We start from the raw sequence: 60,948 nt of genomic DNA on the forward strand, positions 1-60,948 counted from the left end.
GGTCTAAATTAGAAACTAAATATACGACTGGATGAGAATCACTATATGGTACAAGATGTGGGGGGTTTATTCAAAAAGCATAAGCTTTCTGCAGCTGTCCCACATTAAACACTCATTTCATTTTATACACATTGGAAGCATTACAAAGGGTGTGTTTAACAACAACAACAAAAACACTTCTATTTCCTCCACATCTGCATTGCTAGAGACAGTACTTCTCTCTGTTAGGATTAGCTAGGAGATATCTTCAGGAGTAACAACCTCTAGGGCCTGGGTAACAACTAGGGTTGTCAACCCTGCCATAGTGGCTGGAAGTCTCCCAGTATTGGCCTCAATCTCCTCTGTCTCCTAGGTGCAGGGATGGCCAGGGGATCTTGGCGCACTGCTCCTGCCCAGAGCGCCCACTCCGCAGCTCCCATTGGCCGGGAACTGTGGCCAGCGGGAGTTGCGGGGGTGGTGCCTGCAGGGAGGGGCAGCGCGCAGAGCCGCTTGTCACCGGGTCTCAGTCACAACTGAGGATACCAAATTCAGGACAAACTGCTCAGAAATAGGGCAGACACACACCAAAACTGGTGGTTATTCTCCCATAAGATATACCAGACCAGCAAGAAATGTAAACTTCTGTTTTGCCACACTGGCTAACAAGAAGTCAGAAAAGCAGTTTCCATAGGTACTCCAGTCTTTGTAGCACCAAAAACACTAAACTTAATGATGAGTGGTTATTTAAAACCAATTTCATCAAGCAAAGGGTGTTTTGGATTCCAAAGGACAAGCCACACCCCCAGGTCAATATATAACTCAGATCTAACCCAATAATCACGCTGTTGCCAGTGCTTTAGTATCTCAAATCTAAAGGTTTATTTGTAAAAAAAAAGAAAGAGATGAAAGTTAAACCTGGTTAAAAGAATCAAATACATAAATAATTGCAAAAAGAAAAGGAGGACTTGTGGCACCTTAGAGACTAACCAATTTATTTGAGCATAAGCTTTCGTGAGCTACAGCTCACTTCATCGGATGCATACTGTGGAAACTGCAGAAGACATTATATACACAGAGACCATGAAACAATACCTCCTCCCACCCCACTCTTCTGCTGGTAACAGCTTATCTAAAGTGATCACTCTCCTTACAATGTGTATGATAATCAAGGTGGGCCATTTCCAGCACAAATCCAGGTTTTCTCACCCCCCCCCACCCCCATACACACACAAACTCACTCTCCTACTGGCAACAGCTCATCCAAACTGACTCAGCTCATCTGGGGCAGGGGGGAGGAAAAAACAAGGGGAAATAGGCTACCTTGCATAATGACTTAGCCACTCCCAGTCTCTATTTAAGCCTAAATTAATAGTATCCAATTTGCAAATGAATTCCAATTCAGCAGTTTCTCGCTGGAGTCTGGATTTGAAGTTTTTTTGTTGTAAGATAGCGACCTTCATATCTGTAATTGCGTGACCAGAGAGATTGAAGTGTTCTCCGACTGGTTTATGAATGTTATAATTCTTGACATCTGATTTGAATGAGCTCTCAAAACTGGATACTCTCATAAAAAACCAACCTTCCACACAAACTTCCTCGTGGCTGGAATTTACTAAAACTAGACAAGCCATTTACAACGCACACTTTGCTTCTCTACAAAAGAAAAAGGACACTAAACTTTCTAAACTACTACATGCTACAAGGGGCCACAGCAATGGTTCCCTCAACCCACCCAGCAATATTGTTAACCTATCCAACTATACTCTCAGCCCAGCAGAAGCAGCTGTCCTATCTCGGGGCCTCTCCTTCTGCCCCTCCACCCCCACGAACATGATACAGTTCTGTGGTGACCTAGAATCCTATTTTCAACGTCTCTGACTCAAGGAATATTTCCAAAATACCTCTGAACAACATACTAATCCACAGAGGCCTCCTTACCAACATTACAAAAAGAAGGATTCTAGGTGGACTCCTCCTGAAGGTCGAAACAGCAGACTGGACTTCTACATAGAGTGCTTCCGCCGACGTGCACGGGCTGAAATTGTGGAAAAGCAGCATCACTTGCCCCATAACCTCAGCCGTGCAGAACACAATGCCATCCACAGCCTCAGAAACAACTCTGACATCATAATCAAAAAGGCTGACAAAGGAGGTGCTGTCGTCATCATGAATAGGTCGGAATATGAACAAGAGGCTGCTCGGCAGCTCTCCAACACCACTTTCTACAAGCCATTACCTCTGAGGGTTACCAAAAGCAACTACAGCATTTGCTCAAGAAACTCCGTGAAAAAGCACAAGAACAAATCCGCACAGACACACCCCTGGAACCCCGACCTGGGATATTCTATCTACTACCCAAGATCCATAAACCTGGAAATCCTGGGCGCCCCATCATCTCAGGCATTGGCACCCTGACAGCAGGATTGTCTGGCTATGTAGACTCCCTCCTCAGGCCCTATGCTACCAGCACTCCCAGCTACCTTCGAGACACCACTGACTTCCTGAGGAAACTACAATCCATCGGTGATCTTCCTGATAACACCATCCTGGCCACTATGGTTGTCGAAGCCCTCTACACCAACATTCCACACAAAAATGGACTACAAGCCGTCAAGAACACTATCCCCGATAATGTCACGGCTAACCTGGTGGCTGAACTTTGTGACTTTGTCCTTACCCATAACTATTTTACATTTGGGGACAATGTATACCTTCAGATCAGCGGCACTGCTATGGGTACCCGCATGGCCCCACAGTATGCCAACATTTTTATGGCTGATTTAGAACACCGCTTCCTCAGCTCTCGTCCCCTAACGCCCCTACTCGCGCTATATTGATGACATCTTCATCATCTGGACCCATGGAAAAGAAGCCCTTGAGGAATTCCACCATGATTTCAACAATTTCCATCCCACCATCAACCTCAGCCTGGTCCAGTCCACACAAGAGATCCACTTCCTGGACACTACGGTGCTAATAAGCGATGGTCACATAAACACCACCCTATACCGGATAACTACTGACTGCTATTCCTACCTACATGCCTCCAGCTTTCACCCTGACCACACCACACGATCCATTGTCTACAGCCAAGCTCTGCGATACAACCGCATTTGCTCCAACCCCTCAGACAGAGACAAACACCTACAAGATCTCTATCAAGCATTCTTACAACTACAATACCCACCTGCGGAAGTGAAGAAAGAGATTGATAGAGCCAGAAGAGTTCCCAGAAGTCACCTACTACAGGACAGGCCTAACAAAGAAAATAACAGAACGCCACAAGCCGTCACCTTCAGCCCCCAACTAAAACCCCTCCAACGCATTATTAAGGATCTACAATCTATCCTGAAGGATGACCCAACACTCTCACAAATCTTGGGAGACAGGCCAGTCCTTGCCTACAGACAGCCCCCCAACCTGAAGCAAATACTCACCAACAACCACACAACAGAACCACTAACCCAGGAACCTATCCTTGCAACAAAGCCCGTTGCCAACTGTGCCCACATATCTATTCAGGGGACACCATCACAGGGCCTAATAACATCAGCCACACTATCAGAGGCTCGTTCACCTGCACATCCACCAATGTGATATATGCCATCATGTGCCAGCAATGCCCCTCTGCCATGTACATTGGTCAAACTGGACAGTCTCTACGTAAAAGAATAAATGGACACAAATCAGATGTCAAGAATTATAACATTCAAAAACCAGTCGGAGAACACTTCAATCTCTCTGGTCACGCAATTACAGATATGAAGGTCGCTATCTTACAACAAAAAAACTTCAAATCCAGACTCCAGCGAGAAACTGCTGAATTGGAATTCATTTGCAAATTGGATACTATTAATTTAGGCTTAAATAGAGACTGGGAGTGGCTAAGTCATTATGCAAGGTAGCCTATTTCCCCTTGTTTTTTCCTCCCCCCTGCCCCAGATGAGCCGAGTCAGTTTGGATGAGCTGTTGCCAGTAGGAGAGTGAGTTTGTGTGTGTATGGGGGTGGGGGGTGTGAGAAAACCTGGATTTGTGCTGGAAATGGCCCACCTTGATTATCATACACATTGTAAGGAGAGTGATCACTTTAGATAAGCTATTACCAGCAGGAGAGTGGGATGGGAGGAGGTATCGTTTCATGGTCTCTGTGTATATAATGTCTTCTGCAGTTTCCACAGTATGCATCCGATGAAGTGAGCTGTAGCTCACGAAAGCTTATGCTCAAATAAATTGGTTAGTCTCTAAGGTGCCACAAGTCCTCCTGTTCTTTTTGCGAGTACAGACTAACACGGCTGTTACTCTGAAACCTGTCATAAATAATTGCAACATTCTTGGATTAGGCTTGTAACTGTGATGGGATAAACTGATGGCTTAAGTCAAGTCTCTGGTTGCTTCCAAATCATTGGAAGGTCCTCAGGCCCTTAGTGAGAATACTCCCATTAGTATAAGTTCATACTCCAGAGGTTTGAGCAGGAAAGAGGCGAAATAGAGATGTTTCCAGGGTCTTCTATAGCTTCTGCCAAATGAAAGGAAACCCATTGTTCTAGTTTGCAGAAAATTACAAGTAACAAGATGGGGTTTGGAGTCACGTGGGCAAGTCTCATGTCTATGCATTGTTTGCTTAGGCCTTGCCTACACTCCCAAGTTTTGTCGCCAAAACTGCTCTATGTCGACCCAACCAGTGAGTGCATACACACTGCAAGGCGACTTTTGTCAGGGAAAATGCCTGGTTTTGGCGACAAAATACATCCACCTTCAAGAAAGATTTATGTCTTTTTCCTCTACGTTTTTGTCAACAAACTGCAAGTGTAGACACCACGCTTTGTTTCATCGCTTTAGTTGACTTTCAGGAGGTGTCCCACAATGCCCATCCTGACCGCTCTGGTCAGCGGTTTGAACTCCACTGCCCTGTAGCCAGGTAAACAACCATCTGTCCCTCCCTCTTAGAAGCCCCAGGAATTTTTGAACTTCTGTTTCCTCTTTGCTCAGTGTGGAGAGGTCTCATCACTTCTTCCCAGGTGGCCATGGCGGATTATTGCAGCAAACGCTGCCCCGCCTGGACCACTGCGGAGCTGTTGTATCTGCTCAATGTATGGGGAGAGGAGGCTGTGCAGTTCCAGCTGCTCTTGAGCCATAGGGATTGGGATACCTACTGGCAGATTTCTCTAGGCTTGTGTGAAAAGGGTTATGATAAGGACACACTGCAGTGCAGAGCATAGATAAAGGAGCTGAGGCAGGCGTACCATAAGGCGAGGGAGGCAACCCGTCACGCTGGTGCTGCACCTAAGACCTGCCGGTTCTATAAGGAGCTGGATGCTGTCCTCGGTGGCGAACCCACCTCCATCATGAAGAGGCCTGTGGATACTTCGGAGGGCACAGAAGCGGCAGAAAGGGGACTTAACCCAGACGATGAAGTCTTGGATGAAGAGGTGGAGTCAGATGAGGATGTGCAGCTCCTCGCGGAGTCGCCCGGTGGGGCAGGAAGCCTGGAACTGTTCTCCACTCCAGAGGTGTCTAGCCAGTCTCAGCAGTTGCTCTCCAGGGAGCAAGAAGCAGAAGAGGAAACGCCTGGTAAGTGGCTGTGGCCTGTGTAGTGCGGAGGTGGGTTCAGGGTTTAGAAATGTGGGAGGCTGGCTGTGTGTCTGTGAGCTGGACGTTTCCCTGTGTAGCTAATCGGTACGGTGCAACAGGGTGTTGATGCACACCAAGATCTCACGGGAATCCTCCAGAGAGATCTCCAGGAAAGTTTCCCGGAGGTAATCGGCAATCCTGTGCCAAAGGTTCTGTGGCAGAGCACCTTTGTTCCTTCCCCCACTGTAGGAAACTTTCCTGTCTCATATGCACTTTTCATAGACGAGTCCCTTCAGTATTATTAGGTCAATACCATCTAGTTCTGGTGACTAATTAATGTTTAAATTATCAATTTGTTCCAAAACCTCCTCTATCAGCACCTCACTCTGGGAGTTTTCCTCAGATTTGCCAGCTACAAAGAACAGCTTAGGTGTAGGAAAGTCCCCCACCTCCTCTGCAGTGAAGACTGATGCAAATGATTCATTCAGCTACCCTGCAATAGCCTTGGCTTCATTGTGAGCTTGTTCAGCACCTCAATCATCCAGCGGGCCCACTGATTGACTGGCAGGCTTCCTGATGCTGATGTACTTCAAAAAATTGGTGTTAGTTTCAGTGACTTTTGCTAGTTGCTCTCATTCTTTTTTTGGCCTGCCCAAGTATACTTTTACACTTGATTTGCCGAGTTTACACTCCTTTCTATATTCCTAAGTAGGGTTTGACTTCCAATTTTTTAAGGATGCCTTTTTTGCCTTTAACTGCCTTAGCCGTGGTGGTATTTTTTAATCCTGTTACTGTTTTTCCCCCCTTTCGGGATACACATTCATTTTGAGCTTCTATTATGGAGTTTTTTAAAAGTTTCCATGCAGTTTGCAGGTATTTCACTTTTGTGAGGGTTTCTTTTAATTTCCCTGTAACCAGCTCTCTCAATTTGGTGTAGTTCCCCTTTCTGAAGTTAAATGCTCCCACATTGGGCTTCTTTGGTATCTCCCCCCTCACAAGGACATTCCATTTAATTACATTATGGTCTCTATTACCAAGTGGTTCAGCTGCATTCCCCTCTTGGATCTGATCCATTGTGCCATTTAGGACTAAATCAAGATTTGCCTTTCCCCTTATAGGTTCCAGGACTAGCTTATGCAGCCATTAATGGTTCCTAAAAATTTCATCTCTGCATCCTGTCCTGAGGGGACATGTACCCAGTAAATGTGGGGACAGTTGAAATCCCCAATTATTGAATTCTCTATTTTATAGCCTCTCTAATCTCCTTATATCCACATATCTATTCAGGGGACACCATCATAGGGCCTAATCACATCAGCCACACTATCAGAGGCTCGTTCACCTGCACATCCACCAATGTGATATATGCCATCATGTGCCAGCAATGCCCCTCTGCCATGTACATTGGTCAAACCGAACAGTCTCTACGTAAAAGAATAAATGGACACAAATCAGATGTCAAGAATTATAACATTCATAAACCAGTCGGAGAACACTTCAATCTCTCTGGTCACTGGATCTGTGACCTAGAAGTCGCAATATTACAACAAAAAGACTTCAAAACCAGACTCCAACGAGAGACTGCTGAATTGGAATTAATTTGGAAACTGGATACAATTAACTTAGGTTTAAATAGAGACTGGGAGCGGATGAGTCATTACACAAAGTAAAACTATTTCCCCATGTTTATTTCCCCCCCCCCCCCCCACTGTTCCTCAGACGTTCTTGTTAACTGCTGGAAATGGCCCACCTTGATTATCGCTGCAAAGGGTTTTCTCCCCCCGCCCCCCGCTCTCCTGCTGGTAATAGCTCACCTTACCCGATCACGCTCCTTACCGTGTGCATGATAAAAACCCCATTTTTTCATGCTTTGTGTGTATATAATAAGATCTTCTACACTTTCCACAGGATGCATCCGATGAAGTGAGCTGTAGCTCACGAAAGCTCATGCTCAAATAAATTGGTTCGTCTCTAAGGTGCCACAAGTCCTCCTTTTCTTTTTGCGAACACAGACTGACACGGCTGCTCCTCTGAACCGGGTCCCATTGAGTATCCTCATCCCACCAGGTTCAGTCATACCTGTGTTTATCCATCTCCCCATTTAAAACCAGGCAGGGGCGGGGCCGGGATGCGGAGGGGGCGGGGCCGGGCGGTTGGACGCGGGGGCGGGGCCGGGGGGCGGTTGGTTCAATCCCCAGCCGGCGGGACGCGCGGACACGAGAGTTCGCCTGAGGCGCGGGAAGGCGCCGGCGGGGCGGGGTCAGGCTGACCCCGGGGCTCGCCCTGCCCTGCCCTGCCCTGGGACGGAGGAGGCGGAAGCGGCCCCCGGGGCAGGCTCGCAGATGTAGTGCCTGACTCTCCCGGGAGCGGAAGTGACGTCGGAGGGGGGAGGCGGAGCCGGGCTGGGCTCGCGCGGGGCCGGGGAGCGGTTGGGGCCGTTGGAGCTCTGGGCATGCGCAGACCGCGGCGGGGGGGGGGGCGCGAGACCTTCGTTAACCCCCCCGTGCCCGGCCCGGGACCCGCTCCCGCCGGAGCCGCCCTGGGGCCGCCCCGGGCTCCGCCCGCCCCCCCCGCTGCGGCGCTGCAGCCTCCAGGTACCGGAGCGAGCCCCGGGGCGGGGCCGGGCCGGGCCGTGACTCTGCCCCGTGTCCGGGGGGGGGGACCCGGCCTCCCGCAGCGCCGGGATCTGCCCCCGGGGGGGCCGAGCGGGGGGAGACCGGGGGAAATCTCGGCGCAGCCCGGACGTGGCCGGGGGGGGAGCCGGGGCCCCCGGGGAGCGGGGAGGGAAAGGGGGGCGCTGAGATCCCCTCGGATTTACCGCTGCCCCCTCCTCGGGACCCCCCCCCCGCTCCCGCCCTGCCCCCTTTCTCTCCCCACAGCAGCGAGCAGCAGCCCGGGTGACCCCCCCCCAGGGGCTGCAGGGCCCCCAACAAGATCCGGTAACGCGGAGCCCCCGGCTGAGGTCGGGCCCCTGTCGTGCTGAGCTCTGCGCAGACCCTGACCGAGATCGGGGCCCCCTTGGGACAGGGGCTGCGCAGACACCCCGGGTCTCCCCACCTGCCATTCGACACCCGCCGCTGGCCCATGCCGCCGGCTCGGGCGCCCCGGGCGAAGGGGCTGGTTCGTGGCAGGGTAGGGGTCCGGGCTCGGGCTGGAGGCCCCTGCGCGGTGGGAGGGGGCCGGGCCTTGGGCTGCAGCCCAAGCCGGACCATCGACACCCCCATTCCACAGCCCCGCAGCCTGAGCCCTGCGAGCCCCTGTCCGCGGGCACGGGCCGGCCGCGGTGCCCACCTGCAGTGTAGACGTGCCCACAGCGACCGAGGGGCCTTGCCACAAAACCCCAAAGGCTACATCGGGAAATGGTGGGCGGCTACTCTCCCTTTTACAGATGGGGAAACTGATGCTCAGAGAGCTGAAGTAATTTGCTCAATTTTTCTTAGAGCATTTGGGGCAAAACTGGGATCTGAATCCAGATTGTTTGAATTCTTGCCTCTCCCCTGAACCCCAAGCCCAGCGTGTGTGTGCACAGCCTTGTTCTGGTCTGTGTTTGCCTTGCATTGGCTTCCAAGGGAGGTTGTGACATTTCCTTCACTGGAGGTTTTGAAGACCAGGTTAGAGGTAGACCAGTCTGGGAATGTCTAGGGATACTTGGTCCTGCCTCAGCACAGGAGGCTTGAGTAGGCGACCCCTCAAGATCCCTTCCAGGCCTACATTGTAATAATTCTCTTATGTCCTGTCTCCCCTTGTTTTTTTTTTCCTACAAACCCTCCCCCCCCCAAGACGTTCTGGTTAAACTTGGATTATTGCTGTGCACATTGTAAGATGAGCTATTGCCAGCAGGAGAGTGAGTTTGTGTGTGTGGTTTTTGGAGGGGGGTGTGTGTGTGGGGGGGTGGTGGTGGTGAGAAAACCTGGATTAGTGCTGGAAATGACCCACCTTGATTATCATGCGCATTATAAAGAGAGGTTTCAAAGAGGGATGGGCTATTACCAGCAGGAGAGTGAGTTTGTATGTGTGTCTGTGGGGGGGGGGGGGAAGGGTGAGAAAACCTGGATTTGTGCTGGAAATGGCCCTCCTTGATGATCACTTTAGATAAGCTGTTACGAGCAGGACAGTGGGGTGGGAGGAAGTTTTGTTTCATGGTCTGTGTGTGTATATAATGTCTTCTGCAGTTTCCACAATATGCTATGCATCCGATGAAGTGAGCTGTAGCTCACGAAAGCTCATGCTCAAATAAACTGGTTAGTCTCTAAGGTGCCACAAGTACTCCTTTTCTTTTTTCTTTTTATTAATAACTGTAGCTTTCCTCATTTTAAGAGGAAAATATGCCCCCTGTAGAATTCTAAATTAAGTAAATAGGTGTATGACTCATGCGTGGCTTGTGTGACCATCAGATGAGCTCCTCTTTTGATAGGACAGCGTATAATGTTGTCATTCAGGACCGCATGTGTGAAGGAGTACAGAGCCATGGTAGAGAAGGAGATGTGGGGGGAGAGTAGATAATTCTGGAGTACCAGAACAGGGTGTGTGCATGGTTAGAGCTAAGAAGCAGCAGGGAGGGATGAGGTAGTGAGAGATAAGGAGAGAACACAAGAAACTCCCAAGGTGCTGGGAGGTGGGGATGGCTGAGAATAATGGGAAGAAGAGGATTGGAGTGTGGATGAAGGGCCCCTAGGAAGTGGGCTGGGTGGGTCAGTGGGAGGGAGGAGAGGTTTGGGGATGTAGAGCTGTGGGGGATCCAGACCTTTAACCCCGAATGCCTACCCAGGCCATGTTGCTTTAGAGCCTCCACTCCAGTTTTATTTCTGTTCAGTTTCACTTCACTATACATTTTTCTCCCCAAATATTATTATTTTATCTCTTGACCTCCCTCTCCCACTCATTACCCCCTCCCCCTCTCTATGCACAGGGACCCAGGCTCAAACGGGCACTTTGTTGATGATGTCACAGTGGTAGTTTAGGCTGGGAAATTTTTACAGATATAAGATTACGTAGTGGGGTACAACTTGCCCTTCTACATGGCTACTCAAAGTTAATTGAGAAGATGAAATTTGGTGAAACACACAAACTGGATTTAATACAGACAGTTAGAATTGATATCATAGGCAAGGATCAATACACATAACGATTAGAGTAAGATAAGTGTAGTAAAGAGGGTCTAGCACTGTGCACACTTACAAGTTATGGACACCATTGGAAACAAAGATGGAGGGGCAAGGGAGGCGGTCAAAAGGGAGGCCCTGCTTCAGTTTACATTGTCTTGGGGATCTGACAAAATGGAAAAAATGGTAACTGGGAGAGGTAATTTATTCACTTTTTAAAGGTAATAGTATACCATATCTGCTCCTTTTCTCTGATTGCAATAATGTCAATCGCTGCCCCAACTGATATGCGGCCTTTGGGAAGTCCATAATTATGTATCAAGCATCAGGGCTGTCCCTGGCCATTTTGGTGCCCTACATAGCCCCCTTGCTGGTGGGGGTGGGGAGGGTGCTGGACCAGGTCTCCATAGGGGGGCAGAAGTAGCCTTGGAGGATAGGAGGGAACCGCCCTCCAGAAGGAGCCAGCAGTGCGGAGTGGGTTGGGGCCGGGTCGCTCCACTTCCTGCCACCCGGTGAGTACAGGGCAGGTCCGAGCCCGCAGTCATGGGGCGGTGGGAAGTGGAATAACCCGGCCCCAGCCCGCAGCACTCTGCTCTTCTGGCTCCCAGCCAAAGGGTAGGGCGAAACTGCCCCCAGTCACCGGTGTCACGGAGCGGGCTAGGGTCGGGTTACTCCACTTACTGCCGCCTGGTGAGTGCAGGGCACCAGACCACTGCTGCAGTACTCCGGGGAAGGGGTGGAGTGGGGGTGGCGTAGGGGAAAAGCAGGGGTGGGGAAGGAATGGAGTCAGGGTCAATAGGAGTGAGAGTTTGGAGAGAGTCTTGTCCCCCCTCTCCCCATCTGCAGCAGCCACAAGCGGTCTTCCCTCCAGGCTCCTTGGATCTTTGAGCCTGGCCCTCCTGAGGTTGCACGGCCCAGTTCTTGTTTCTTACATTCTCCTTTTCCAGAAGAATTGGAGGGTGTTGCTCCCAAAATTTTGTGTTTAATTCCCCAGCCTACTCCACATACTGGGGGAGTTTAACTCTCCTTCCTATTACACCTGAGTCAGTAGATTTCCTAATTCCCCAAAATGTGCTTTTGCGATGTCACAGTTCTGGGGTAGCTAAGCTTTTGACCTGCCTCCATGGTCTGCTCAAGGAATGCCCTCTCAGGTATCAGATCTCTAGCCAGCCCCTCTCTATGGGTAGGGACCCATATGCCTCTCCTTTTTGACCAGGGTTTGAGGATTGCAGCTTGTCTTCCACGGTGTTCACTGGACTAAAGTCCAGTTCCTGTGCTTTGCTTTCTCTCCAAGGGCTGTGAGCAGTGTGTGTGTGTGATAGAGGTGGCTATTTTGGTGATACATGTATGATGCCAATAGACAACTCAGTTTCCCTCTGTGATTGGTATTGCTATGATTATAAAGAGCAGGAGACATGAGGTGTTTTGTCACGTAGCTGTCATGGGGTGATATGAATGGGTCATTAAGGACTGGCTGGGACCATCCTACATCAATGGAATACCCGACAGAGACAAGGGAATAATTCTTACATGTCCATGGGAGGATCTCTGCTTGGCTGGGTGAAGCATACATGGACTCGTTATGTTTTTGGGAGCAGGAAGAACTGGGCTCGCAGACGCAGGGAGCTCTGCCGGAGCAAAGACAAATGGACAGGCACAGTGAAAGGAAACCAAACTGTTTTCTACAGCAGCATGGCTCAAGGGCATTGGCCAGTATGGATTATACTGCCTTCTTTGCTTCTCTGTCCTAATCTAAGGACTTTCCAATGCTGTGTTTAACTTGACTAATAAACCCTGCTGTGTTTTAAAAGTCTGCCCAGTGTCACTGGAAAAACTTGCTCTGTGCATTGATTGAGGAACAGTCTCTGAAGAGGAGTGTCGTTCAGCTGGACTTGCTGGGCAGAGCTCACAGGTTGAAATAGGAGTGTTGAAGCCGGAGGCTCAGTCTCTGCTGTTGACGCTTCATGGCCCATCCTTGTGGAAGAGTGGGACCCCTTGGGGGTCTCGTGCACTGAATGGGCACCCCCCAAAGACTGTTTATAAGCCTGGGCATTGCACAGATCCTATGGATCCATGACAGTGTGCCTGTGTGCCTGATGGGGAAAAGATATAAAACGAGAAAAGCATCTAAATGTGTATTTACCATCGCCCCCTCCTCAGTCCTCTTGGGAATCCCTGATCAGTTCCAAAGTGTATTAAAACCTTCCTTAAAGGCTTACCTCTTGGTTATCAGGTCATGTCAGTTTTGTCAGAGGGCTCTCCATTCACCCTCCCACTTCCCTGGTTCTTGTCAGGTAGACAGCAAGTGGCAAAAGACCAGAAGTCTGAAGCGCAGACAATGCAATGTTTATTGGGATTAGTTTCCAAGCAAGCATATTCTGAAGCCGTTCACACCAGTCAGACCCATAGAGTCTGTTCCCCAGTGTTCCCCTGCCCAGCTTTGATGCCACAGAATGTTTACCATGTATCCCTCTTCAAAACTCTGAGACCACAGAGCGTTGCCTTGCCTGTGTCCCTGTTCCCCATTCCCTGTTCCCACCCCCTTAGCAAGCATCTTTCCAAATTCCCTTCCCCTTCCTGTTTGACCCCAATTTCTATAGTAATATTCTCAACTATAGCTTAACCGATCATTTCACTGAAATTTAACTTAACCAATCCTAACATATTGTAACATAATTCTCTAACCAATTATATCCTACTAATTAACTTCCACCTAGCAAAATTAATTATACAGCAGACAGAAACAATTAGCGAACCAGGCAGATTAACAATAGAAAAGTGGGGGCCATAAAGATAAAACATAAAGAAATGGGGGTTTCACAACCATTGATAATGAAGTGATTTCTTGCCAGACAGGATGCTATCCAACTAAGTTTTCTTTAACCATCTTAAGATCCATTTCTTTATCTGGTGGTGATGGGCACTATCCAGACAGGATCGGCTTCCTAACAGCCCAATACCACCTTATTTCAATGTGACTGGTTTGTGATGTGAAAATGTGACCATACACTTCCAGACTTATGGCTGCCCCTACTGCTTAGCCAAAGGCCTTAGCCTAAGAACAAGGCCTCAGACTATCCTAGTGAGAGAAGGCCCATAAACAGGCGGACTGTGATTTTGATTCTTTGTTTTTATACCCCTGTAAGTAGCTGAGCCCTGGTCTACACTAGGAGTTTAGGTCAAATTTAGCAGCGTTAAATCGATGTAAACCTGCACCCATCCACACGATGAAGCCCTTTTTTTCGACTTAAAGGGCTCTTAAAATCGATTTCCTTAATCCACCTCTGACAAGTGGATTAGTGCTTAAATCGGCCTTGCCGGGTCACATTTGGGGTACTGGGGACACAATTAGACGGTGTTGGCCTCCGGGAGCTATCCCAGAGTGCGTTTTTGTTTCCGCTCTGGACAGCACTCTCAACTCAGATGCACTGGCCAGGTAGACAGGAAAAGGCCTGCAAACTTTTGAATTTCAGTTTCCTGTTTGCATGGTCACCTGCAGCTTGCCACGCTGGCCAGAGCTCATCAGCAGAGGTGACCATGATGGAGTCCCAGAATCGCAAAAGAGCTCCCGCATGGACCGAACGGGAGGTACGGGATCTGATCGCTGTATGGGGAGAGGAATCCGTGCTATCAGAACTCCGTTCCAGTTTTCGAAATGCCAAAACATTTGTCAAAATCTCCCAGGGCATGAAGGACAGAGGCCATAACAGGGACCCGAAGCAATGCTGCGTGAAACTGAAGGAGCTGAGGCAGGCCTACCAGAAAACCAGAGAGGTAAACGGCTGCTCCGGGTCAGAGCCCCAAACATGCCGCTTCTATGATGAGCTGCATGCCATTTTAGGGGGTTCAGCCACCACTACCCCAGCCGTGTTGTTTGACTCCTTCAGTGGAGATGGAGGCAACACAGAAGCAGGTTTTGGGGACGAGGAAGATGATGATGATGAAGTTGTAGGTAGCTCGCAACAAGCAAGCGGAGAAACCGGTTTTCCCGACAGCCAGGAACTGTTTCTCACCCTGGACCTGGAGGCAGTCCCCCCCCCAAACCCACCCAAGGCTGCCTCCTGGACCCGCCAGGCGGAGAAGGGACCTCTGGTGAGTGTACCTTTTAAAATACTATACATGGTTTAAAAGCAAGCATGTTTAATGATTAATTTGCCCTGGCATTTGCAGCTCTCCTGGATGTACTCCCAAAGCCTTTGCAAAAGGTTTCTGGGGAGGGCAGCCTTATTCCACCCACCATGGTAGGACACTTTACCACACCAGGCCAGTAGCACGTACTCGGCAATCATTGTAGAACAAAGCATTGCAGTGTATGTTTGCTGGCATTCAAACAACATCCGTTCTTTATCTCTGTGTGTTATCCTCAGGAGAGTGATATCATTCATGGTCACCTGGTTGAAATAGGGTGCTTTTCTTAAGGGGACATTCAGAGGTACCCGTTCCTGCTGGGCTGTTTGCCTGTGGCTGAACAGAAATGTTCCCCGCTGTTAGCCATGGGGGTGGGGGGGTGAGGGGCTAGCCACGTGGTGGGGGGAGGCAAAATGCGACCTTGGAACGAAAGCACGTGTGCTGTGTATGTAATGTTACCAGCAAGGTTTACGTGAAAGAGTGTAGTCATTGTTCTAGAAAATGTGTCTTTTTAAATACCACTGCCTCTTTTTTTTTTTTTTCTCCACCAGCTGCATGTGTTTCAAGGATCACAGGATCTTCTCCTTTGCAGAGGCTAGTGAAGATTAGAAGGTGAAAAAAACGCACTCGTGATGAAATGTTCTCTGAGCTCATGCTGTCCTCCCACACTGACATAGCACAGATGACTGCGTGGAGGCAGACAATGTCAGAGTGCAGGAAAGCACAGTATGACCGGGAGGAGAGGTGGTGGGCTGAAGAGAGTAAGTGGTGGGCTGAAGAGAGGGCTGAAGCTCAAAGGTGGTGGCAGCGTGATGAGAGGAGGCAGGATTCAATGCTGAGGCTGCTGGAGGATCAAACCAATATACTCCAGCGTACGGTTGAGCTGCAGGAAAGGCAGCAGGAGCACAGACCGCCGCTGCAGCCCCTGTGTAACCAACTGCCCTCCTCCCCAAGTTCCATAGCCTCCTCACCCAGACGCCCAAGAACGTGGTGGGGGGGCCTCCAGGCCCAAGCAACAGAAGGCTGGCATTCAATAAGTTTTAAAGTTTTAAACTTTTAAAGTGCTGTGTGGCCTTGTCCTTCCCTCCTCCACCACCCCTCCTGGTGCTTCTCTCCTCCACCACCCCTCCTGGGCTACCTTGGTAGTTATCCCCCTATTTGTGTGATGAATGAATAAAGAATGCATGAATGTGAAGCAACAATGACTTTATTGCCTCTGCAAGCGGTGATTGAAGGGAGGAGGGGAGGGTGGTTAGCTTACAGGGAAGTAGAGTGAACCAAGGGGCGGGGGGTTTCATCAAGGAGAAACAAACAGAACTTTCACACCGTAGCCTGTCCAGTCATGAAACTGGTTTTCAAAGCTTCTCTGATGCGCACCGCGCCCTCCTGTGCTCTTCTAACCGCCCTGGTGTCTGGCTGTGCGAAACCAGCAGCCAGGCAATTTGCCTCAACCTCCCACCCTGCCATAAACGTCTCCCCCTTACTCTCACAGATATTGTGGAACGCACAGCAAGCAGTAATAACAGTGGGAATATTGGTTTCGCTGAGGTTTAACCGAGTCAGTAAACTGCGCCAGCGCGCCTTTAAACGTCCAAATGCACATTCTACCACCATTCTGCATTTGCTCAGCCTGTAGTTGAACAGCTCCTGACTGCTGTCCAGGCTGCCGTGTACGGCTTCATGAGCCATGGCATTAAGGGGTAGGCTGGGTCCCCAAGGATAACTATAGGCATTTCAACATCCCCAACAGTTATTTTCTGGTCTGGGAATAAAGTCCCTTCCTGCAGCTTTTGAAACAGACCAGAGTTCCTGAAGATGCGAGCGTCATGTACCTTTCCCGGCCATCCCACGTTGATGTTGGTGAAACGTCCCTTGTGATCCACCAGTGCTTGCAGCACTATTGAAAAGTACCCCTTGCGGTTTATGTACTCGCCGGCTTCGTGCTCTGGTGCCAAGATAGGGATATGGGTTCCGTCTACGGCCCCACCACAGTTAGGGAATCCCATTGCAGCAAAGCCATCCACTATGACCTGCACAGTTCCCAGGGTCACTACCCTTGATATCAGCAGATCTTTGATTGCGTTGGCTACTTGCATCACAGCAGCCCCCACAGTAGATTTGCCCACTCCAAATTGATTCCCGACGGACCGGTAGCTGTCTGGCTTTGCAAGCTTCCACAGGGCTATTGCCACTCGCTTCTCAACTGTGAGGGCTGCTCTCATCTTGGTATTCTTGCGCCTCAGGGCAGGGGAAAGCAAGTCACAAAGTTTCTTACGCATGCGAAAGTTTCGCAACCACTGGGAATCATCCCAGACCCGCAACGCTATGCGGTCCCACCAGTCTGTGCTTGTTTCCTGAGCCCAGAATCGGCATTCCACCGCATGAACCTGCCCCATTAGCACCATGATGCCCACATTGCCAGGGCCCGTGCTTTGAGAGAAGTCTGTGTCCATGTCCTCATCACTCACGTCACCACGCTGACGTCGCCTACTCGCCCGGTATCGCTTTGCCAGGTTTTGGTGCTGCATATATTGTTGGATAATGCGCGTGGTGTTTAATGTGCTCCTAATTGCCAAAGTGATCTGAGCGGGCTGCATGCTTGCCGTGGTATGGCATCTGCCCAGAAAAAAGGTGCGGAACGATTGTCTGCCGTTGCCCTGACGGAGGGAGGGGCGACTGATGACATGGCTTACAGGGTTGGCTTACAGGGAATTAAAATCAACAAAGGGGGTGGCTTTGCGAGAAACTGAATGGCCCCCTCAAGGATAGAACTCAAAACCTGAAGGATAGAACTCAAAGCTGGGTTTAGCAGGCCGTTGATTTCACAGAGGGAAGGAGGGAGGGAGGAGAAAATGAATACAAAACAAATCTGGTCTATTTCTTGTTTTGAGCCACTTCATCTATCTTTATACATCTTGCTGGCAGCAGACTGTGCAATACGACGGCTCGCCATCGTCATCTCCTGGGTGCTCGGCAGAAGACGGTGCAGCATGACGACTAGCCATCATCTTCTGCTGGCTGGAGGTTAAAAGACAGCGCACTGCCGGTAGGACTCAATCGCCACGAGACGAAACAAGGGAAATGACCTGGCTGAGCCACTCCCATGTTTGCCCAGGCGCCCGGTTAAAAGAGCACCCAGGACTATGTTGATGACGGCTACCAGGCATACTGCACTGTCTGCTGCCAAAAGGCAATTTGCTGCTGTGTAGCAATGCAGTACCACATCTGCCAGCACCCAGGAGACATACGGTGACGGTGAGCTGAGCGGGCTCCATGCTTGCCGTGGTATGGCGTCTGCACAGGTAACTCAAGAAAAAAGGCGCAAAACGATTGTCTGCCCTTGCTTTCATGGAGGGAGGGAGGGAACTGGGGCTTGATGATATGTACCCACAACCACCCGCGACAATGTTTTAGCCCCATCAGGCACAGGGATTTCTACCCAGAATACAAATGTGTGGCGGAGACTGCGGGATAGCCACCCACAGTGCAACGCTCCGGAAGTCGACAGTTGCCTCGGTACTGTGGACACACTCCACCGACTACATGCACTTAGAACACTTGTGTGGGGACACACACAATCAGCTGTATAAAACTGCTTTCTACAAAACCGACTTCTATAAATTCAACCTAATTTCGTAGTGTAGACATACCCTGAGTGATAAAAATACACCTAAGTTCTTAAAGTGTAGGCTTTACAGGCAGGCCTCAATATCTATATTCTAACATGGGTTCTACCCCCTCCCCCATTCTGTGTCTGTCTTGTCTATTTAGATTGTAAATTCTTCAGGGCATGGGCCATCTACTATTCTCTGTTTGTACTTTGCCTAGCACAATGGAGACCCACGGTTAGTTGGCCCTTAGGCACTAAGGTAATGAATATGATTTATAATAACTCTCCTGCCACTTTGAGCCAAGGAAGCTGGCCTTGGGATGTTACTGCTTAAAAAACTAGCTTGGGTTAAAACCATGGTATATTCTTTGTGACAAGTATCACACAAATTCCATTGACCTCCGTTGTTTTCTTTGCCTTGAGTAGGGTTTCCAGTTTCCAAACCTGATGTGATCTCACAGCTGGAAGGAGGGGAAGAGCCGTGGGTCCCAGACCTCCAGGGCTCTGAGAAAGAAGTGCTCCCAAGAGCTGCCTGCACAGGTAAGGAATTGGTTAAACCAATGCAAAAACTATGCTTGAATACAGGAAATATTTGGGATGCCCTACAAAGACCTTGTGAGCTTTCCTAGTTCAGGATTATTCCCTGCAGATGTGGAATCATTACGGCAGATGTCACTCATGGCTTCTCACCTATCCTAACTGGCAGCTGGTCCCTCCCCAATCTCGCTTTCCCCTAAGAGTTCTGGGGAGATGTGGACCCAGAACTGATCCCATCTTTTCTCTCCTCTGAGAAAGGGTTTGGGGAAAATCAGCTCCTGATAGGTTTGATCTCTCCCACACACATTTTGGCTTGTTCATCCCTTTTTCCATTCCTCTCTCTGAGATTTCCTTTCTTTCTGGCGCAGGGAGTGACCTGTGTCTGGATTCTCTCGGTCTTCCATCAGGTGACAAGATGGTGAGTGAGAATGAGGAGGAGACAGCCCAGCAAGAATATGCCGAGCAAGTAGAACCACATGGAACGTTATCAGGAGGATCCAAAGGGAATGATTCCAGGAGTTGTGCACTCCCAGAAAAAGCAAAAGCCTGTGAGAGTCAGCAGAGGCCAGAGGAAAACTTCAGTAGCCACTCAGACCTTATTACACGCGAGAGAATCAACTTGGAAGAGACACGCTACACATGCCATGAGTGTGGGAAAAGCTTCAATGGGACCTCTGACCTTCTCACACATCAGAAAATCCACAGTGGAGAGAGACCATTCATGTGCTCTGAGTGCGGGAAAAGCTTCAATAGGAGCTCCAGCCTCATCAGCCATCAGCAAATCCACACAGGAGAGATGCCCTACACATGCTCTGAGTGTGGGAAAAGCTTCAATCAGAGATCTTCCCTGATCACACATCAGAGAATCCACACAGGAGATATGCCCTACTCTTGCTCTGAGTGCGGGAAACGCTTCTATCGGAGCTCAACCTTTACCCGACATCAGCGAATCCACACGGGTGAGAAACCCTACACATGCTGTGACTGTGGGAAACGGTTCAATGATAGCTCATCCCTTAGCACACATCAGAGAATCCACACGGGTGAGAAACCTTATGCATGCTCTGAATGCGGGAAAAGCTTCAATCATAGCTCACACCTTATCATACATCGTAGAATCCACACAGGAGAGAAACCCTACACATGCTCTGAGTGCGGGAAACGCTTCAGTGATAGCTCATCCCTTAGCACACATAAGAGAATCCACACGGGTGAGAAACCTTATGCATGCTCTGAATGCGGGAAAAGCTTCAATCATAGCTCACACCTTATCATACATCGTAGAATCCACACAGGAGAGAAACCCTACACATGCTCTGAGTGCGGGAAACGCTTCGGTGATAGCTCATCCCTTACCACACATCAGAGAATCCACACGGGTGAGAAACCTTATGCATGCTCTGAGTGCGGGAAAAGCTTCAATCAGAGGTCTGCCCTGACCACACATCAGAGAATCCACACAGGAGAGACGCCCTACACCTGCTCTGAGTGTGGGAAAAGCTTCAATGGGACCTCTGACCTTCTCACACATCAGAAACTCCACAATGGACAAAGACCATTCATGTGCTCTGAGTGCGGGAAGAGCTTCAATAGGAGCTCTTCCCTTATCACTCACTGGAGAATCCACACGGGTGAGAAACCTTATGGATGCGCTGAGTGTGGGAAACGCTTCAATGCGAGCTCACATGTAATCAGACATCGGAGAATCCACACAAGGGAGAAACCTTACGGATGCTCTGAGTGTGGGAAATGCTTCAATTGGAGCTCCAGCCTCATCACACATCAGCGAATCCACACAGGGGAGATGCCCTACACATGCTCTGAGTGTGGGAAAAGCTTCAATCACAGATCTTCCCTGATCACACATCAGAGAATCCACACAGGAGATTTGCCGTACACGTGCTCTGAGTGCGGGAAAAGCTTCAATCAGAGCTCACACCTTATCATACATCGTAGAATCCACACAGGAGAGAAACCCTACACCTGCTCTGAGTGTGGGAAACGCTTCAATCAGAGCTCAACCCTTATTAAACATCAGAAAATCCACATGAGAGAAAACTGTAATAAATGCCTTGACTAGGGCTAGCTAAAGATTTTTTTTTAATCACATTTGCTAGTTACCACATAAAGAAAAGGAGTACTAGTGGCACCGTAGAGATTAACCAATTTATTTGAGCATAAGCTTTTGTGAGCTACAGCACTGAATGCATCTGATGAAGTGAGCTGTAGCTCACAAAAGCTCATGCTCAAATAAATTCGTTAATCTCTAAGGTGCCACTAGTACTCCTTTTCTTTTTGCGAATACAGACTAACACAGCTGCTGCTCTGAAACCTGTAGTAACCACATAGTGATCTTTGCACCATCTTCACCATGGTTTCTCAGCTCCACCAGATGAGTTTCCTGCTTCTGCCTTGTCAGCTCACCCTTCTTTGGGTCAGTCCTGTGATCTTTTCTGTCAACTCCTTTCCTTTTGAATCATAGGAGTGTGTGTTCCTCCAGCCAGGAATGTTCATCATCTCCAGGTGGGGGAGAGAGGTTTGATCCCCACAAGCTACACTGAGGCAACAAAGTACCCGTGCCTTACATCCACTAGGGCTGTACATGGCATTGGCTGCTCAAGTGAGTGATCTTGGTGTGAAAAGGCAATATTAGATGTAGTGCAGATGCAGCCCAGGTGCAATGGTTGTCATTGGCTTTCCCCTTGACCTGACCTAAACTCCATCACTTTTCCTAGTCTAAACAAACCCTGAGCATCACGGTTATACTGTTCCCCCATTTCAAAGCAATTGTTAGACATCAGGTTCCCCCTTGGGGAACAAACTGTTTCATTCCCAGTTGCTCTGATTTTACTTCAGGTTGTGCTGGAGAGCAGATATCTTTACTACCATTTTCCTCACTTAAAATGTATTGAACTAAGGGCAGGGATAAGGAAAAATGTTATTTCACGCTCTGTAACAACAGAAGAACATAGGTTAAGGTGGAGGGATTCCCTTATTCCTCATCACCATCCCAATTCTCCTGCTGTTGAATTGGTTAGGTCAATATTTTGTCTAAAGGGCTGGGAAGAGGATTCCTTAGTAAATGACTTGTAACTAAGCAAAATACCCATCCATTTGGCTCCCAAAGCAGTTCTGTCCAGGCTCTGAAGGAGCTCGCTCCTGAAGATATCTCCTTCCTAATCAGGTGCATGTTGCCTATTATTTGGGAAATGCAATCCCTATCTAGGTAGGGATGCAAAAAATGGAAGTGACGTTTCTGTTCAGCTCACCCCTGGGAGATCCTGCAAACGTGTAGAAAATGAAATCCATGTGGAATGTGATATACCTGCAGAAAGACACCTATTTTTAATAGATACCTAACATTTCATAGAATCATAGAATCATAGAATATCAGGGTTGGAAGGGACCCCAGAAGGTCATCTAGTCCAACCCCCTGCTCGAAGCAGGACCAATTCCCAGTTAAATCATCCCAGCCAGGGCTTTGTCAAGCCTGACCTTAAAAACCTCTAAGGAAGGAGATTCTACCACCTCCCTAGGTAACGCATTCCAGTGTTTCACCACCCTCTTAGTGAAAAAGTTTTTCCTAATATCCAATCTAAACCTCCCCCATTGCAACTTGAGACCATTACTCCTCGTTCTGTCATCTGCTACCATTGAGAACAGTCTAGAGCCATCCTCTTTGGAACCCCCTTTCAGGTAGTTGAAAGCAGCTATCAAATCCCCCCTCATTCTTCTCTTCTGCAGACTAAACAATCCCAGCTCCCTCAGCCTCTCCTCATAAGTCATGTGCTCTAGACCCCTAATCATTTTTGTTGCCCTTCGCTGGACTCTCTCCAATTTATCCACATCCTTCTTGTAGTGTGGGGCCCAAAACTGGACACAGTAATCCAGATGAGGCCTCACCAGTGTCGAATAGAGGGGAACGATCACATCCCTCGATCTGCTCGCTATGCCCCTACTTATACATCCCAAAATGCCATTGGCCTTCTTGGCAACAAGGGCACACTGTTGACTCATATCCAGCTTCTCGTCCACTGTCACCCCTAGGTCCTTTTCCGCAGAACTGCTGCCTAGCCATTCGGTCCCTAGTCTGTAGCGGTGCATTGGATTCTTCCATCCTAAGTGCAGGACCCTGCACTTATCCTTATTGAACCTCATCAGATTTCTTTTGGTGTCTTACAGGGATTCTAAGCAGCACCTGTATTTAGTCCCTAATTTAAATCTGTGCCACCAGATTAAAGAAATAAAAGGGCATATTTGGGGGAGTTATACCTCACTATCGCTACTGATATGTTGTACGCTAGGTGAAGAATTCTACTCCAGAAAAGTGTAAATTACTTCAAGGAAGGTCAAAGATATGACAAGAACTCAGGTAGAAATTGCACGTACTAGGGGTTGATTTTCACCCCAGAGATGGACGCTATGGTGACCTGTGGCCCAGGTAAACTATTTTTAGAACGCTGCTCCCTAGTTAAGTTGCATTGATCACACTCCTAAAGGATGCCATGATTACAACTGGCATTATAACATGCACAACTGTCTTTTACCATTTGGATCCAAAGTTTCATGAAGCATAGAGAGAATCTTAGAATCATAGAAGATTTGGGTTGGAAGAGACCTCAAGAGGTCATCTAGTCCAACGCCCTGCTTAAAGCAGGACCAACACTAACCTAATCATCCCAGCCAGGGTTTTGTCAAGCTGGGCCTTAAAAACCTCTAAGGAAGGAGATTCCACCACCTCCCTAGGTAACGCATTCCAGTGCTTCACCACCCTCCTAGTGAAATAGTGTTTCCTAATATCCAACCTAAACCTCCCCCACTGCAACTTGAGACCATTGGTCCTCAGTGGTGGCATATGACAGAACAAGAACAGCCGAGCACCATCCTCTCTGGAACACCCCTTCAGGTAGTTGAAGGCTGCTATCAAATCCCCCCTCACTCTTCTGCAGACTAAATAAGCCCAGTTCCCTCAGCCACTCCTCATGAATCAGGTGCCCCAGCCCCCTGATCATTTTTGTTCCCCTCTGCTGGACTCCTTCCAATTTGTTCACATCCATTCTGTAGTGGGGGACCCAAAACTGGACGCAGTACTCCAGATGTGGCTTCACCAGTGCCGAATAGAGGAGAATAATCAATTCCCTCGGTCTGCTGGCAGTGCTCCTACTAATGCAGCCCAATACGCCATTAGTCTTCTTGGAAACAAGGGCACAATGCTGATTCATATCCAGCTTCTCATCCACTGTAACCCCTAGGTCCTTTTCTGCAGAACTGTTGTCGAGCCATTCAGTCCCTAGTCTGTAGCGGAGCATGGGATTCTTCCGTCCTAAGTGCAGGACTCTGTACTTGTCCATCTAGAATTTAATCAGATTTCTTCTGGCTCAATCCTCCAATTTGTCTAGGTCATTCTGGACCCTATCCCTACCCTCCAGCATATCTCCCTCTCCCCCCACCTTAGTGTCATCTGCAAACTTGCTGAGGGTGCAATCTATCCCATCATCCAGATCATTAATAAAGATGTTGAACAAAACCAGCCCCAGGACCGACTCCTGAGGCACTCTGGTCTGCCAACTAGACATGGAGCCATTGATCACTACCGATTGAGCCCAACAATATAGCCAGTTTTCTTTCCACCTTATAGTCCATTAATCCAATCCATACTTTTTTAACTTGCTGGCAAGAATACTGTGGGAGAGGGTATCAAAAGCTTTGCTAAAGTCAAGATATCTCACATCCACTTCTTTCCCCATATCTACAGAGCCAGTTATCTCCTCATAGAAGGCAATCAGGTTGGTCAGGCATGACTTGCCATTGGTGAATCCATGTTGACTGTTCCTGATTAAAATTTTGATAAATTTTAAAATAAATCTTCTGTTAAGAGGAAAATTACTTGAGAGAAGATGTGGAACTTAGAGGGCAACAGCCACAGAGTTCCCCAGCTCTCTTGTTTTCAAAGCAAAGATGTCACATCAGGCAGGGGATGTAAAAATCTAAAATGGTGATGGTCATAAATATAAAGGGAAGGGTAACCACCTTTCTCTATACAGTGCTATAAAATCCCTCCTGGCCAGAGGCAAAACCCTTTCACCTGTAAAGGGTTAAGAAGCTAAGATAACCTCGCTGGCACCTGACCACAACGACCAATGAGGAGACAAGATACTTTCAAATCTGGGTGGGGGGAACAAAGGGTTTGTCTGTCTGTGTGATGCTTTTGCCAGGAACAGATCAGGAATGCAGCCTCATAACTCCTTAAATTAGTAAGTAATCTAGCTAGAAATAGATTAGATTTCCTTTTGTTTAATGGCTGGTAAAATAAGCTGTGGTGGATGGAATGTATATTCCTGTTTTTGTGTCTTTTTGTAACTTAAGGTTTTACGTAGAGGGATTCTCCATGTTTTGAATCTGATTACCCTGTAAGGTATTTACCAGCCTGATTTTACAGAGGTGATTCTTTTACCTTTTCTTTAATTAAAATTCTTCTTTTAAGAACCTGATTGATTTTTCATTGTTCTTAAGATCCAAGGGTTTGGGTCTGTGTTCACATGTACAAATTGGTGAGGATTTTTATCAAGCCTTCCCCAGGAAAGGGGGTGTAGGGCTTGGGGGGTTATTGTGGGGGAAGACGTCTCCAAGTGGGCTCTTTCCCTATTCTTTGTTTAACGTGCTTGGTGGTGGCAGCATATGGTTCAAGGACAAGGCAAAGTTTGTACCTTAGAGAAGTTTTTAACCTAAGCTGGTAAGAATAAGCTTAGGGGGTCTTTCATGCAGGTCCCCACATCTGTACCCTAGAGTTCAGAGTGGGGAAGGAACCTTGACAGTGATGGATATGTGATGGTAGCTTTTCTGGATTGCTTTTTGGTTTGGTTTCATTTTTTTCATTTAAGTTTTGTTTTGTTTTTCCAACCAGTTCTTTTTATAGGTGTTGAGGTGCTGTTCCTTTTGAGCACAGCTGTTTAACCCTCAGGCCTGGCTTTGGAAACCTCCTCAGAACTGGCCTTGTGTTTCTTTCATTGTTGATATCTTTGGGGTTCACATCCACAGTACATACGGTTCACAGCAACAGATACTTTGAGAAACCTGCTGGGTGAAGCAGGCCTTTTAAAAACTGACATTGGCCCAAAGTCTGCCTCAATTCAGCTGGATTGGAACACGTCTGTATCAAAGCAGTGGTTCACACCTGATTTGCCCAGTAACCTCGGGGGAAGGGCTGGTAAGATAGGATAAGTAGGCATTGACCACAATAAAGTTAAAGGTAAGGGTGACAGACCTTCACCTTGCAGGTCAACAAGCCTGTTCTGTTCGTTCCCTCTGATGCATCTGGCACTATTCACTCTTAGGCTGCACACTCGTCTAGATGGACCATTGGTCTGACCCAGTATGACCAGTCTTGCATTCTTATGTAAGCCATCTATGGCCTTGTATACACTGGCTAGTTTCTGCACAGGAAAGCAGCTTTCTGTGTTGTAACTTCTGAGGTGTACACACCACCAAGCCACTTAGTGCACAGAAACTGTGCAGTTGCAGCACTGTAAAAAAGCCACCCCGACGAGAGGTGTAGAGCTTTCTGCGCCGGGGCTACAGCGCTGTTATTGGCCTCTGGGAGATGTCCCACAATCCCTGTTCTCGCCTCTCTGGGATTGAACTCTACTGCACCGCCATCAGATGACCAACTGAGAACCCCACCCCTGAAATTCCTTGGGAAATTTGAAAGTCCCCTTCTGTTTGCTTGGTGATGCATGCAGTGGCCTCAGTGCATCTTTCCAGGTCACCAGGCCTGCTCTACGCACCAGGCGATCCCCAGCTTGGAGCAATGTCGAGCTGCTGAACCTCATCGGCATTTGGGGAGAGGAGGCTGTCCAGTCCCAGCTGCGCTCCAGCCATAGGAATTATGATACCTATGGACAGATTTCACAATGCATCAGAGAAAGGGACCATGACTGGGACACACTGCAGTGCAGGGCCAAAGTGAAGGAGCTGTGAAATGCCTACCACAAGGAGCCGGAGGCAAACCACCACTCCAGTGATGCACTCATGAGCTGCTGGTATTACAAAGAGTTACATGCGATACTCAGTTGTGACCTCACCTCCACTGCGAAGGCGACTCTGGATACTTCAGTGGCTTGCGTGCCAGTCAAGAGTGGACCGAGCCAGGAAGAGGAAATCTTGGACGAGGATGTTGAGGAAGAGAGGGAACCAGAGGCAGAGGACAACTCAGAGGTCAGAGATTCATGCAGCCAGGAGCTCTTCTCTAACCTGGAGGAGGCTAGCCAGTCTCAGCTGTCGGAGCTCGGTGAAGCGCAAACAAGAGAGGAGGCCCTGGTAAATGGCTTTGATTTTGGGAATCACTGAAGTGAGTTGTTGGGGGCAGGAGGGTTGCAGATAGCAGGCCTGTGTCTGTATGATGTGTGTACCACCACATGCCCAGTCAGAGTGGCAGAACAGGGTGTTGATTGACTCCCTCACTTCTGCTTTGTTTCTTGCCCCATTAAGGGTAATTTTCCTGCCCCACTCTGCCGTCACAGGGGGGGTCATGGGAGACCATTGCTGCACACAGGCAAGCCACATACAGGCCAGGGCGGAAGCCGCAGTCTTGAAGAAGACCCTCCCTTGATTTCCTGCTTGCCCTCTTCAATATCTTCTATAATGAACACAGCCTGTGGAAAATGTGGGCACAGGAATGACTATGAGCCCCCCCCGCCATTGCTGTCTCTCCCTAAGAGCCACATACCCAGTGTACGGTATGGTCCTGGAACTGTAATTTCCCCTGCCCCTGCTGTTACCATTTTGGGGGTCTTGTGGCTCATGTGTGCTTGCTTGGGGTCAGCCAGTTAGTGATTAGGTATGTGAATAGTGGCTGTGTTTTATATCACTAAATCAGTGATCTGTGTTTTGCAAACAATACTGCTTCTGTAAAATGTTGCATTTTGGCTTCACAGATAAGACCTTGGGAACCTAGCTTCCTCCTTATCACCAGCTGAACGGCTACACAGATTTAGAACGCAGCCCTGAAGAACTAAAGAGAACTTTCTGCATGATGTCATGATGCACTCCGCAGCCGAAAAACAAGAGTTGAAGGAGTGGCCGAACAGCGAGAAAAGGGACCGAAAGGAGAATGGGGTGCACCAGAATGAAATCATGGAGCAGCTCTTAATCTTTATGGAGTGCCAAGCAGACACTCTCCAAGTGCTACTAGCACTGAAAACTGAGCAGCTCTGCTCCCGTCCTCCCCTACAGCCACTGTGGCAAAACTCTTTCTCAGGTGCCCCCCACCCCGCCAGACAGTGCCAACACACTCTTATCAACCTCCTGGCTCCAATCTGTACCCGCTAGATTCCACTCCTTCCCCATGACAGTCCAGCCCTGCGGGCGCCCAGTACCCCGTGCACTCAACACCCATCCCTCTGCAGTTTATTCCTGCTGAAGTACAATGCCCACTGCACTTTACTCCAAAAGATAAGGTTGCATATGATACCTGGACATACACAAATTTTTAACTGTCCCAGGGCCCCTCTTCCTCATGGGACCCTCCCTTCTCCCACTCCTCACAGTCCTGATTTTTGTTGTTGGTTGTTTGTTTGTCTCTCTCCTCCGGTTGTTGTTTTTTAATAAAAGAATAGTTGTGCTTTGAAAGCAACCTTTATTCCATTAATTAAAAGGAAACAGAGCCCTGAAAAGCAACAGGGAATTTTCTTAAACCTTCATAGTGCATCGTCTGCGCCAATCACAGTCACCTCCAAGCATTGCACACCCGTGCATAGCAACAAATATTAGTGGCTTTCAGCTTCAAATTCCTGCCTCGAGGCATCCCTGATCCTTCTGGCCCCACGCTGTGCCCCTCTAATAGCCCTGGTCTCTGGCTGTTCAAATTCAGCCTCCAGGCACTGAGCCTCAGCGGTCCAGCCCTGAGTGAAGCTTTCACCCTTCCCTTCACAAATATGGAGCGTAAAGCATGTGGTTATAAGCATAGGAATATTGTCATCGGCCAGGTCCCACCTCCCATATAGGCAGCGCCAGAGGGCCTTTAAACAGCCGAAAGCACACTCAACAGTCATTCTGCACTTGCTCAGCCTGTTGAACAATTCCTTGCTGTTGTCAAGGTGCCCCATGTATGGCTTCATAAGCCACAGCATTAAGGGGTAGGTGGGGTTTCTCAGGATCACAATGGCCGTTTCGACTTCCCCTACAGTGATCTTCTGATACCGGAAGAAAGTCCCTTCTTGCAGCTTCCTGAACAGGCCAGTGTTCCAAAAGATGCATGCACCTTTCTGGACCAGCCTTATTTAATGTCCGGAGGATCCTCAATGATCTGAAGGATGGCATGGACTGCACCCTCAGCAAGTTTGCAGAGGACACTAAACTGGGAGGAGAGGTAGATACGCTGGAGGGTAGGGATAGGATACAGAGGGCCCTAGACAAATTAGAGGATTGGGCCAAAAGAAATCTGATGAGGTTCAACAAGGACAAGTGCAGAGTCCTGCACTTAGGACGGAAGAATCCCATGCACCGCTACAGGCTGGGGACTGAATGGCTAGGCAGCAGTTCTGCAGAAAAGGACCTAGGGGTTACAGTGGACGAGAAGCTGGATATGAGTCAGCAGTGTGCCCTTGTTGCCAAGAAGGCCAATGGCATTTTGGGAAGTATAAGTAGGGGCACTGCCAGCAGATTGAGGGACGTGATCGTTCCCCTCTATTCGACATTGGTGAGGCCTCATCTGGAGTAGTGTGTCCACTTTTCGGCCCCACACTACAAGAAGGATGTGGAATAATTGGAAAGAGTCCAGCGGAGGGCAACAAAAATGATGAGGGGACTGGAGCACATGACTTATGAGGAGAGGCTGAGGGAACTGGGATTGTTTAGTCTACGGAAGAGAAGAATGAGAGGGGATTTGATAGCTGCTTTCAGCTACCTGAAAGGGGGTTCCAAAGAGGATGGAGCTCGGCTATTCTCAGTGGTAGTGGATGACAGAACGAGGAGTAATGGTCTCAAGTTGCAGTGGGGGAGGTTTAGGTTGAATATTAGGAAAAGCTTTTTCACGAGGAGGGTGGTGAAACACTGGAATGGGTTCCCTAGGGAGGTGGTGGAATCTCCTTCCTTAGAAGTTTTTAAGGTCAGGCTTGACAAAGCCCTAGCTGGGATGATTTAGTTGGGGTTGGTCCTGCTTTGAGCAGGGGGTTGGACTAGATGACCTCCTGAGGTCCCTTCCAACCCTGATCTTCTATGATTCTATGAAATGCCCACGGTGATCCACAAGCACCTGGAGAACCATAGAGAAATACCCCTTCCTAACAATGTACTCTGTGGCTAGGTGGTCTGGTGCTAGAATTGGAATATGCATGCAATCTATCGCCCCTCCGCAGTTAGGGATTCCCATTTGTGCAAAGCCATCCACAATGTCACGCACGTTGCCCAGGGTCAGTGTCTTTCAGAGCATGATGCAATTAATGGCCCTGCACGCTTCCATCAACATGTGTCCAATGGTTGACTTTCCCACGCCAAACTGGTTAGCGACTGCTCGCAGTCTGGAGTAGCCAGCTTCAACAGTGCAATTGCCATGCTCTTCTCCAATGACAGGGCAGCTCTCGTTCTCTTGTCCTTGTGCTCCAGAGCTGGGGTGAGCTCATCACACAGTCCCATGAATATGGCTTTCCTCATCCAAAAGCTCTGCAGGCACTGCTCGTCATCCCACATGTGCATGACGATGTGATCCCACCCCTAAGTGCTTGTTTGCCGAGCCCAAAAGCGGCTGAGCTCCTCCACTGTGGTCAGCATCTCCGTGAATGCCGCAAGCAATCTCATGTCGTAGGTATTACGCGTGGAGAGATCAGTGTGGAACTCCTCTTGCCTTTGTCGTTAAAGGAATAACAGCACTGCCACTCGTGACGAGTTAGTGAGAGTGACCATCGTATTGGTCATCAGTGCGGGATCCATTCCTGCAGCCTGAAAGAGGCAGGGCATGCAGTACACAAACCGTTGAAAGATGGTACCAAATGCAGATGGAAGCACAGGGATTACTGTGATGCGAAGCAATGCATCATGGGGCATTGGGACAGGACCCAGGGTGCCCCGCAACCCCCTCTGCCTTCCCACAACTCTTAGCGGCAGAAAAGGAAGCGATGCGCAGTGCAATAGCTGCCCAGAGTGCACCCCTCTGAACACCTCTGCAAGTGCCACAAGTGTGAACACGCTATTGCGCAGGCAGCTGACAGTGTGAACACACAATAGCAGTTACCCTTCAGCGCTCTCTGAGCGGCACTTGTAACTGCCAGCGCTGTAACTCTGCCCATGTAGACGTAGCCTCAGAGAGACTGAGTGCCAGGATCCCAGCACTGATCCCCTCTGGGGAATGAATCACAACGTCGACAGGCTATGCAGCCTTCACTCGTCTCCCTGTACCTGAAAAGCCTGCTAGCCCAATGTGCTGGACCATCTGTTACATCACCTGGTTCCTTAACTGCGGCTACAGTTCCTGCTCCAGGTGAATCCAAAGACCGAGAGGTGCAGAGATCCAACCCCTTATAAACTTAGAAACATTTTCTTTCTTTTTCTGTTTTGCAAGCATTGCAAGGAATATGTATTTTTCAGCGAGAGCTGTTTGAACTTTTACTAATGTCTCTCTAAGGTCTGTATATGTTCTGGGATGAGAGGGCGAGTTGAAGTATTAGCTACAGAATAGTGAAATCTAAGGAGAAAACTGTAATTAGCTTTGAGGTTGTAGGCTAAATATAAGCAATAATTTGGTTTTGGTATTGAAATATTCAGCTGGCTAAAATGGGTTGCACTGCCTGGGTAAAAATCTCTGATTGGGGTTTTGGCATCACTAAATATGCACCTGCCTTCTTGGGTTGCTCTTTTCGTGTTTATAAGGGTTGATTTTCTGCTGTATTAATCTGATGGTTTGATTAAATTGATGACTTGATTCCAATACAATATCCTCGTTAACTCACTGATTTACTGATTTGACCTGAACTTTATCACTGTATTGTTTAACCCTTAGCTGAGTGGTGTCCATAGTCATTTAGCCTTAGTGATGGGTGCTCTTGGATTTATTTGTTCATGTTAATAAAGCATGTAACTGGGATATCGAGTCATTTCTTTCAATAAGCAACAGGGGCTGGAACTCCAGAGCTCAGGAGCAATCTGCTCAAGGGGGATGCAGCAGAAAAGAGCTGGGCACTGCTTTCCCCACTTATTTCTCCTTATCCCCTTTTGGTCTCCCTCCCCCTGCCCTCTGGCACGGAGACTTGGTCACTTCCCTGCTCCCAGGGGCGCTCACTCTCCATTAGCTGGATCGGCCCCTGCGAGTGCTAATGGGAGCGAGAGCCTGGTTGTGGGTCAGTCCCTGCAGCGGCTCTGGGACACACCGAGGCAGGAGGAGGAGCAGAGATGGGGCTAGTTCCCACCTCAGAGAGTCCCTGGCGTGGTGAGTGGGGCAGCTGCAGCCCGGGTTGGGCTTGAAGGAGCCAGGAAGGGGCCCGGGGAGTGGGGGGCTGGTAGGAAGGAAGGCAGGAAAAGAGCCATGGGGCAGATCCCGGAGGCGGGGCTCTGTACGGTACGAAGAAAAGGAGTACTTGTGGCACCTTGGAGACTAACCAGTTTATTTGAGCATGAGCTTTCGTGAGCTACAGCTCACTTCATCGGATGCATAGCATATCGTGGAAACTGCAGAAGACATTATATACACACAGAGACCATGAAACAAAACTTCCTCCCACCCCGCTGTCCTACTGCTAACAGCTTATCTAAAGTGATCATCAAGGAGGGCCATTTCCAGCACAAATCCAGGTTTTCTCACCCTTCCCCCCCCCCCACACCCCCCTCCAAAAACCACACACACAAACTCACTCTCCTGCTGGTAATAGCCCATCCCTCTTTGAAACCTCTCTTTATAATGCGCATGATAATCAAGGTGGGTCATTTCCAGCACTAATCCAGGTTTTCTCACCCCCCCCCTCCCCACACACACACCCCTCCAAAAACCACACACACAAACTCACTCTCCTGCTGGCAATACCTCATCTTACAATGTGCACAGCAATAATCCAAGTTTAACCAGAACGTCTTGGGGGGGGGGGTTTGTAGGAAAAAAACAAGGGGAGATAGGCTACCTTGCATAATGACTTAGCCACTCCCAGTCTCTATTCAAGCCCAAATTAATAGTATCCAATTTGCAAATGAATTCCAATTCAGCAGTTTCTCGCTGGAGTCTGGATTTGAAGTTTTTTTGTTGTAAGATAGCGACCTTCATGTCTGTAATTGCGTGACCAGAGAGATTGAAGTGTTCTCCGACTGGTTTATGAATGTTATAATTCTTGACATCTGATTTGTGTCCATTTATTCTTTTACGTAGAGACTGTCCAGTTTGACCAATGTACATGGCAGAGGGGCATTGCTGGCACACGATGGCATATATCACATTGGTGGATGTGCAGGTGAACGAGCCTCTGATAGTGTGGCTGATGTGTGTGTCTTTATTAGGCCCTGTGATGGTGTCCCCTGAATAGATATGTGGGCACAGTTGGCAACGGGCTTTGTTGCAAGGATAGGTTCCTGGGTTAGTGGTTCTGTTGTGTGGTATGTGGTTGTTGGTGAGTATTCGCTTCAGGTTGGGGGGCTGTCTGTAGACTCTCACAAATCTTGGGAGAAAGGCCAGTCCTTGCCTACAGACAGCCCCCTAACCTGAAGCGAATACTCACCAACAACCACAAACCACACAACAGAACCACTAACCCAGGAACCTATCCTTGCAACAAAGCCCGTTGCCAACTGTGCCCACATATCTATTCAGGGGACACCATCACAGGGCCTAATAACATCAGCCACACTATCAGAGGCTCGTTCACCTGCACATCCACCAATGTGATATATGCCATCGTGTGCCAGCAATGCCCCTCTGCCATGTACATTGGTCAAACTGGACAGTCTCTACGTAAAAGAATAAATGGACACAAATCAGATGTCAAGAATTATAACATTCATAAACCAGTCGGAGAACACTTCAATCTCTCTGGTCACGCAATCACAGACATGAGGGTCGCTATCTTAAAGCAAAAAAACTTCAAATGCAGACTCCAGCGAGAAACTGCTGAATTGGAATTCATTTGCAAATTGGATACTATTAATTTGGGCTTGAATAGAGACTGGGAGTGGCTAAGTCATTATGCAAGGTAGCCTATCTCCCCTTGTTTTTTTCCTACAAACCCCCCCCCCCCCAAGACGTTCTGGTTAAACTTGGATTATTGCTGTGCACATTGTAAGATGAGGTATTGCCAGCAGGAGAGTGAGTTTGTGTGTGTGGTTTTTGGAGGGGGGTGTGTGTGTGGGGGGGGTGGTGGTGGTGAGAAAACCTGGATTAGTGCTGGAAATGACCCACCTTGATTATCATGCGCATTATAAAGAGAGGTTTCAAACAGGGATGGGCTATTACCAGCAGGAGAGTGAGTTTGTGTGTGTGGTTTTTGGAGGGGTGTGTGTGGGGGTGTGTGTGGGGGGGTGAGAAAACCTGGATTTGTGCTGGAAATGGCCCTCCTTGATGATCACTTTAGATAAGCTGTTAGCAGTAGGACAGCGGGGTGGGAGGAAGTTTTGTTTCATGGTCTCTGTGTGTATATAATGTCTTCTGCAGTTTCCACGATATGCTATGCATCCGATGAAGTGAGCTGTAGCTCACGAAAGCTCATGCTCAAATAAACTGGTTAGTCTCCAAGGTGCCACAAGTACTCCTTTTCTTTTTGCGAACACAGACTAACACGGCTGCTCCTCTGAACCCTGTAGGGTACGAGCTGGTGCTGCCGCCTCCGGTGTGAGCTGGGAGCCCGGGCTGAGCTCCAGGCTGCGGCTGCGGCCCCAGTGGGGCTGGTCCAGGGACAGACTTTCACTCAAGCACTTTCTGTGCCCATCTGAGGTGGGGACTTTCTCCAGCTGGACCCAGTCCCAGGCTCTGCCGCCCCTGGCCGGGAGCTGCAGGCACCGGGGGCCAGAGAGACCCCAGGGCCAGCGCTGGGCGGGCAGGACAGACTCCGCACGAAGGCTCTTTGACCCTGGTCCCCTGTGCCATTTCGGACTAAATCAAGACTTCGGACGCGGGGGGCCGGTCAGACCGCGGGGGGGGGGCGAGGCCTGGCGGGGGGGGCGGTTGGACGCGGGGGCGGGGCCGGGGGGTCGGTTGGACCCGAGGGCAGGGCCGGGGAACGGTTGGACGCGGGGGCGGGGCCGGGAGGATGGTTGGACTGGGGGGGGGCGGGACGCGGGGGGGGCGGGGCCGGTCGGACGGTTGGACGCGGGGGCGGGGCCGGGGGGCGGTTGGTTCGATCCCCAGCGGGCGGGACGCGGGGACACGAGAGTTCGCCTGAGGGGCGGGAAGGCGCCGGCGGGGGGCGGGGCCGGGGGGCGGGGTCAGGCTGACCCCGGGGCCCGCCCTGCCCTGGGACGGAGGAGGCGGAAGCGGCCCCCGGGGCAGGCTGGGAGATGTAGTGCCTGACTCCCCGGGAGCGGAAGTGACGTCAGAGGGGGGAGGTGGAGCCGGGCTGGGCTCGCGCGGGGCCGGGAACCGGTTGGGGCCGTTGGAGCTCTGGGCATGCGCAGATCGCGGCGGGGGGCGAGACTTTCCTTAGCTCCCCCCCGTGCCCGGCCCGGGCCCCGCTCCCGCCGCAGCCGCCCTGGGGCCGCCCCGGGCTCCGCCCGCCCCGCTGCGGCGCTGCAGCCTCCAGGTACCGGAGCGAGCCCCGGGGCGGGGCCGGGCGGTGACTCTGCCTGTGTCCGGGGGGGGGACCCGGCCTCCCGCAGCGCCGGGATCTGCCCCCGGGGGGGCCGGGCGGGGGGAGACCGGGGGAGAGAAAATGTCGGCGGAGCCCGGATGTGGCCGGGGGTGGGGGCGGAGAGGAGCCGGGCCCCCCCGGGGAGCGGGGAGGGAAAGGGGGGGGGGCTGAGATCCCCTCGGATTTACCGCTGCCCCCTCCCCGCGGCCCCCCCCGCTCCCGCCCTGCCCCCTTTCTCTCCCCACAGCAGCGAGCAGCAGCCCGGGTGACCCCCCCCTTCCCCCACCTCCCTGAGACGGGCTCTGCCCCCCCCGTACCCCGTTTCCTCCCCCCTTCGCCCGTGGCCGGTTCAGGTCTCCGGTCTGGGGTGTCCCCTGCCCCCCATTTTCCCTGCAGGGACGTGTCCTTCGTGCCCCGTTTTCTCCTCCCTCCTGAAATACCGACAGCGAATCCTTGGCAGTCTTCCCGCTTTCCCCCCAGGTGTCGGACTGAGATCAGGTCCCCCCCGCGTGCCAGACCCTGCCCGAGTTTGGGGCCCTCGCTGCGCCAGGGACTGCCCGCACCCCGAGAGCGGGGACCTTGTCGGGCCGGGGGCTACAGGGACCCTGGCTGAGCTCCGGGCCCCTGTTCTGCCAGGCCCTGCAGAGACCCCAGCACGGGTCAGACCCCACTGTTGTGACAGGTGCTGTGGAGACCCCAACGGAGATCTGCGCCTACCATGGATTTATAGACGGGCAATAAGATATTCTCTATCCCTTTTTTAATGATTCCTAACATCCCGTTTGCTTTTTTGACTGCCGCTGCACACTGCGTGGACGTCTTCAGAGAACTATCCACGATGACGCCAAGATCTTTCTCCTGATTGGTTGTAGCTTAATTAGCCCCCTCATATTTGTATGCATAGTTGGAGTTATTTTTTCCAATGTGCATTACTTTACATTTATCCACATTACATTTCATTTGCCATTTTGTTGCCCAATCACTTAGTTTTGTCAGATCTTTCTGAAGTTCTTCACAGTCTGCTTTGCTCTTAACTATCTTGAGGAGTTTACTATCGTCTGCAAACTTGGCCACTTCACCGTTTACCCCTTTCTTCAGATCATTTATGAATAAGTTGAATAGGATTGGGCCTAGGACTGACCCTTGGGGAACACCACTAGTTACCCCTCTCCATTCTGAAATTTTATCATTTATTCCTACCCTTTGTTCCCTGTCTTTTAATCAATTCTCAATCCATGAAAAGATCTTTCCTCTTATGCCATGACAACTTAATTTACGTAAGAGATCTTTGGTGAGGGACCTTGTCAAAGGCTTTCTGGAAATCTAAGTACACTATGTCCACTGGATCCCCCTGGTCCACATGCTTGTTGACCCCCTCAAAGAATGCTAATAGATTAGTAAGACATGATCTCCCTTTACAGAAACCACGCTGACTTTTGCCCAACCATTTATGTTGTTCTATGTCTCTGACAATTTTATTCTTTACTATTGTTTCAACTAATTTGCCCAGTACTGACGTTAGACTTACTGGTCTGTAATTGCCGGGATCACCTCTAGAGCCCTTCTTAAATATTGGCGTTACATTAGCTATCTTCCAGTCATTGGTGTGTGGTTTTTATTGTAAAGCATTTAGGCTGCTTTTGTAGATAGGTGTTAATCATCTGTCCTCTTCCTAGAGTTCTGAGGAGGTTATATGAGTATTTTTAAAGAGTGCAGACCCGGCAGATTAGGTTGCAGTGAGGTCTTCATAAGCGCAGGATCAGGCTCTAAACTGCTGTCAAGTCCACACAGTGAACAAACTGAAAAAAACACTTTGATCTTTCTGTTTTAGTGATCTTATGGGTAAATTACAGCAATCCAAGGTTAAAAGAAATAGATCTGTGATTTTATTTTGATTGGTTTGGCTTTAAGAAGCTGCTTTCATGTTATTTACTCTCTCTTAGATACTGACCCTGTAAACAGTCATGCATGTGGAGGGCTCCCATGCATAGGTGGTTTCAGGATTGGGGCTTTAGTGAATGAATACTGGAGCAAAAGCACGTGGATAGGCCTAGCTCATGACATTGGCATGGTTACATTTCAAACAAAGTTTCCATAGGTGTTAATGGATTAAAGTAAGAAACACAAGGATTCTATTAACAACATAATTCTTTTGGAGTATTGTAGGTATCTGAAAACTGTGATCTTAATGATTTTTTTAAAAAATATCCTGTGTTACTAATCAATAGATGGTAAATAGTTAAAACTGGAAGAACTTTACCATGGATTCTGTTTATTTGTTTGGCCTTTCAATTGGAGTTGGATTCCAGACAAGTGATTTCCATTAAGTTTTAGAATTTGTTTGGGGAGCGGTATTGGAAACCATTAAAGCCAGATCTTTGCTATCTGGTATAGTTCCCTGTGACGAAGTGGGACTGTTCTTAATGTTTCTTCTGAATACTGTGTGAGTGCCTCAGTTTCCCCTATGCATTTCTTAAGTCTCTAGATGGTGGGAAAGGGGGTGTAATTGTTGAAGAGCAAAGGGCCAGGGTACATAAATGGCCGACACTCTGTCTCCTGGCAACTGATGGCCTGGGCCCTTCCCCCCTGCAAGGTGAGAGCTAAAGGGTTGGAGAACAAAGGAATCAGGTGACCTCCTGGCCCAGGAAAGGGACAAAGCCCAGAGGAGGAGGGGCTGGAGAGGGAGTCATTTTGGAGCTGGCTGGGGATGTGGAGTGAAGGGCAGACGTGGTTGTGTGGCTCTCTGCACTCCAAAATGGACCCAGCTGAGGGGTCCTGTTCTCTGTACCTACAAGCTCTGTTTCAGACTGTATTCCTGTCATCTAATAAACCTCTGTTTTATTGGCTGGCTAAGAGTCACGCCTGACTGCGGAGTTGGGGTGCAGGACCCTCTGGCTTCCCCAGGACCCCGCCTGGGCAGACTTGCTGGGGGAAGCGCACGGAGGGGCAGAGGATGCTGAATGCTCCGAGGTCAGACCCAGGAAGGTGGAAGCCATGTGAGCTTCTTGCCCTGAAGACAGTCTGCTCCCAGAGAGGACACTTCACCAGAGTCCTGACTGGCTTCGTAGGGAGCAGTTCCAATCGCCCGGGGACGCCGTGACATTCCCGCTGTTCCAAGTACTCCCATTGACTCAGAAGTATCAAGCAGTAGGTGTGGGGCTAGGTTTTTTGTAGGATGAAGACCTTCTTTGCAAGCTCTTTGAAGCAGGGCTCTGTCTGCAAACTCCAAAGCCATGTGTCAATGTGCTCCAGGGCTTCTACTCTGAGGGCTTCTACTCCACGGCTTCTATTCTGTGCTCCAGGGCCTCTACTCTGAGGTTTCTACTCTGAGTTGGTGACACACACAATGTGACAACAGGAGAACTTTGCCTGTTTCTACAGGGCTCTGTTGCACTTGCACAGTGTGGGTCCTAAACGCTCATTTAAAATACCCATCACCAACCAGTTGATGTTTTACTTCCCTTCCTATTTTCAGTGTTGTCACTTGTTTGTCTGTGGTTTTGTTTGCTGTCTGTGTTGCTTTATTCCTTATTTTTCCTGATCTATGTGTGTGAAGTATTCATCAAATTAAGAATTGACATCCCATAGAAATGGTATAAGCCTGAGTAATACCTTTTACTCTCCTTTCCAGTATCAGAAAGTATTATATTAATATTTGCTCTGAGAGCTTGACTATTTCTAGTTGACTCCTAGATTTGTTTAGCATCTTAAAGCTGAGCTGTGTGTATGCAAGAGGGATAGTTTTGTGAACTGCAGAAGTCCGTAGCATGCTAGTGTTTTGGCAGATGCTTCATTTTTTGAGAGCAGCTTTCCCTGAAGATTTAGTGATCTATGGTAGGAGGAGGTTATTAAATTGGGCTTCTGGTGCATATTTTTAATGCTATTACTTAATGCCTATGACTTTGTTTTATTTCTGTAGCTATTTTCACTATGCCGCATTTTGGTGTGTTTACTAGCTTGTACTGTTAGAAAGGATGATAAAATACATCTACTCCAAGGGCAGTGTCCATTTTCTTTTTATTTGATTTCATATTAAATGCACATCTTAAGCAGTGCACCTTATTAATTATCCCTTGTTTTAATATTCTTTCTTCTTCTTCCATACCTATGAACTGTTTACAATATATATATTATATCTAGGGTTTTTGTTCGTACCGGTAGCACACATCCACACATTACCTCAATATTGGTGGAGCACATAACAAAATTCATTCCTCACATGGATGGAAATAATTAGAGGGAACATGGGTGACGACTCCCTCTTGGGTGGGTGGACCAATCCTGGGGCCCATTACCTCTCGATGATTGATTTCCAATTCAAGTCCATAAAGTAAATTTTCAATATAAATGCTTTGTTCCTTACATACGCCCCATACGTTGATCTCTCATAACTGGTCAAGACTCCTAATGGCTGAGCTTTTTGTAGATGCCTCTGTCACAGAGTCACCGGGTCAATGCTCTGGAACTACTCTGTAGGAAGCCAGTCAGGACTCTGGGGGAGTCTTCTCTCTCTGAACAGACTGTCTCCAGGGCAGAAGCTTACACAGCTTTAACGTTCCTGGGAGCATTCAGCATCCCCTTTCACACCGTGTGTTTCCTGCAGCGAGTCCACCCATACGGGGCTCTTGGGGAAGCCAGAGGGCCCTGCACCCCAACTCTGCAGTCGGACATTACTCTCAGCCAGCCAGTAAAACAGAAGGTTTATTAGGTGACCGGAATACAGCGTAGAACAGAGTCTCGCTTCCCAGGCTAGAGGTGTCTCCTGGTTGCACCCCTCTCCTGGGTCTCACCTGCCCCGAGGGCCTCAGCAGAAATCACACACCCAATTCCCACCACCGAAGTATTGGTACAATACACTGGGTAACTGAGGTATACGCAGTATTAATATAGGACAGTAAGACTCACATGCAGCCTAACAAGATGAATAAACCCCCACTTTGTCACAGCCTCACATGATCTCCCCTATGGATAAATACCCTCCCAGAGATATATTTGATGTGATGGGTTTGTCAGGTCTCAGATGAGAGCTGCTGGCAAAGACCAAGTGACCCTTTGCCACAGGATCTCTGTGTCACCATCTAACCCCTGTAGGCCAGGGAGAGGACAACTTTCTGCCAATGGCCTTCAGGACGGGTGCTGAGTTCACTGCAGTGCCCCTCGTCCCCTCTACATTTCCGTTCTCGGTGTGCTGTCTGGGACGCTGCTCTGCTTCCTTCTCCCCAAGCCACCCCGTATCTACTCCATGTGCCAGGCTTCTGGCAGCCCCCAGTGAGAGGCCAACCAGTCCATCAAACTGCTGGGCCTCAAGCTTTCTGGGGTGCACCTCTGTGAGTCCAGTTGCCCCCGTCCCAGGGGTGCTACAGGGGTATGTTCTTCTAGTGTGTCAGGGCTCCACCCTCTGGCTGAGGCCCCGGGACACTTTCTTCCTCTCTTAGTGTACCAGGTGAAACAACTGTCAGCAAACAACGGTAAATAAAGGAATGAAAGAAAAGAAACGGGGGGGGGGGAGGGGATATGGGCCTCTCTTACTTGTGGGGGCTGTGGGAGCATCTCAGTCCCCTTCAGAGGTTACTGGGGCTCCAGCGCAAGTTTCAGCCTGCTCCCCCTTTGAGCTCCAGGGATTCCCACCCTCCTTCGGTGAAGGCCAGAGCCCCGAATGCTGCCAGCCCTCTCTTCGGGGGTGGAATTGCTCCACAGACTCTTCCCTTCCCAGGGTTGCCCCCTATGAGTAGAGAAGGTCTCTCCTGTTAACTCCTGCTCCAGTCCTGGCATGGTTTGTGGGTGTGGAGGAGCTGGGCCAGTCAAGACTAAAGTAGCAGTTTAACCCCTTCTCTGCCAGCGTGGGGTTTATATAGGCCTACCCAGGCCCAGGGAATGGCACCCTATCAGCCCCCTGCCTGATGTGGTGGGGATACCCCTGGCAACATTGCCTTGGAGGGTGCTACTCCCTCCTGTTCCCACTCCCCCCTCCCACTTTACTGCCACCACAGTGCCTGTCACCTTCACTTCTTGAGGGGTGACCCCCAGAAGGTGTGTTTTGTTATCCCTTTCTCTAGCCCCCCACCCCCAGGATCCGTTGTGCACCCTCCCTCACTCACCTCTGTCTCAGGAGACAAGGCGGGTCATAGGGTGCGGGTGATGCTCTGCTGGAGATCCATCATCACTGAACGAGTGGCAGCCTTGACCCTCCTCGAAGGTTGCCGGGATGCTGATGTGCACTGGAGGAGAACTGGGGCTTGACTGAGTCCATGGACCATTTGGCCCACACCCTGTCACTGTAAAGCCTGCTCTGCATGGCTGCCAATTGCTGCTGGAGGCGTTGTGCTCGTAAGTCTCTGTAACGCTGTCTTCAGTGACTCGAGAGCATGAGCACCAGCCTCAGGCAGACTGGTAAGAAGCAGGGAAGAAACCTCAAATTGATTGTGAGGTCGATATGTAGATTTCACCAACCAAGTTTCCAGTGTGAAGGCTTCAGGCACTGTAACAGCATTAACATGGAATCACAGACAGTCCCCTTGGGTCATCCCGTAGATCTCACCACGCAGGTGAACTCACCTTTGTGACGGATGGTCCCTTACAACAGGGGTTCTCAAGTTTTTTCTTTCTCAGGCCCCCCCAACATGCTATAAAAACTCCATGGCCGTCGTGGGCCACAATAACTGGTTTTCTGCATGCAAAAGCCAGGGCTGGCATTATGGGGTAGCAAGCAGGGCAACTGCCTGGGGCCCCATGCCACAGGGGCCCCCACAAAGCACCATTGCTTAGGCTTTGGCTTCAGCGCCGTGTGGTGGGACTCAGGGCCCTGAACTTCAGCCCCATGCTCTGCGACTTCAGCTTTCTGCCGTGGGCCTCAGCGAGTCTAATATTGGCCCTGCTTCGCAGCCCCCCGATAACTGCTTGTGGCCCCCTAGGGGTCCCAGGACCCTGGTTGAGAACCTTACACCATGAATCACAGCAATGTTCAGGTTGTTGCCAGTCCCAAAGGACCAGTCACTTCCTTAGGTCAATTGAATCTTAGATCTCACAACAAAGACAACGCTTGTAGCAAGTCCTGTAATAACCTGTATTAAGATTTATTTAAAAGGAAATGAGAGTTGTTTACAAAGTTAAAGCAGGTTAAAGCAGATGCAGACGTGTTACAGTCTTAAATTTAAAAAGGTAATAGAAGCTTCTCTAATAAGCAAGCTCTACATATTCTTTAGGACTAACCCAGGCTAACGAGCTGGGGATCTCTTGCTTATGCCTAGAAACTGTGCCCCCCAGAATCCAAGCAGCATACAGATCATCAGTTCCTTCTGTAGGGGTTTTTTATCCCCTTCCTGCCACGTGCGCTGAGCTACAAGCTCAGCTAATGGGACATCAAGAGCACAACAACAGTCTTTTGTCTTCTTTAACATCCCATAATAGTCTATCTGGTGTTGATGGACTTTTCCTGCCAGGCGCGGTGTAATTCATTCTATTGCCAATCAGCACTTCACCTAGGTAAAGTCTCTCTCCTGTCCGGTGATTTACAGAGCCACAGAGGCTCACAATGCAACTAGTCAGATATTAACCCAGGCAGCAACTCAATAAAGCATTCAATAAAATCTAAACACATTCTTATAATTCTAATACCTGTTTTAACAATTGTTTCCGGATTTGCCTGTTACTTTGGGGTAGGCTCATTTATTCGGCTTACTCTTCTGGGAGGGGGGTTCTGTAATTCTATCAATGTACTGCTTGTGTCACGTGTGTTTTCATATGGAGCTCTACTTCCCCCTTATGTAAGTCCCCTCCCAATGGAGCTATCCTGCAGGACCTAGGTTCCCCAGGGCTGGGTCGTATGTGCGCACGCACACGCGCACACACACATATATAAATGGAGCAAGTCTGAGCGGACCAGGTCAATCAGCACTTTCAAGCTGACCCCCTTATATGTCCCTGGACTCAATGGGCTGAGTCAAGAAGTACTTTCAAGCTGCCACCCTTATGTGTCACTGATTCAGCACGTCCCTGTACCCACTCTCGCATCACAATTGTACTGGTAGTAACCTACTTTATGAGCAAACCCCACAGTATTTTGGGCGCTGCAGGGATCTTTAGCTTAGGTAAAAGAAGCATTGCTGCAGAGTAAATGGGGAAGCTAAACACACAAAAGAGTAAAGCTCAGAGAGAGAGAGAGAGAGAGAGAGAGAGAGAGAAGCAACCAGCTTAACCATAAAAGTTACTTATTGAATAATCGTGATAACTACACAAGGATGGCTAAACAAACATAACATACATTATTAAAGGTTAATACTTAAGGTAGAAAGGAAAACAGAGAGAAAGAAAGAAAAGGATCTCACCGCTCCCTGAAGCTTGAACTGGTCGGGGTTCCCAGGTGATGGTGGTAGCTCAGGGTCCTGAGTGCGGAAGACAGGCAGAGCCCCCAGCACGATCAGTCAGGAGATGGAGTCCCAGTGGAACTGATACAGAGTCTGGGTCCATGCATCAGAACACTGACTGGAGGGTGAGCAGAGATTTTTGTAGAAAAAATACAATGGTTAAAGGGAGAACACTAGATTTGTTTGTAGGTAAAGTGATGACTCAAGGGTTTGCTTTAGGCTAGACAATAGGAGCTGATCACTCTTGGCTATGTGTGGTGTTTTCTTCCAGGGAGCTCACAATGCAACTAGGCTGCTTCAGTATTTTGGATATCAGTCAAGGATTTATTACTAGAATTGGTCTGATAACTGCTGAGCTGGGTGCGTGCAGGCGTAGGTTCATTAATATCTGGAACAGAGATTCCCCATGATGCAGTGCTTCCCTGCTTTTCTGGTCCCAGAGTTCAGTGCGGTTCTCTGTTCTTCATTCTGTATGCTAATCCCTGTCCCATTTTTCATGCAGATGAGGCTAGGGGAGTTTCTCTGTTCTCCATTCTGTATGCTAATGGAGATGTCTTAATCTTGTCACCCTTGTCAGAAGGGGTCTAGGTGTGTCTCCCAATGCCCTTCACTGCTCTCTGCAAGCCTTTTCTCTGATCGGTTTTGGTTCAAGCAGAGACTGGTGTGTGTGTGTGGGGGGGGTAACTTTCATGAGTCAGACAGGCTAGATACTATGCCCTGGTTCCCCAAGAACACAGAGCTGACTGGTATCACAATACTAACACAGGGAGCCAGACTGATTCCAGCTATGTGTTTGTCCATGTTCAGTTAAGACATGGGGGCTTTTGCAAGAGCTAACACCTCATCTGCCAGGGTCACAGGCAGGATGGGTAGGGATGGTCTGTCTAACCTCTGTTTGCCAGAAGCTGGGAATGGGTGACAGGGGATGGATCACTTGATGATTCCCTGTTCTGTTCATTCCCTCTGAAGCACCTGGCATTGGCCACTGAGCTAGATGGACCATTGTTCTGACGCAGTGGGCCGTTCTTATGTTCACAGTCTCTATCAGGAGTATCTACTCCTTTGGAGTCACTGGGGAGCCACAGAAAGAAACAAGGTGTGCTGAGGCAAGAAGGCCCAGTCTCAGAGCCCCTAGGGTCACGCTTGCCAAAAGCTGAAACTAGGTCCATCCCATGAAAGGGGGCACTCCCAGGAGAGACTGTATAAAGGTGGGAGCATCAAACAACTTTGTAAACCCGAGACAGGTGCCTTGGGGACAATGACAGGGAGAATCCCCCAGAGTGACTCCTTTGATTCTGCTCTTCTCTGGCCTTTGGTTCATAGAATCATAGAACTGGAAGGGACCTTTAGAGGTCCCTTTAGTCCAGTCCCCTGCACTCAATGCAGGACTAAGTATTACCGCCCCTGAGAGGTATTAGTTCAGCCTGCTCTTAAAAATCCCCAATGATGGTGATTCCACAACCTCCCTAGGCAATTTATTCCAGTGCTTATCCACTCTGACAGGAAGTTTTTCCTAATGTCTGATATAAACCTCCCTTTCTGCAATTTAAGCCCATTGCTTCTTGTCCTATCCTCAGAGATTAAGAAGAACAATTTTTCTGCCTCCTTCTTGTAACAACCTTTTATATACTTGAAAACTGTGATCCTGTCCCCTCTCAGTCTTCTCTTCTCCAGACTAAAGAAATGCAATTTTTTCAATCTTCCCTCATGGGTCATGTTTTCTAGACCTTGAATCATTTTTGTTGCTCCTCTCTGGACTTTCTCCAATTTCTCCACATCTTTCCTGAAATGTGGAACCCAGAACTGGACACACTACTCCAGTTGAGGCCTAAACAGCGCGGAGTACAGTGGAAGAATTACTTCTCATATCTTGCTTACAACACTCCTCCTAATACATCCCAGAATGATGTTTGGGTTTTTTGTAACAATGTTACACTGTTGACTCATATTTAGCTTCTGATCCACTAAAACCCCCAGATCCCTTTTCACAGTACTCCTTCCTAGGAAGTGATTTCCCATTTTGTATGTGTGCAACTGATTGTTCTTTCCTAAGTAAAGTACTTTGGATTTGCCCTTATTGAATTTCATCCTATTGACTTCAGACCATTTCTCCAGTTTGTCCAGATCATTTTGAATTTTAATTCTATCCTCCAAAGCACTTGCAACCCCTCCCAGCTTGGTATCGTCCGCAAACTCTGTAGGTATACAGGGAGACTCTGATACTGGGAGGGTTTCACCATGTCTCAGAGGGTTACACCCTGGTGGGAGGGGGCTTGGCCTGTACTGGAATAAGGTCACTCTGTGCTTCACAGTGTGGCAGAACCTAGAATGTCCATTAGCAGGGAAAAATCTTGTGGGGGAATCGGCATGCGGAATGGACAAAACCCCCGTCTGAATTCTCTCACATTGCCCTTCTCACCCTGGCAGGCTACAGAATAACGTCCACGTTTCTCTCCAGATCATCCCATCCTCAGAGGGGGAAGGAAATGGCTGCAATGGAGCTGGCTCAGGTAAGGGATTATGAGGGAGCTGGTGGTGGGTTCTGCTTGGAGGGAGAGAAGCAGTAAATGCATAGGAGGGTGGGAGCTGTTAGAGGTGGTAGGAGGCAGGAAATATCTAGAGTGGAGAAAGGGAGGGGACAAACCTGCTGAGACTTGTGTAATGTAGGGTGTGATGGGTTGTCACCCTCAGGGTGCAGTCTGGGGGGCTTCTGGGAACCGCTGTGCCCTCTAACCCTCAAGCTGGGCTGGCCCTTTTCACACTGCTTTGCTAGAGATTCACCCAGCCTCTCCAGGCCCTGTTATCACCCAACACGACAGCAGGTGGCGCCATGCATGCAACTAAACTACCTGAGTGTGTTACCTAAGCGATTCAAGGACAGGTAGAAGATAACAGCCAATTTCTCAGCAATAAGTGTTAGCAAACAGATCAAAACAGATTACTTAGCAAATAACCAAAAAGTCAAAGTAAACCTAACATATAGATGGATAGAATTTGAATTAGCAATTTCTCACCCTGAGTGATGATAGAAGCAGTCCACCAAGTTTCCATACACAAGCTAGAAATCCCTTTACTCTGGGACCAGCACTTCCCCCAGTTCATTCTTTGTTCCTCAGGTGCTTCCAGGAGTTCTCTTGTGTGGGGAATGAGGCCAAGAGATGATGTCACACCCCAGCTTTTTTAGTTTTTCCATATGGCGGGAACCCTTTGTTCCAAACTCAGTTCCCAGTCCAGTCAGTGGACAAATACAGGTACCAAAAGGGAGCTGAGTGTCATGTGGTTTGGTCACATGCCCTAGCATGCCCTGCTGCATCATCGTAGCCATGACTCATGGGCTGTCTGAAACATTCACAGGAAGGCTAAGCTCTTCCATGGTCCGTTGTCTTTGTTGGTGAGCCATCAGCACTGTCTGGCTTCTTCACTGTTGTACCTGAAAGGCTAGTTGTGGGTGTTACCCAGAGTAACCACATTTGAAATACAGATACAGAGTCAATATCCATAACTTCAGTACAAACATGATCCATGCACACAAATAGGATAATCATATTCAGTAAATCATAACTTTTCCAATGACACCGCATCTTGCATCTTGCACAAAATGCCTCATAATTATGTCCTCGTCATATTATAATCATACCACTGTACTGAATACGAGGTGTAGTGTCAGATAGGGCCTAATTTCAAGGCACAGGCATTGGGAATGGAACTTCTCCTCTTTGTGGAACAAGAAATAACCCTCCAGCCAGGGCTGGGAAAACTTCCCAGACTCCCAGTGCAGGAGCCTGAATCTACTGACACTTTATTAGTTACCACCACCCCCAATCTTTGTGGCAACTGATAACTTTACCAGTGATGATTTTATCTTCTCTTTTGAGGTCATTCATAAGAATGTTAAATAGCACAGGGCTAAGAACCAATCCTTGCGGGAACCCGCTAGAAAGAAATCCACTCAACCATAGTTCTCCATTTACAATCACAGTTTTTAATCTATATAATATATGCCGTGTGTATTTGTATCTTTCTAGTTTTCTAGTCAAAATATTGTGCTGAATCAACTCATATGCCTTACAGAAGTCTAGGTATATTTCATCAATACTTTTAGCTGCAACTAAACTTTTGATCTCATCCAATAAGAATATCCAGTTAGTTTGATAGTATCTATTGTGTCTAAACCTTTGTTAACGGGTACTAATTATATTACCCTCCTTTAATTCTTTATTAATGAAATCCAGTATCGGCTGCTCCATTCTCTTGCCCAGTATCGATTTCACACTAACACTCTTGTAACTAGCTGGATCATCTCTTTTACACTTTTTAAATATTGGCACATCATTATCTTTATTCCGGTCTTATGGAATTTCCCCAGTGTTCCAAGTCCTAATTAAAATCAACATTAACAGTCCACCATGCTCCTCCACCAGGTCTTTCAAAACTCTGGTTATCTTGACCCGCTGATTTAAACATGTCTAACTTTAATAGCTGCTGTTTAACGTCCTCATGAGTTATTGTTGGAATGGAAAGACTGTTGGCGTCAACATCTTATGATATGAGTTACATCATCTGTTTTTCTCCAAATCCAGGAGAGAAATATTTATTGAACACTTTTACCTCTTCTACATTATTTTTGATAATTCTGCCTTTTCCATCGAGTAATTTACCACTGCGACTGTTGGGATTGATTTTGTACTTAATATACTTTTAAAAATTTCCTTCTTATTTTCATTGATTAATCATTGATTTCTGATAGCTTCCCTTACCAGTTTTCTACAATTCTAACCTTCTAACATATATTCTTTACACTTGACTTCCCCTTTCTTCCATATATTTTATTTGGAGAGTGTTGGGATTCCTACCAGGGAGTCACAAGTAGGGTCCAGAGACAGCCCCATCTCCTCTATCAAGCTCTGGCTAGTAGCTATGTGATAAATGTGAAGACCCTGCCTCCGTCTATCAACTGGGAGACACAAAGGTTCTCTCTTTCTACCCTCTGATGCCTCCTGGCTGCTCTAAGGAAGGTGCGGAGGGACTTGGTTAACATGTGCCTCCTAGAGCTTCCATTTACCTGGTGCTGTTGTTCCCTGAATAGTGGGGTTGTGACTGGGGCATCAGGTACTGAGTGTTGGACTCTTGCTCTTTCAGGGGCCATTGACTTTCGAGGAGGTGGCTGTGTATTTCACCAGGGAAGAGGGGGCTCTGCTGGATCCCACTCAGAGAGCCCTCTACAGGGATGTCATGCAGGAGAACTATGAGACGGTGGTCTTGCTGGGTAAGGAGTCCTGTCCCCTTCCTTATTAGAAGCTGTGGGGTCTCTAAAGAACCTGAGTAGTAATAACTTTATACCTTTATTTGTTTTGAAAAGTTTCCTTGCCCCCTTTTTTTTTGCCAGACCAGAAGTCCGAAGTGCAGATAATGCGATGTTTATTGGGGTTAGTTTCCAAGCAAGCATATTCCGAAGCCCTTCACACCAGTCAGCTTATCTCTATACGCCGATAGAGACTGTTCCCCAGTGTTCCATTCCCCTCTCTGACGCCGCCGAGCGTTTTCCCTGTGTCCCCCTTCCCAGCCTTCATGCCGCAGAGCCTGCCTGTGTCCCTGTTCCCGTTCCCCCCCCCATAACAAACATGATTCTAATTTCCCTTCCCCCTTCCTGTTTGACCCCATTTACATAGTAATATTCTCAGCTATACCTTAACCAATCATTGTGCTGAAATTTAACTAACCAATCCTAACATATTGTAACATAATTCTCTAACCAACTGTATCCCACTACCCTAATTAACTTACACCTCGCAAATTAATTATACAGCAGACAGAAACAATTAGAGAACCAGACTGATTAACAATGTAAAAGTGGTGGCCATAAAGATAAAACAATACAGAAATGGGGGTTTCACAAACACAACCATTGATAAGTGATTTTTTGCCAGACAGGATGCTGTCAAACTAAGTTTTCTTCAACCACCTTAAGATCTGTTTCTTTATCTGGTGGTGATGGGCACTATCCGGACAGGATAGTCTTCCTAACAGCCCAATACCACCTTATTTCAATGTGACTGGTTTGGGATATGAGGATGTGACCCTACGCTTCCCAGTTTATGGCTGCCCCTGCTGCTTAGGCAAAGGCTTTAGCTTAAGAACAAGGCTTCAGACTATTCTAGTGAGAGAAGGCCCATACACAGGCGGACCGTGATTTTGATTCTTTGTTTTATACCCCTGTAGGTAACTAAGTGATAAAAATACACCTAAGTTCTTAAAGTGTAGACTTTACAGGGAGGCCTGAATATCTATCTTCTAACAGTGGGTTCTACCCCTTCCCCCTTCTGTGTCTGTCTTGTCTATTTAGATTGTAAATTTCTTCAGGGCATGGGCCATCTACTATTCTGTGTTTTGTACTTTGTCTAGCACAATGGGGACTCACTATTAGTTGGTCCTTAGGCACTAAGATAATGAACATGATTTATAATAATAATAAATCTCCTGCCATTTTGAGCCAACGAAGATGGCCTTGGGATGTTACTGCTTAAAAATGAGCTGGGATTAAAACCATGGAATATTCTTTGTGACAAGTATCCCACAAATTCCACTGACCTCCCTTGTTTTCTTCGTCTGGAGTAGGGTTTCCAGTTTCCAAACCTGATGTGATCTTGCAGTTGGAACGAGGTGAAGAGCCATGGGTCCCAGACCTCCAGGGCTCTGAGAAAGAAGTGCTCCCGATACCTGCCTGCACAGGTGAGGAATTAGTTAAGCCAATGCAAAAACTGTTTAGGAATGCAGGAAACATTTGGGATGCCCTACAAAGACCTGTGAGCTCTCCAAGTTGTGGAATCATTAGGCAGATGTCACTCATGGCTTCCCTCCTATTCTGACTGACAACTGGCAGCAGGTCCCTCCCCGATCTCACTTTCCCCTGAGTGTTCTGGTGAGATGCAGGCCAAAACTGACCCCTTCCTCTCTCCTCTGTGGAAGGGTTTGGGGAAAATTAGCTCCTGATAGGTTTGATCTCTCCCACACATATTTTGATTTGTTCATCCCTTTTTTCCATTCCTCTGTCTGAGATTTCCTTTCTTTCCGGTGTAGGGAGTGACCTATATCTGGATTCCCTCTGTCCCCCATCAGGTGATGGGATGGTGAGTGAGAATAAGGATGAGAAACCCCAGCAGAAATATGCTGAGCAAGTAGAACCACACGGAAAGTTGTCAGGAAGATCCAAAGGGAATGTTTCCGGGAGTTGTGCACTCCCAGTAAAAGCAAAAGCCTGTGGGACTGAGCAGATGCCAGGGGAAAACTTCAGTAGCCACTCAGACCGTATTACACGCGACAGAATCAACTGGGAAGAAACACGCTACGCATGCCATGAGTGTGGGAAAAGCTTCAATCGCAGCTCAGACCTTCTCACACATTGGAGAACCCACACTGGAGAGAAACCGTACACATGCTCTGAGTGCGGGAAAAGCTTCAATCGGAGCTCACAGCTTATCACACATAGGCGAATCCACACGGGTGAGAAACCTTATGAATGCTCTGAGTGTGGGAAACGCTTCAGTCAGAGCTCAAACCTTAACATACATCAGACAATCCACACAGGTGAGAAACCTTATGAATGCTCTGAGTGTGGGAAACACTTGATTGATAGTTCAACCCTCATGTCACATAAGCAAATCCACACAGGAGAGACACCCCACACATGCTCTGAGTGTGGGAAAAGCTTCAATCGGAGCTCTCACCTTATCACACATCGTAGAATCCACACAGGAGAGACGCCCTACACATGCTCTGAGTGCGGGAAAAGCTTCAATCAGAGCTCTACCCTGAGTACACATAGGAGAATCCACACAGGTGAGAAACCGTATGGATGCTCTGAGTGTGAGAAAAGCTTCAGGCATAGCTCAGCCCTCATCTCACATCAGAGAATCCATACAGGAGAGACTCCCTACACATGCTCTGAGTGTGGGAAAAGCTTCAGTCACAGCTCTGCCCTAATCACACATCAGAGAATCCACACAGGAGAGAGGCCCTACACATGCTCTGAGTGCGGGAAAAGCTTCAATCAGAGGTCTGCCCTGATCGCACATCAGAGAATCCACACAGGAGAGGCACCCTACACATGCTCTGAGTGTGGGAAAGGCTTTAATCGGAGCTCTGCCCTTACCACACATCAGAGAATCCACACGGGTGAGAAACCTTATGGATGCTCTGAGTGTGGAAAACGCTTCATCGATAATTCAACCCTCATCTCACATCAGCGGATCCACACAGGAGAGACACCCTACACATGCTCTGAATGTGGGAAAAGCTTCAATCAGCGCTCAAACCTTACCACACATCGGAGAATGCACACTGGTGAGAAACCTTATGGGTGCTCTGAGTGTGGGGAACACTTCATTCGTCGTTCAGCCCTTATCTTACATCAGAGAATCCACACAGGAAAGACACCCCACACATGCTCTGAGTGTGGGAAAAGCTTTAGTGGGCACTCAGCCCTTATCACACATCGTAGAATCCACACAGGAGAGAAACTCTACACGTGTTCTGAGTGTGGGAAAAACTTCAATCAGCGCTCAAACCTTATCTCACATAGGAGAATCCACACAGGCGATAAACCTTATGAATGCTCTGAGTGTGGGAAATGCTTCATTCGTCATTCAGCCCTTATCTTACATCAGCGAATCCACACAGGAGAGAAGCCCTACACATGCTCTGAGTGCGGGAAAAGCTTCAATCACAGCTCTGCCCTGATCACACATCAGAGAATGCACACAGGAGAGAGGCCCTACACCTGCTCTGAGTGCGGGAAACACTTCAATCAGCGCTCACACCTTAGCAGACACCGGAGAATCCACACAGGGGAGACGCCCTACACGTGCTCTGAGTGTGGGAAAAGCTTCAATCAGAGCTCAAACCTTATCGCACATAGGAGACTCCACATGAGTGAGCAACCTTATGGATGCTCTGAGTGTGGGAAACGCTTCGTCAATAATTCAACCCTCACCTCACATCAGCAGATCCACAGAGGAGAGATGCCCTACACATGCTCTGAGTGTGGGAAACGCTTCAGTCACAATGGGAGTCTTGTCAGACATCAGCGAATCCACACAGGAGAGACGTCCTTCACATGCTCTGAGTGTGGGAAAAGCTTCAGTCAGAATGGGAGTCTGATCAGACATCAGAGAATTCACATAGGAGAAATGCCCTTCACATGTTCTGAGTGTGGGAAAAGCTTCAGTCAGAGTGGAAGCCTTATTAGACATCAGAAAATCCACATAAGAGAGAACTGTAATAAATGCCGTGACTAGGGCTGGCCAAAGATATCTTTTAACCTTATTGTCCCACCACACCATTCTCCAGCAACCCACCTTGTCCCAGTGACCAGTCAGCTGGGCAGTGTTTTAAATGTAACGAGCTGGGGCATGTAAAGGCCAGCTGCCCCAAGAACTCCAACAGATTACAGTTCATTGCACAAGGGTCACACCAATGCTCCTCAGGCCCAGATGCCTCCCATATACCCTCAAAGTGAAGGGAAACTGTGAGTGTGGGCGGGAAGAAGGTTATTGTGTGGAGGGACACTGGAGCACAGGTGTCAGCTATCCACTAATCCTTAGTGGACCCCAAATTCATCAACCCAGAGGCCCAAGTGACAATTCAACCCTTCAAGTCAAACTCTTTTGACTTGCCTACAGCCAAGGTGCCTCTCCAGTACAAGGGCTGGTCAGGAATGTGGACTTTTGCAGTCCATGATGATTATCCCATTCCCATGCTGCTGGGGGAAGACTTGGCCCACCATGTGAAGCTAGTCAAGAGGCTAACCCGCAGCCAGGCTAAGCAAGCCTTCACACCTAGCTCTGTTCCTGAGCCTTCTACAAGGGCCCAGTCTGTGTTATCAGAGATGCAGACTGAGGTGGTGGAAGCGGACCCCATGCCGACGTCTGCGACAGCAGCAGTGGATCCAGTCGCAGAGACCCAGCCAGAGCCAGGTCCAGAACTGGAACTGGCAGAGCAACCAGTACTAGAACCGTTGCTAGCGCTGAATGCAGCGTTTGCAACCCCATCTGCAACCCCAGCACCAGAGGGCCCCACCGAGCCCGCCCTGGCAGCAGCCGATAAACCTATGCAAGAGGCTCAGCCGGAGTCTGAACCCCAACCTAGTGCACCAGCAGAGAGCGGTTCACAGTCAACGGAAACAGCCCCATCACCTGCATCGCTTCCCGAGGGACCAAGCCCAGGTCCACAATCCAGTGAGGAACTGATGTCTCCAGCATCAAGGGAACAATTCCAAACCAAGCAGGAAGCAGATGAAAGCCTCCAGAGAGCTTGGATGGTGGCACAGAGCAATGCACCACCTTTCAGCTCTCCTAATTGATCCCGGTTTGTTGTAGAAAAAGGACTTTTATACAAGGAAACTCTTTCTGGTGGGCACCAGGAGGACTGGCATCCTCAGAGACAGTTGGTAGTTCCAACTAAGTACCTGGTAAAGCTTTTGAGCTTAGCACATGATCATCCTAGTGGCCATGCTGGGGTGAACAGGACCAAAGGCCGTTTGGGGAAGTCATTCTACTGGGACAGAATGGGCAAGGATGTTTCTACTTATGTCCGGTCTTGTGAGGTGTGCCGAAGAGTGGGAAAACCCCAAGACCAGGTCAAAGCCCCTCTCTAGCCACTCCCCATCTTTGAGGTTCCCTTTCAGCGAGTAGCTGTGGATATTCTGGGTCCTTTTCCAAAAAAGACACCCAGAGGAAAGCAGTACATATGGACTTTAATGGATTTTGCCACCCAATGGCCGGAAGCAGTAGCTCTAAGCAACACCAGGGCTAAAAGTGTGTGCCTGGCATTAACAGACATTTTTGCCAGGGTAGGTTTGCTCTCCAACATCCTTACAGATTCGGGAACTAATTTCCTGGCAGGGACCATGAAAAGCCTTTGGGAAGCTCATGGGGTGAATCACTTGGTTGCCACCCCTTACCACCATCAAACAAATGGCCTGATGGAGAAGTTTAATGGAACTTTGGGGGCCATGGTACATAAATTCGTAAATGAGCACTCCAATGGTTGGGACCTAGTGGTGCAGCAGTTTTTCTTTGCCTACAGAGCTGTACCATACTCAATTTAAGGTTTTCACCATTTGAACTTGTGTTTGGCCATGAGGTTAAGGGGCCATTATAGTTGGCGAAGCAGCAATGGGAGGCGTTTATGCCTTCTCCAGGAACTAACATTCTGGACTTTGTAAACAACCTACAAAACACCCTCCGAACCTCTTTAGCCCTTGGTAGAGAAAACCTAACAGATGCTCAGGAAGAGCAAAAAGCCTGGTATGATAAACATGCCAGAGAGCGTTCCTTCAAAGTAGGGGACCAGGTCATGGTCTTGAAGGCGCTCCAGGCCCATAAGATGGAATCATCATGGGAAGGGCCATTCATGGTCCAAGAGTGCCTGGGAGCTGTGCACTATCTCATAGCACCCCCAAAACCTAAAGCCTAAGGTGTACCATGTTAATTCTCTAAAGCCCTTTTATTCCAGAGAATTAAAGGTTTGTTGGGGTGCAGCCCAGGGAGGAGATGACGTTGAGTGGCCTGAAGGTGTCTACTAGGAAGGAGAAAGTGACGGTGGCATGGAAGAGGTGAACCTCTCCATGACCCTTGGACATATGCAGCGACAGCAGATCAAGGAGCTGTGCACTAGCTTTGCACTGATGTTCTCAGCCACCCCAGGATGGATTGAATGGGCATACCACTCCATTGACACAGGTAATGCTCGCCCAATTAGAGCCCAACCTTACTGGGTGTCTCCTCAAGCCAAAACTGCTATAAAAAGGGAGATCCAGGACATGCTACAGATGGGTGAAATCTGCCCCTCTAACAGTGCATGGGCATCTCCAGTCATTCTAGTTCCAAAACCAGGTGGGGAGATACGTTTTTGCGTGGACTACCATAAGCTAAATGCTGTAAGTCGCCCAGACAACTATCCAATGCCACGCACAGATGAACTATTAGAGAAACTGGGACGGGCCCAGTTCATCTCTACCTTAGACTCCAAGGGGTACTGGCAAGTACCTCTGGATGAATCCTCCAAGGAAAGGTCAGGCTTCATCACCCATGTAGGGCTGTATGAATTTAATGTGCTTCCTTTTGGGCTGTGAAATGCATCCGCCACTTTTCAAAAACTTGTAGATAGTCTCCTAGCAGGATTGGGAGAATCTGCAGTCACCTACCTTGATGATGTGGCCATCTTTTCTGATTCATGGGCAGAACACCTGGAGTATCTGCAAAAAGTCTTTGAGTGCATAAGGGAGGCAGGACTAACCATTAAGGCTAAAAAGTGTCAAATAGGCCTAAACAGAGTGACTTACCTTGGACACCAGGTGGGTCAAAGAACTGTCAACCCCCTACAGGCCAATGTGGATGCTGTCCAAAAGTGGCCTGTCCCAAAGTCAAAGAAACAGGTCCAATCCTTCTTAGGCTTGGCCGGATATTACAGGAGATTTGTACCGCTCTACAGCCTAATCGCCGCCCCACTGACAGACCTAACCAAAAAGAAACAGCCAAATGCAGTTCAGTGGACTGAAGAGTGTCAGAAGGCCTTTAACCAGCTTTAAGCAACACTCACGTCTGACCCTGTGCTAAGAGCCCCAGACTTTGACAAACCGTTCCTAGTAACCACAGATGCATCCGAGCGTGGTGTGGGAGCAGTTTTAATGCAGGAAGGACCTGATCAAGAATTCCATCCTGTCGTTTTTCTCAGCAAAAAACTGTCTGATGGGGAAGCCATTGGTCAATCAGCGAAAAGGAATGTTACGCCATTGTGTAAACACTGGAAAAACTACGCCCATACGTTTGGGGACGGTGTTTCCACCTGCAAACCGACCATGCTACACTGAAGTGGCTTAATACCGTCAAGGACAATAACAAAAAACTTCTTCGGTGGAGTTTAGCTCTCCAAGGTTTTGATTTTGAAATACAACACATTTCAGGAGCTTTTAACAAAGTGGCTGATGCACTCTCCCATAAAAGTTTCCCAGAATCAACTGGTTAAAATCATCCTTGAAATGTGGAAAATATTGTAAGTTTTTTTTTTTATATAATCAGTAGTCTATCTAGAGGTGCATGTGTCTTATTAACTCTGTTTTCTCCTAGAGCTCCAGGAAGAAATCACAGCTAGAGTGGTACAGGCTGTCCAGCACCGTCTATGATTTGGGTGGCGTGTCATAACCATACAGCTAAGGGTAGCCTAGAATTCCTCCTTACCTGTAAGGGGTTAATAACCTGGTTGGCACCTGACCAAAGGACCAATGAGGAAAGAAGATACTTTCAAATCTTGGGAGGGGAGGCTTTGTTTTGTGTGTTCTCTTGGGAAGCAGAGAAGCATCAGGTCAGAAAACTCCTTTTCCTATAAACCATCCTAAACGTCTCTCATATTAAACAAAATTGTAAGTAAAAGCCAGGCAAGGCGTGTTAGATTATCTTTTGTTCTGCTTGTGAATTTTCCCTATGCTAAGAGGAAGGTTTATTCCTGGTTTTTTTGTAACTTTAAAGTTTTGCTTAGAGGGGAATCGTCTGTGTTTTAAATCTTATTACCCTGTAAAATTATCTTCAGTCCTGATTTTACAGAGGTGTTTCTTTTACTTTTTTTTCCTTTATAATAAAAGTTCTGTTTTTAAGAATCTGATTGGGGTTTTTAGTGTCCTCGTCTGTGCTCACCTTGTTTACTCTCAAGCCTCCCCAGGAAAGGGGGTGAAGGGCTTTGGGGGATATTTTGGGGAAACAGGAACTCCAAGTGGGCCTTTTCCTAAATCTTTGTCTAACTCACTTGGTTTGGTGGTAGCGATACCATTCCAAGGACAAGAAAGAATTTGTGCCTTGGGGAAGTTTTTAACCTAAGCTGGTAGAAATAAGCTTAGGGGGTCTTTCATGTGGGTCCCCACATCTGTACCCTAGAGTTCAGAGTGGGATGGAACCCTGACACCATGCACTTGACTCCCAAAGCAGTTGTGGCCCAGGCCCTGCAGGAGGTCGCTCCTGAAGATATCTCCTTCCTAATCAGGTGCATACTGCCTATTATTTGGGAAATAGAATCCCTATCTAGGTAGAGATGGGAAAAATGGAAGTGACATTTCTGTTCAGTTCACCTCTGGGAGATGCTGCAAACGTGTAGAAAATGAAATCCATGTTGAATGTGATAGAGCTGCAGAAAGACACCTATTGTTAATAGATACCTGACATTTGGTGTCTTACAGGGATTCTAAGCTGCACCTGCATTTAGTCCCTAATTTAAATCTGTGCCACCAGATTAAAAACATAAAAAGGCATACTTGGGGCATTTATACCTCACTATCGCTACTGATATGTTGTGTGGTTGGTGAAGAATTCTACACCAGAGAAGTGTAAAATTACTCCAAGGAAGATCAAGGATTTGACAAGAACTCAGGTAGAAATTGCAGGTGCTAGTGGTTGATTTTCACCCCAGAGATGGAAGCTATGGCGACCTGTGGCCCAGGTAAACTATTTTTTAGAACACTGCACCCTAGTTAAGTGGCATTGATCACACTCCTAAAGGATGCCATGATTAAATTGGGCACAACTCTCTTTTGCCATTTGGATCCAAAGTTTCATGAAGCAATGAGAGAATCATAGAAGATTAGGGTTGGAAGAGACCTCAAGAGGTCATCTAGTCGAACCCCCTGCTCAGAGCAGGACCAACACCAAATAAATCATCCCAGCGAGGGCTTTGTCAAGCCAGGCCTTAAAAACCTCTAAGGATGGAGATTCCATCACCTCCCTAGGTAACCCATTCCAGTGCTTCACCACCCTCCTAGTAAAATAGTGTTTCCTAACATCCAACCTAGACCTCCCCCACTGCAACTTGAGACCATTGCTCCTTGTTCTGTCATCTGCCACCACTGAGAACAGCCGAGCTCCATCCTCTTTGGAACCCCCCTTCAGGCAGTTGAAGGCAGCTATCAAATCCCCCCTCACTCTTCTCATTTGCAGACTAAATAATCCCAGTTCCCTCAGCCTCTTCTCATAAATCATGTGCCCCAGCCCCCTAATCATTTTCATTGCCCTCTGCTGGACTCTCTCCAATTTGTCTATATCCTTTCTGTAGTGGGGGACCCAAAACTGGACTCAGTACTCCAGATGTGGCTTCACCAGTGCCGAATAGAGGGGAATAATCACTTCCCTCGATCTGCTGGCAATGCTCCTATTAATGCAGCTCAATATGCCGTTAGCTTTCTTGGCAACAAGGGCACACTGCTGACTCATATCCAGCTTCACATCCACTATAATCCCCAGGTCCTTTTCTGCAGAACTGCTGCTGAGCCATTCGGTCCCCAGCCTGTAGCGGTGCATGGGATTCTTCCGTCCTAGGTGCAGGACTCTGCACTTGTCCATCTAGAATTTAATCAGATTTCTTTTGGCCCAATACTCCAATTTGTCTAGGTCACTCTGGACCCTATCCCTACCCTCCAGTGTATCTATCTCTCCCCCCAGCTTAGTCTGCGAACTTGCTGAGGGTGCAATCTATCCCATCATCCTGATCATTAAGAAATATATTGAACAAAACCAGACCCAGGACCTACCCCTGGGGCACTCTGCTTGATACTGGCTGCCAACTAGACATTGAGACATTAATCACTACCCGTTGAGCCTGACAATCTCGCCAGCTTTCTATCCACCTTATAGTCCATTCATCCAATCCATACTTTTTTAACTTGCTGGCAAGAATACTGTGAGAGACCGTATCAAAAGCTTTGCTAAAGTAAAGATATCTCACATCCACCGCTTTCCCCAATATCCACAGAGCCAGTTATCTCCTCATAGAAGACAATCAGGTTGGTCAGGCATGACTTGCTCTTGGTGAATCCATGTTGACTGTTCCTGATCACCTTCCTCTCCTCTAAGTGCTTCCAAATGGTTTCCTTGAGGACCTGCTCCATGATTTTTCCAGGGACTGAGGTGAGGCTGACCGGTCTGTAGTTCCCTGGGTTCTCCTCCTTCCCTTCTTTAAAGATGGGCACTATATATGCCTTTTTCCAATCATCCAGGACCTCCCCTGATCGCCACGAGTTTTCAAAGATAATGGCCAATGGCCCTGCAATCACATCAGCCAATTCCCTCAGCATCCTGAGATGCATTAGATCTGGACCCAGGGACTTGTGCATGTCCAGCGTTTCTAAATAGTCCTTAAGCTGTTCTTTCATCACTGAGGGCTGCTCACCTCCTCCCCATACTGTGCTGCCCTGGACAGCAGTGTGGGAGCTAACTTTGTCTGTGAAGACCAAGGCAAAAAAAGCATTGAGTACTTCAGCTTTTTCCACATCATCTGTCACTAGGTTGCTCCCGCATTCAGTAAGGGGCCCACACTTTCCCTGACCTTTTTCTTGTTGCTAACCTACCTGTAGAAACCCTTCTTGTTACCCTTCTCATCCGTTGGTAGCTGCAACTCCAGTTGTGTTTTGGCCTTCCTGATTACACCCCTGCATGCTCAAGCAATATCTTTATACTCCTCCCTAGCCTTCTGAATAATTTTCCACTTCTTGTAAGCTTACTTTTTGTGTTTAAGCTCACCGAAGATTTCACTGTTAAGCCAAGCTGGTCGCCTGCCATATTTGCTATTCTTTCTGCACATGGGATGGTTTATTCCTGTGCCCTTAATAAGGCTTCTTTAAAATATAGCCCAATTTCCTGGACACCTTTCCCCCTTATCTTAGCTTCCCGGGGGATCCTGCCCATCAGTTCCCTAAGAGAATCAAAGTCTGCTTTTCTGAAGTCCAGGGTCCATATTTTGCTACTCTCCTTTCTTCCTTTTGTGAGGATCCTGAACTCAACTATCTCATAGTTACTGCTGCCCAGGTTGCCACCCACTTCTACTTCCCCTACCAATTCTTCCCTGTTTGTAAGCAGCAGGTCAAGAGGAGA

At 48.5% G+C, this 60,948-nt stretch overlaps 2 protein-coding genes across 2 annotated transcripts; both read left to right on the forward strand.

The window, feature by feature from the left end:
- The first annotated feature begins 13,912 nt into the window (after positions 1-13,912).
- On the forward strand, positions 13,913-15,823 carry LOC141978928 (uncharacterized). Its single transcript, XM_074941322.1, has 2 exons — positions 13,913-14,744; positions 15,332-15,823. Exons 1-2 carry the CDS (start codon positions 14,076-14,078, stop codon positions 15,377-15,379), a joined length of 717 nt encoding a protein of 238 aa, XP_074797423.1. The 5' UTR covers positions 13,913-14,075; the 3' UTR covers positions 15,380-15,823.
- Positions 15,824-18,735: 2,912 nt separating this feature from the next.
- On the forward strand, positions 18,736-57,621 carry LOC141978938 (uncharacterized). Its single transcript, XM_074941339.1, is given in 3 exon segments — positions 18,736-18,930; positions 19,296-20,987; positions 51,377-57,621. Coding segments are annotated over 2 exon segments (3,603 nt in total). The 5' UTR covers positions 18,736-18,930; positions 19,296-19,342; the 3' UTR covers positions 53,335-57,621.
- The last annotated feature ends 3,327 nt before the right edge of the window (positions 57,622-60,948 follow it).

This window comes from Natator depressus, chromosome 28 (genome assembly GCF_965152275.1).
Source record: "Natator depressus isolate rNatDep1 chromosome 28, rNatDep2.hap1, whole genome shotgun sequence".
Taxonomy (NCBI): Eukaryota; Metazoa; Chordata; order Testudines; family Cheloniidae; genus Natator; species Natator depressus.

Excerpts from the sequence above, each read along its gene's own strand:
- LOC141978928 (XM_074941322.1), top strand. The coding sequence starts at position 14,076 with ATGCACTGGCCAGGTAGACAGGAAAAGGCCTGCAAACTTTTGAATTTC. Across the intron at positions 14,745-15,331 it reads AGGCGGAGAAGGGACCTCTG|CTGCATGTGTTTCAAGGATC; the intron begins GTGAGTGTACCT and ends TTTCTCCACCAG.